The 72,089-nt window shown below is 39.9% G+C and overlaps 1 protein-coding gene across 1 annotated transcript; it reads right to left on the minus strand.

Moving 5' to 3' along the window:
• Positions 1-24,047: 24,047 nt before the first annotated feature.
• LOC306969190 (voltage-gated inwardly rectifying potassium channel KCNH6-like) lies at positions 24,048-56,339 on the minus strand (the record flags this gene model as incomplete). Its single annotated transcript, XM_079564790.1, has 7 exons — positions 24,048-24,221; positions 24,285-24,477; positions 26,476-26,656; positions 29,985-30,251; positions 33,019-33,127; positions 36,011-36,204; positions 56,327-56,339. The coding sequence occupies 7 exons, from the start codon at positions 56,337-56,339 to the stop codon at positions 24,048-24,050; spliced, it is 1,131 nt and encodes a 376-aa protein (XP_079420916.1).
• Positions 56,340-72,089: the final 15,750 nt, after the last annotated feature.

Below are 72,089 nucleotides of genomic sequence, written 5' to 3' on the forward strand. Positions count from 1 at the left end.
CAGAGTGGTTAGTGTGTCTGTAACAGAGTGGTTAGTGTGTCTGTAACAGAGTGGTTAGTGTGTCTGTAACAGAGTGGTTAGTGTGTCTGTAACAGAGTGGTTAGTGTGTCTGTAGCAGAGTGGTTAGTGTGTCTGTGACAGAGTGGTTAGTGTGTCTGTAGCAGAGTGGTTAGTGTGTCTGTAGCAGAGTGGTTAGTGTGTCTGTAGCAGAGTGGTTAGTGTGTCTGTAGCAGAGTGGTTAGTGTGTCTGTGACAGAGTGGTTAGTGTGTCTGTAACAGAGTGGTTAGTGTGTCTGTAGCAGAGTGGTTAGTGTGTCTGTAGCAGAGTGGTTAGTGTGTCTGTAGCAGAGTGGTTAGTGTGTCTGTGGCAGAGTGGTTAGTGTGTCTGTAACAGAGTGGTTAGTGTGTCTGTAACAGAGTGGTTAGTGTGTCTGTGACAGAGTGGTTAGTGTGTCTGTAGCAGAGTGGTTAGTGTGTCTGTGACAGAGTGGTTAGTGTGTCTGTCGCAGAGTGGTTAGTGTGTCTGTGACAGAGTGGTTAGTGTGTCTGTCGCAGAGCGGTTAGTGTGTCTGTAACAGAGTGGTTAGTGTGTCTGTAACAGAGTGGTTAGTGTGTCTGTGACAGAGTGGTTAGTGTGTCTGTAGCAGAGTGGTTAGTGTGTCTGTAACAGAGTGGTTAGTGTGTCTGTAGCAGAGTGGTTAGTGTGTCTGTAGCAGAGTGGTTAGTGTGTCTGTAGCAGAGTGGTTAGTGTGTCTGTAACAGAGTGGTTAGTGTGTCTGTAACAGAGTGGTTAGTGTGTCTGTAGCAGAGTGGTTAGTGTGTCTGTAACAGAGTGGTTAGTGTGTCTGTAGCAGAGTGGTTAGTGTGTCTGTGACAGAGTGGTTAGTGTGTCTGTAGCAGAGTGGTTAGTGTGTCTGTGACAGAGTGGTTAGTGTGTCTGTAGCAGAGTGGTTAGTGTGTCTGTAGCAGAGTGGTTAGTGTGTCTGTAGCAGAGTGGTTAGTGTGTCTGTAACAGAGTGGTTAGTGTGTCTGTCGCAGAGCGGTTAGTGTGTCTGTGACAGAGTGGTTAGTGTGTCTGTAGCAGAGTGGTTAGTGTGTCTGTGACAGAGTGGTTAGTGTGTCTGTAACAGAGTGGTTAGTGTGTCTGTAACAGAGTGGTTAGTGTGTCTGTAACAGAGTGGTTAGTGTGTCTGTAGCAGAGTGGTTAGTGTGTCTGTGACAGAGTGGTTAGTGTGTCTGTAGCAGAGTGGTTAGTGTGTCTGTGGCAGAGTGGTTAGTGTGTCTGTAACAGAGTGGTTAGTGTGTCTGTAACAGAGTGGTTAGTGTGTCTGTAACAGAGTGGTTAGTGTGTCTGTCGCAGAGCGGTTAGTGTGTCTGTGACAGAGTGGTTAGTGTGTCTGTAACAGAGTGGTTAGTGTGTCTGTAACAGAGTGGTTAGTGTGTCTGTCGCAGAGCGGTTAGTGTGTCTGTGACAGAGTGGTTAGTGTGTCTGTAGCAGAGTGGTTAGTGTGTCTGTAGCAGAGCGGTTAGTGTGTCTGTAACAGAGTGGTTAGTGTGTCTGTCGCAGAGCGGTTAGTGTGTCTGTGACAGAGTGGTTAGTGTGTCTGTAGCAGAGTGGTTAGTGTGTCTGTGGCAGAGTGGTTAGTGTGTCTGTAACAGAGTGGTTAGTGTGTCTTTGACAGAGTGGTTAGTGTGTCTGTCGCAGAGTGGTTAGTGTGTCTGTGACAGAGTGGTTAGTGTGTCTGTCGCAGAGCGGTTAGTGTGTCTGTGACAGAGTGGTTAGTGTGTCTGTAGCAGAGTGGTTAGTGTGTCTGTGGCAGAGTGGTTAGTGTGTCTGTAACAGAGTGGTTAGTGTGTCTGTAACAGAGTGGTTAGTGTGTCTGTAACAGAGTGGTTAGTGTGTCTGTAGCAGAGTGGTTAGTGTGTCTGTGACAGAGTGGTTAGTGTGTCTGTAACAGAGTGGTTAGTGTGTCTGTAGCAGAGTGGTTAGTGTGTCTGTGACAGAGTGGTTAGTGTGTCTGTAGCAGAGTGGTTAGTGTGTCTGTGACAGAGTGGTTAGTGTGTCTGTGACAGAGTGGTTAGTGTGTCTGTGACAGAGTGGTTAGTGTGTCTGTAACAGAGTGGTTAGTGTGTCTGTAGCAGAGTGGTTAGTGTGTCTGTGACAGAGTGGTTAGTGTGTCTGTAACAGAGTGGTTAGTGTGTCTGTGGCAGAGTGGTTAGTGTGTCTGTAGCAGAGTGGTTAGTGTGTCTGTGACAGAGTGGTTAGTGTGTCTGTAACAGAGTGGTTAGTGTGTCTGTGACAGAGTGGTTAGTGTGTCTGTGACAGAGTGGTTAGTGTGTCTGTGACAGAGTGGTTAGTGTGTCTGTGACAGAGTGGTTAGTGTGTCTGTCGCAGAGTGGTTAGTGTGTCTGTGACAGAGTGGTTAGTGTGTCTGTGACAGAGTGGTTAGTGTGTCTGTCGCAGAGTGGTTAGTGTGTCTGTGACAGAGTGGTTAGTGTGTCTGTAACAGAGTGGTTAGTGTGTCTGTAGCAGAGTGGTTAGTGTGTCTGTGACAGAGTGGTTAGTGTGTCTGTGACAGAGTGGTTAGTGTGTCTGTAGCAGAGTGGTTAGTGTGTCTGTGACAGAGTGGTTAGTGTGTCTGTCGCAGAGTGGTTAGTGTGTCTGTGACAGAGTGGTTAGTGTGTCTGTCGCAGAGTGGTTAGTGTCTCTGTGACAGAGTGGTTAGTGTGTCTGTGACAGAGTGGTTAGTGTGTCTGTAGCAGAGTGGTTAGTGTGTCTGTAGCAGAGTGGTTAGTGTGTCTGTGACAGAGTGGTTAGTGTGTCTGTAACAGAGTGGTTAGTGTGTCTGTAACAGAGTGGTTAGTGTGTCTGTCGCAGAGTGGTTAGTGTCTCTGTGACAGAGTGGTTAGTGTGTCTGTGACAGAGTGGTTAGTGTGTCTGTAGCAGAGTGGTTAGTGTGTCTGTAACAGAGTGGTTAGTGTGTCTGTAACAGAGTGGTTAGTGTGTCTGTCGCAGAGTGGTTAGTGTGTCTGTGACAGAGTGGTTAGTGTGTCTGTGACAGAGTGGTTAGTGTGTCTGTCGCAGAGTGGTTAGTGTGTCTGTGACAGAGTGGTTAGTGTGTCTGTAACAGAGTGGTTAGTGTGTCTGTGACAGAGTGGTTAGTGTGTCTGTCGCAGAGTGGTTAGTGTGTCTGTGACAGAGTGGTTAGTGTGTCTCTGTCGCAGAGTGGTTAGTGTGTCTGTGACAGAGTGGTTAGTGTGTCTGTAGCAGAGTGGTTAGTGTGTCTGTAGCAGAGTGGTTAGTGTGTCTGTGGCAGAGTGGTTAGTGTGTCTGTAACAGAGTGGTTAGTGTGTCTGTAGCAGAGTGGTTAGTGTGTCTGTAGCAGAGTGGTTAGTGTGTCTGTAGCAGAGTGGTTAGTGTGTCTGTAGCAGAGTGGTTAGTGTGTCTGTAGCAGAGTGGTTAGTGTGTCTGTGGCAGAGTGGTTAGTGTGTCTGTGACAGAGTGTTTAGTGTGTCTGTAGCAGAGTGGTTAGTGTGTCTGTGACAGAGTGGTTAGCTGTGTCTGTGTTTTTACCTGTTTGTCTCGAGTTCCCGTTTTCAGCCGCGGCTTCTGAAACAGAAAAGTGGTGTCACAAAATGGCGGCCGTTGGTCACATGACACAGTTTTAAAATGTCCGACTTCATCATTTTGAAAGAGGAGGAAGAAGACGGTCCAGGACGGGGCCTTTCTGTGTGGAGTTTGCTTGTTCTCCCCGTGTCTGCGTAGGTTTCCTCCGGGTACTCCGGTTTCCCCTACCCCTAAAAACATGTACAATAGGGCGCGGCACTGCCGTTGACCATTGCTGACGGGTCGCCCCAGCGGCATCGAAGGATGGGTTAAATGCAGAGGACAAATTTCCCTACGGGGACAATAAAGTAAACAAATAAACAAACATACAAACAAACAAAGTTGTGTGTCTGCGATCGCTCTGAGGGTGGACTTTTACAAACTCTGCTCCTCTTTCTACCACCTCGAGTCAGGACTCATTACTTTGTCATATTTGAGCTGAAAACATCTTATTTCTGTTAAAATGTCACATATTTATAAAAACAACTGAACACAGACGTTATTTAGAGCTGAGCTCGTCTAAAGCAGAGAATATTGTGGTTATTGTCGGTTCAAAACAAGACGTTCACAAGTGAGAAAGAACTAAACACTGAAGTACCAATAATCAGAAAGAAGTAGATTCATGTGTATTCTGCAGTTGCTTTTGGTGAAAACACTTTTCTTATCATCTAAAACAGAATGCAGGAAATCACATTTCCTGAGAAATCCCTGCACCGATGGTTTAGTTTGAGAAGCACTAATTTCCTCGACACCAAACTTTGAGTTTTGCCCCGATTGTTTCCCTTGAAAAGCACCAAACAGACTCACAGCAGCTGAGCTCAGATGAAGGAACATTTTGGAGATTCTCACATGTTCACAAAGGTCATTACTACTTCCACACAAACACTGAAGCTTTGTCTGTTTGAAACGATGAAATAAGTCTTTGATCGTGTGCAGGCGTCACTCTGACATTTATCACATTATAGTGAGTTCAAATGAAGCACATTATCACAACACAAACCACACATGCTTTTATCACACTTTAAACTGTTATTACAAACTCTAAAGCTCTTACCTGTGCAGAGGGAACAGACTATGATGAGCACGAGAGGAGACATGTTCAAAGACGTCTGAAGAGCCACTGAAACAGGACTGGGCTGAACATCCTGTTTTAACTCTTTATCAGCTCATCTTTGTGGCTTTTCGAGCTGAAAATAAGAACTGCGTCAAAATGAAGGCGCCGCGTCACGTGTGATTTAAGGTGAAAGAGAGATATACACTGCTCACAAAAACTTAGGGCACACTCAAAAAACACAATGTAACTCCAAGTCAGTCACATTTCTGGGATATCAGACTGTCCAGTTAGGAAGCCACGCTTATTGTGAATCAGTTTCACTTGGTGTTGTGGAAATTAAACAGACAACAGGTGGAAATGAGAGGCAATTAGCAAGATCACTCCAAAAGAGGAATGGTTTTGCAGGTGGTGACCACAGACCATTTCCCTGTCTTCATCCTTTGTACTGTATTTTTGGAACACTTTTGCATTTGTCCAGTGTTCTCACCACTAGAGGGATCATGAGGAGCATCTACAGCCCACAGAAGTTGCTCAGGGAGGGATGCTCATCCAAAATGGCACGTCCATTCGTGCTGTGGCAAGAAGGTTTGCTGTGTCTCCCAGCGCAGTGTCCAGAGCCTGGAGGAGATACCAGGAGACAGGCCAGTACACCAGGAGACCTGGGGGGGGCGACCGAGGTCAACAACCCAGCAGCAGGACCGCTATCTGCTCATTTGTGCACGGAGAAACAGGAGAAGCACTGCCCGAGCCCTACAAAATGACCTCCAGAGGGCCACAAATGTGCATGTTGGTCCTCAAACGGTCAGAAACCGACTCCATGAGGGGGGTATGAGGGGGGTATGAGGGTGGTATGAGGGCGTTGGGCCGGTGCTTACTGCCCAACACCGTTTGGCCCGATTGGCATTGGCCCGAGAACACAGCGATTGGCAGATTGGCCAATGGTGCCCTGTGCTCTTCACGGATGAGAGCAGGTTCACCCTGAGCACATGTGACAGACGTGACAGAGTCTGGAGACGCCCTGGAGAACGTTCTTCTGCTGCAACATCATCCAGCATGACCGGTTTGGTGGTGGGGCAGTGATGGTCTGGGGAGGCATTTCATTGGAGGGCCGCACAGCCCTCCATGTGCGAGCCAGAGGTTCCCTGACTGGCATTGGGGACCGGGATGAGATCCTCAGACCTATTGTAAGACCATATGCTGGTGCTGTGGGCCCTGGGTTCCTTCTGATGCCTGATAATGCCAGGCCACATGTGGCAAGAGTGTGTCAGCAGGTCCTGCATGATGAAGGTATTGATGTTATGGACTGGCCTGCCCGTTCCCCAGACTTAAATCCAATAGAGCACATCTGGGACATCATGTCTCGGTCCATCCATCAACGCCACGTCGCACCACAGACTGTCCAGGAGCTGACTGATGCTCTAATCCGGGTCTGGGAGGAGATCCCTCAGGAGGACATCCGTGGTCTCATCAGGAGCATGCCCAGGCGTCGTAGGGAGTGCATTCAGGCACGTGGAGGCCACACACAGGATGATACAGACTCGTTTGGAGGAATTTCTACAGAATTTGGATCAACCAGTGACCTGATTTGTCACTTTGATTTTGACTATAATTTTGGATCCAGACCTCCAGGGGCTGAGAATTTGATTTCCATTTATCATTCTTATGTTATTTTGTTCTCAACACATTGCCCTACACTATGAATAAAGATTTTCATCCGAAAAATCGAATTGATTGACATTTAGGATGTGTTTTTTGAGTGTGCCCTAAGTTTTTGTGAGCAGTGTATATCAACCTCTTACGACCCGCCTAAACCGAATGCATGCTGTCCTCTTTCGCTTTAGGCCTTTGTAACACCTCATTTGAAAGCTAAGACCCACAAAACTGATCTTTTTCCTCGCGTTGTTGCTGTGTCGTGTCACCTTTTTTTAGGTTGTTTTTTTTTACATTTTTGTTGTCACTTTTTGGTTGGGTTTTCGTCACATTTTTGTGGCTGTTTTGGTGCTTTTTCCCCAAGAAGCTTTTTGATTAGGGCAGGAGAAAATGGGATCCGTTCCGGTGGGAGTTAAGAGGTTAATTAGAACCTTTTCCTGAACATTACTGTAGCGGCCAAAATGTACCACCTGGCCTATAGGTGTCACTACTGGGTGAAGGGTGTGACCTCCTCTATTTAAAGGGTGCAATCAGGCTGTGATTTGTTGCACTTGTGAGGAGAAACAGTCTTTTGACCGTGTTACAAGAGGAAATAAAGGACATTTTGCTGCACATATTTGGAGTATTGGGCTCATTTAAGAAGCAAACACGCGTCCGAAACTTGTACCAAACCGGTGCATCCCAGTGGCTTTGTGGCACAGGGCCGCTGGCTTCTAGAATCACTGATACAATCGAGGGAAAATGTTTGGTAAATTCATATAAAATGTATTATTCAGTCATTTTACCTTTTCATATAAAAATCAGACATTTATTCATAAAAATACCACAAAATTACAGATATTTCCAGCAAAACAACTTTGTGGAAAGATAAGCCTGATGCCTGAAGTTTACATTTGTGGGTCTGAATAACCCACAAAGTGTTTTCTCTTGTTCGTGTGATTGTGACTCTGTGGCCGTGATCACATTCTGACCTAAATGTTTAAAACATGAGGTTAAGTTCCTTTAATGTTTCATTTTGTGACATATTAGATTTGCTCAGAAGGTTTTTTTCTTTTAGTTTTTGAATAAACTCGTTATTATATGTTTGTGAAGTTCAGAGAAGCTTAAGTGTAGATGTTGTTGTCAGAGTGTAAAGGTCAGTGTGGCACGTTTACATGCATGGGTCCCATGTGTGTTCATTAACGTGCACTGTCCCGACCAAATAAAGAAATAAATATGAAATGAGTTCAAATATTTGATCTTTCTCTGATGCTTCGATTCATTTCTGAAAGCTGATATTTTTAACAAACACGACGTCATAATGAATCACTTCCTCTAAAGTAGACATTTTTACACACTTAAAATCTCAATAATGATCCTGAAATATGCCTGTGCACATAGCACTTTGATAGCAATGGAAAGTGTGTTGCGAGAGTCCAGTGAAGCTGTAGGCCCTATGTTACAAATGACAGAAAAACAATACATTTTTTGGGTCAATATTTATCGTCTGTACATTTATTTGCATTCTTCCCCCATTTTTCTAATGTAGTGCTTTTATTTCATTGTATTTCATATTTATATTTTAAGAGAAAGTATCATAACATGTTGAGTTTAACTATTGGACCCTAAAGCAGAGACAGAAGCCAGAGGTAAGTTTAACAGTTTATTTTTCTCACAGACTTGGAGCAGGTAGTGGAGGCAGTGGAGCTGGACGAGGAGATCCAGGACGGAGTTATCTGGCAGACTGGTGCTGAGACATCCAGGTACATCACACTGAGGCTGATCTGCGGCGCCAGGAGGAGTCGGCCACGCCCCCTCGCCACAAACCGCTCTGCTGCGAAGAAGAGGAAACAGAGAGGAGGCAGCAGACCAACCAAATCAGAACACAACAGCTTCAGAGTAAGTTTCTGAGGCATAAGGTCTTAACCTCTTAACGCCCGCCTGAACCGAGAGGATCTTTTTCCTCAAGTCATCAGATTTTTTTTGCTCCATCGTTTTTTTGTTGGGTATTCAACTCATTTTTGTAACTTTGTCATTTTTTTTGTCATTTTTTCTTCACATTTTTGTAATTTTTTCGTCCATTTTTTGTCATTTTTGTCAAATTTTTATCACATTTTTGTCATTTTTTTCGTCAATTTTTTATCACATTTTGTCACATTTTTTTACGACATTTTTTGTCTTTTTTTGCCAATTTTTTATCACATTTTTTGTCACATTTTTGTCATTTATCCGTCAATTTTTTATATTTTTTTTTCGTGATTTTTAAATCAAATTTTTGTCATTTTTCCGTCAATTTTTTGTCATTTTTGTCAAAGTTTTATCACATTTTTGTCATTTTTTTCGTCGATTTTTTTATCACATTTTCGTCACATTTTTTGTAACATTTTTCTGTCAATTTTTTATCAATTTTTTTCGTCATTTATTAATCATTTTTTTGTCTTTTTTTCGTCATTTTTTGTCAATTTTCTGTCAAATTTTTATCACATTTTCGTCATTTTTTTCGTCAATTTTTTATCACATTTTGTCACATTTTTTTATGACATTTTTTGTCTTTTTTTGCCAATTTTTTATCACATTTTTTGTCACATTTTTGTCATTTATCTGTCAATTTTTTATAATTTTTTTTTCGTGATTTTTAAATCAAATTTTTGTCATTTTTCCGTCAATTTTTTGTCATTTTCTGTCAAATTTTTATCACTTTTTCTGTCATTTTTTGTCACATTTTTTGTAATTATTTGTCAAATTTTTATCACATTTTTGTCATTTTTGGGCACATTTTTTGTCATTTTTTTGTCACATTTTGTCAATGTTTTCGTCTCAGTTTTGTTTCTATTTTCACAGCTTTTTTCCAGAAGCTTTTGGACTGGGGTAAAGCCAAACTGGAGAAAATGTGCTCGGTTCAGGTGGGAGTTAAGGGGTTAAGCTCGCACTAACCATGGCGTTAATCAGGCTGTAAAGTGAATGTTACCACGTGATATGAAGAACAATCGAAAAAATGGTCAGTACAAGGTCAAATATGTAAAAATATAAACTTTTTATTTTTCAAAGCTAATTATGTCAAACAGGAAGATTCAATCACGTGAAACATATTGACGAATTGTATTAAATGTCTAATTTCTATATGAAACAGGAGAGAAGTAAATAAATGTTTTTCCCTATTCACCTGCAGCGCCTCGACCTTAAGTCATTCCCACTGAGACGACTAAATCTCTTTTTCAGGGGAGTCCCGGCCCCAGAGAGGAACCGATTGTGCATGTTTTTTGTGGTAGGGGAAACCGGAGTACCCGGAGGAAACCTACGCAGACACGGGGAGAACATGCAAACTCCTCCGTGCCGCCCTTAATGGTGCCTTTGGACACCACTGTCTGTAGAAGAATCACTGGTGTAACCTGGAGAGAGACAAACAGTGTGAAGGACCTTCGAAAACCTGAAATCAGGAAACACACAAGGAGACAAAAAGACGTTAGTAAACACGACATAGACATTAACATGACATTAAAAGGACATGACCCCTCTCTATAATTTTGTAAGTTTCTGGACATGTGAACAGTGCTACGAACAACCAGCATGATGTCAAAGTGGAATTGATTCATTTGTGAGCAAGGGATGAATTTGATATCAAAGTGATGTGGAATCAGATAAAGTGATCCGCAAAGGAACGGCACTCGTTGGTCCGCTGCTGCATTGAGTCACCAGCCAGCGAAGTTCTCGTAACCTCGCTTGCTGGTTGGGTCAATACGTCAGCGGGACAAACAGTGAGTATTCAAAGCCTCGCTATTGGCTACATTTAAGGTGTTGGGCCTGCTCAAACCTCCAGAGAACCTCGGCGCTGTTAAATCTGCAAATGCCCAAATGTGTCCGCCCTGCGTTCCCAGGCACCTACTGTATGTTCCCTGTTTGTACGACGGCGCCCCGAGATACAAACGGAGAAACTTGGGTACCGTGGAACTTAAAGGTCGGACCACGTTAAGACCAATACATTATTATAAGCGGTTTCACAGGTTTCCTATACCTATAAACCCACCTAAAACCTACCTATAAACCCACCTAAATCCTTCCAGATTGTAAGCAGTTTCACAGGTTTCCTATACCTATAAACCCACCTAAAACCTACCTATAAACCCACCTAAATCCTTCCAGATTGTAAGTGGTTTCACAGGTCTTCACCTATAAACCCACCTAAATCCTTCTGGATTCTAAGTGGTTTCACAGGTCTTCACCTATAAACCCACCTAAATCCTTCCAGATTGTAAGCGGTTTCACAGGTCTTCACCTATAAACCCACCTAAATCCTTCTGGATTCTAAGCGGTTTCACAGGTCTTCACCTATAAACCCACCTAAATCCTTCTGGATTCTAAGCGGTTTCACAGGTCTTCACCTATAAACCCACCTAAATCCTTCCAGATTCTAAGCGGTTTCACAGGTCTTCACCTATAAACCCACCTAAATCCTTCTGGATTCTAAGCGGTTTCACAGGTCTTCACCTATAAACCCACCTAAATCCTTCTGGATTCTAAGCGGTTTCACAGGTCTTCACCTATAAACCCACCTAAATCCTTCTGGATTCTAAGCGGTTTCACAGGTCTTCACCTATAAACCCACCTAAATCCTTCCAGATTGTAAGTGGTTTCACAGGTCTCCTATACCTATAAACCCACCTAAATCCTTCTGGATTGTAAGCGGTTTCACAGGTCTCCTATACCTATAAACCCACCAACTAAACTCCTGACATCCCCTCCAAAGTCCATTCACTGTCACATGTCCAGAAAACGACATCGACTCTGTGACTAAAGCCAATTTGTCCAGAGTCAACTCTAAAACCATTTTCCCTGCGCCGTTGGAGTCACACTCGCCCCCTAAGGCTGCACCGGGGTCTCGTGCACCCTGAAGTTGTAAAGGCAAGTGTACTCGCTGTTTCCCCAGTTGCTCTCCACGTTGAGTCGGATGTCCTTGAAGGCCTTCTGGACGGCGGGATCCACGGGGAACGTCTGAAAGGCTTCTCCGCTCGCGTCGAACTCGAATCGACCCAGTAGCGTCTCACTGCTGTCGCTGCTTTCCACTCCCTGAAAGCACAAAAAAACCAGACATTACATTTAACAAACAACATAATATTAATTTTCCATTGGCTTTAAATAATGTCTCAGATACTTACATAGACGGAGAACAGTCTTGGCGCGGAGAGATTTTCTCCTGTCGGGGACTGGGCTTTGGTGATGTGTCCTACCGTGACGTGGCTGATGTGGGTAGGTTTGTCCAGCTGGACGTGGAGTTGGCCAGCAGATCCTTGGAATGGCCAGCAGAACCCAGGCACCAGATTCTGCCATTTGTGAAGAATCCAGGCGTGCTTGGGAAACATCCAGTTCAGCATTTTCTCGATGTAGCCCATGCGTGCGTACGTGTCTGAAGAGCGGGATCCCAGGATCGTGAAATCTGAGGAAGACAAAAGATTTTCATTAGTACACGTGTAGTCTTTAGGCTTAACCTCTTAACTCCCGCCTGAACCGAGAGGATCTTTTTCCTCACGTCATCAGATTTTTTTTTTCCATCATTTTTTGTTGGGTATTCAACTCATTTTTGTATTTTTTTGTCATTTTTTCGTCTATTTTTTATCACATTTTTGCCACTTTTTCATCAATTTTTCGTCACTTTTTTGTCACATTTCCATCATTGTTTTTGTCTCAGTTTCGTTGCTACTTTCACAGCTTTTTTCCAGAAGCTTTTGGACTGGGGTAAAGCCAGTGTGTGCTCGGTTCAGGAGGGAGTCAAGGGGTTAATAAACATAAGACAATTCATATTTTATAATCAACTGAGCTGGTCAAGCGTTCGTCTAGAGCTCCCCCCTCAGGCAGCAGTAGGAATAACTTAACTAATCTAAAAACAAACTTTCAGACAGAGCGATTTACCATCTATTCAGAACCGATCCAATGTTGTATTATGGGTTTTAAAGTGTGTACACATTGGGGCACTTCAACAGCAGAAGAAGCAGTGACAGAGTTAAACAGGATCACGACAGGATTACGCAAAACTCTATGAATGACGCGGTACGTTTTAGACGAGGGAACTATATTAAAACATTACTTAAACCTCCAAAAAGTCGGCTTTGTATGCCTGTAATACTGTACAATATTACTCTGAATATACCTTGTGATTTTCCAGGGAAGTTCCGCTGTCCATCCGGCTTTGGCGACAGGATTGTCTCGTCGCTCGGCGTTTTCAGCGATTGGTCTGGGATCGACGACTGGACTGACTCGTCGCTCGGCGTTTTCAGCGATTGGTCTGGGATCGACAGCTGGACTGACTCGTCGCTTTTCATTTTCGGCTGCGGGATCAACGAGATGTAGATCATGCTGAGGCAGGAACCCCAGACGATGGCGCAGAGGAAGACGATGAATGCATGACACATCAGGAAGCCATCGACAGCTGGGGGCGCTGTAGGGGACCTCTGGCCACTCTTTTTTGGTGACCTGGAAGAGAGAAACATGTGTTATTAGGAGCTGGATCAACAGATTTGCATCCCTTTACAGTTTAAAGGCTCTACACCTATTTGTTTTATGCTCACAATGAAATAAAGAGTATTTTCAGCATTTTAAACTGTTAACTGGAGCTCACACTCATTTCTAAGTATCGTAATACAGTTTTAACACACCACGTCTCCAGAGGGATTGGTTTATAAAAACATGTCTCAACTTTAAAGGCGTCGTAATATAAATAACAATAGTCTACCATCAATAAAATGGCTGCAAAGATACTCACCTGCGCAGAGGGTCACTGTAGTTGATCGAGGGCCTCCCATCAGCGTTGTAGTATCCGTTCTCTTGAAGACGAGGGCTTCTCCGCCTCTCTGTGAAGAAACAAGGAGTTATTAGTGACAGTGAAAGCAAAAAACATCATAAAGTATGTTTTTGTCGCGGTAACATTGACAAAAGCGAAGCAAAGTTGCTTACTTGAGTTCTGCTATCATTCAAGGTCATGTTTTGACACTATCAATAGTTTTTGAAGTCTGGAAATAGCACGAACAGGTCTCAAGAGCCAGATACGCTCACATATAGTTTAAAATCCACATAAAATCCACAAACTATGGTCAGGTAGATGTTACAGCATATTTTAATGCCCCTTCCGTCCCTCACTTGATGTAAGACCAAAGCAAACGATTATTAGCACTTGACACCATGGAGTTAGTGACAGTGAAACCACAAAACATCATCTTAAAGTATGTTTTTGTCGAGGTAACATTGATAAAAGCGAAGGAAAGTTGCCTACTTGAGTTCTGCTATCATTCAAGGTCATGTTTTGACACTATCAATAGTTTCTAGAAACAGGGCTAACAGATACAACCCAGAAACTATGGTCTGGTCGATGCTACAACATATTTTGACGTGTTTCCCTCTAAATCTCGATGAGAAACCAAGCCAAACGCTTATTAGCACTTGACACTTACCGTCCATGGCTCCTCTGAAGGTTGAATTTCGATGTTTTGTTGAGATTGTTTGCAGGAAAACGACTTCTGTGCCACCGTGCGATCTGTTTACTCTCACCTGAAGAGTAAAGCTGGCCAGGATCTGATAGTTGCTATAGATACACATACATGCCGTCATCTTTAGAATCAAAAAACATGGAATTATTTAAATTAGCTATTGCCACGGCAACCGTCATACAACTAAAGGAAACATCTCACTGAAATCACGATTTTTCACTCTTTTTACCGTTTTCTGGCGGACTATAAACATATTTGTCACACACCAATAAAGTCGAGCCAAAGCCGAGTCCATTTGAGAGCTTTGTCACAGCAAATTGTTCAGTAGAAGCAAAACACGGCAGTTTGCTAACGTTAGCATAGCCTGGCATAAAGCTAACGTAAGCTTCCTGTTAGCGTTGTCTGTTTTTATGGATTGTGAAACCATTTTGTTCCTCGCCATTTTTCTGAACATTCATTTATTAGAAACATCATGTTTCTATGTGTTCACAATAAAGCATTTGTTCCAGTGAATAGAGAAATTTCAGGGTTTTTTCGCTTTGTTTACCCCCTTTGGCTGCTACAAACATGACCTTAACCGCACTTCCCAAATGCTAATAATTATAAAAAATAAATAAATACATTTGGAAAGGAAACGCACGTTTATTTGTTAAAAAGTAACTTTAATAATAATAATAATAATAATAATAATAATAATAATAATAATAATAATAATTTTCTCAAAGTGCTACACTGTCGTCATTATTCATTCATTCACTTATGTTAAATTCTCTCAGGGCCCCCAAGCAATAATAATTGAAAAGGCAAAGGCATTTTCTCATAATTTTATAGTCAAAATTAAATAAAAAAGCAACATAGCAATGTCTGTAGATCAAATCTGGTTCACTATAGTACTTTCCTTTTTTTTTTTTTCAATGTACTTGTTTTATAGACAGCTTTGGGGGGGGGGGGCTGTAGTGTCTGTGAGACCCTCCAGGGGGTTAGAAAAAAGTGAGAAAACATTGACAAAAAAGTGACAAAAAAATGACAAAAAAAGACAAAAATGGACAAAAAATTGGCAAAAAAGTGACAAAAAATGGACGAAAAAGTGACAAAAAAAATGACAAAAAATGACAAAAATTGACAAAAATGTGACGAAAAATTGAGAAAAAAATGGACGAAAAAGTGATAAGAATTTGACAAAAACATGCGAATAATTTGATGAAAAAGTGACAAAAAAGTCACGAAAATTTGACAAAAATGAGACGACTGCCCAACAAAAAAAGTGATGAAAAAAAATCTGATGTGAGCAAAAAGATCAATTTAGTTTTGTAGGTCTTAGCTTTCAAATGAGGTGTTACACGGCACTACAGGATTTGGGTAAAGCTGAACTGGAGAAAATGCTCTCGGTTCAGGCGGGAGTTAAGAGGTTAATAAATAGGATTTATGCACAGAAAAAGTATTTTGGGGGTAAATTTTGTCCCTCAGCTCCCCCTAACTAAAATATCTTCTCCAGTTCGGCTTTACCCAAAACTAAAAGCTTCTCGACTGTAGAGCAACTGAGAGCAAGCGACTGTAACTTTTTTTCATGTTGTCGCTGCATTTTTGTCACTCTTTTTGTGCCTTTTTTGTTGCTTTTTCATTACATTTTTTTCTGGCTTTTCGCCATGTTTTCATCACGTTTTTGTCACTTTTTTGTTGTATTTTTGTCATGTATTTTTTTACTTTCTTGTTGTCTTTTTTGTGTTTTTTGTTGCTCTTCCAGCACATTTTTCTTTCGTTTTCATCATAGTTTTTAGATTTGGGTAAAGCTCAGTTAAAGTGATAGTCTAAATGTTTTGCTGTTTTTTTTAATATGTGCAAAATCGACCGCCTGGTTTTGTAAAGTTTTCACAGGTTACACTTCCCAGATTTCTGCAGCTAATCAGAGTCAAATATCCTCCCGTGTTGACCAATGAGACGAGCTTTTCCTGTGAACCAGCCTGTCAGGGCCAATCAGGAGGGAGGGGGAGGGGCTTGATGGTTTACTTTTGAAAATTCTGTTCCTGCTCTCCTCATTTTGCAAACTAAGAAGGGCTTTCTGGTCCAAGAACTTTCAAATTTCACTCTCCTCGCTTTGCAAACTTACAGACTATCACTTTAAGGCGGGGGGTAAGAGATTAAGCAGAAAATTGAGGGGCCAGATGGGTGGCCCTAGAGCCAGTGGCCCTTCTGTGCTCTTCCAGAATGGACATGTGGCCAGTCCGCTTTAATAAAATTTTGGTAATTTTTTTGTCACATTTCTGTCATTTTTTCATCAATTTTTTCGTCAATTTTTGTCATTTTTTGTCAAATTTTTGTCACATTTTTGTCATTTTTTTGTCACATTTTTATCACATTTTTGTCATTTTTTGTCACATTTCTGTCATTTTTTCGTACATTTTTTCGTCAATTTTTGTCATTTTTTCGTCAATTTTTTATCAATTTTTTGTCATTTTTTTGTTACATTTTTGTCATTTTTTTGTCCAATTTTTGTCATTTTTTGTCACATTTTTATCACATTTCTGACATTTTTTTTTCAGTTTTTTATCAAATTTTTGTCATTTTTTGTCACATTTTTGTCATTTTTTTGTCACATTTTTATCACATTTTTGTCATTTTTTTGGTCACATTTTTTCGTGCATTTTTTGTCAATTTCTTGTGACATTTTTGTGACATTGTGACTATCACTTTAAGGCGGGGGGTAAGAGATTAAGCAGAAAATTGAGGGGCCAGATGGGTGGCCCTTCTGTGCTCTTCCAGAATGTGGCCAGTCCGCCCCTGATGACTGATGTATTACCATATTTTGTGTAAATAATGTGAAATTCCTTAGTTACAGAAAACAGTAATATATTTGTGTAACTTCTTACTTTTGTAATACTTTACCCTCAACGCTGCTCAAAGTGCTTTACATCCAGGAACCACTCACTCATTCACTCGCTCATTCGTACACCAGTGTACGCAGGGACTGGAGGAAATGTGGGAGAAGTGTCTTGCCCAAGGATACAATATCAGTGTGCACCTGTGGGATTCTAACCGCCCGATCATAAGACGACCCGCTCCAGTCAGAGGTAATAACCAAAAACAAAGCAGAAAACTCAGCATTTTGATGGTCACCACAGTAGAATTGTTACCTGCACCAACTTCATTTTAAATAAAAGGCTGTTTAGATTCATGTCATTGCAACTTATCGAAGAATAACTCTCAGTCATCCAGGAAAACAAAGTCCACTAAATAAGCCGGTCATTTTTAGAAGTTGGTGAAAAAATCAGCTTGAAAATCACGGTCAGGAGAAAGAAGAAAACCACTCTGCCACAGAGACACAGACACCACGGAAGAGTGAGGCGTTTATTCTATAAAATATAAATAACAGTAGTTTGTGCTTCATAAACAGTTTACATTCAGCTGTGAACGGCGTCCGGACAGGCTCAACATCAACATCCAGCGCAAATCTTGGCTTGGACCGGATTATTTTTTTAACCTCTTAACTCCCGCCTAAACCGACAGGATCTTTTTCCTCACGTCATCAGATTTTTTTTCCATCATTTTTTGTTGGGTATTCAACTCATTTTTGTAACTTTTTTGTCATTCTTTGTCACATTTTTGTCATTTTTTCGTCAATTTTTGTCATTTTTTCGTCCATTTAAAAAAAATCAAATTTCTGTCATTTTTTCGTCCATTTTTCATCAATTTTTTGTCATTTTTTTGTCACATTTTTGTAATTTTTTGTCAATTTTTTATCAATTTTTTGTCATTCTTTGTCACATTTTTGTCATTTTTTCGTCAATTTTTGTCATTTTTTCGTCCATTTAAAAAAAATCAAATTTCTGTCATTTTTTCGTCCATTTTTCATCAATTTTTTGTCATTTTTTTGTCACATTTTTGTAATTTTTTGTCAATTTTTTGTCATTTTTTGTCACATTTCTGTCATTTTTTGGGCAATTTTTTATCAAATTTTTGTAATTTTTTTGTCACATTTTTGTCACATTTTTATCAAATTTTTGTCACTTTCTGTCACATTTCTGCAATTTTTTGTCAATTTTGTGTCATTTTTTTGTCACATTTTTGTCATTTTTTTGTCAATTTTTTATCAAATGTTTGTCATTTTTTCGTAAATTTTTTGTCATTTTTTGTCACATTTCTGACATTTTTTCGTCAATTTTTTATCAAATGTTTGTCATTTTTTTGTCACATTTTTGCCATTTTTTTGTGCATTTTTTGTCAATTTCTTGTGACATTTTTGTGACATTTCCATCATTGTTTTCGTCTCAGTTTTGTTGCTATTTTCACAGCTTTTTTCCCAGAAGCTTTTGGACTGGGGTAAAGCCAAACTGGAGAAACTATGTTCGGTTCAGGTGGGAGTTAAGGGGTTAAACTTATTTTAGCTTTACTCCAGGTTAAACTCTTATCCAGCCCTTGTATAGTTTTGGTTTAGTCCTTCATCAAACCAATGAAGTTTTCTCTCCGTCAGCAGTGTTTATACAATACACTATATTTAATGCACACAAAACATAGAATCTCTGCATGTTTGCATTTTTGAGAGTTCATTCCATCAGAGAAAATGCTGATATTAAAAGCAAATTGGACACGACAGGCAACTTTTGAGCCAAAGCATTTATAACATTTCAGCCAAAACTTGTGTACCTGTGTGAAGTTAGCCCCCCATAATGATTCCAAAATGGTGTCTTTTGTTAGTGCTTCGTTGACGGTGCTCTTCTCACTTTACAGCAAGGGTTCTCTTTCTGTGTGGAGTTTGAAGGTAAACCTCTGAGGCCGACCTTGAGGAACCGTTTGCAGTGAGGAACATGAGTTTCAGGCAAGGATAATCTGAACCTTCCTCAATCAGGGGAGGGAACAACCAGGAAGTTACCTCAATATACGCTACAAATCCTCCTGCAACAACATTCACCAACCGCTTATAATCTGAGCACCTGCACAAATGTCAGAATATGTGAAATAAATAACTCTTTATAAGCTACACTGTTCAATAATCACTGACTCTGAACGTTTCAAATATGAACCACATCGATATGAAACTACACAGACTGATGATGCAAACGCTGTCCTCAGCTCTGTCACGGAAATAACCTGCTCTGGCCAAATATTCAACTGAATCCTGACTTTTAGTTCAGTGGTTCCCCAGCCCTGTCATTTAAACTCCAAGTATCCTTCACCTCGAGGACTTTTCAGTGTTTAGTCGAGGGTTGTGTTTAAAATGAAGCTAAAACGCCCTCAAAGTCAAGCCTGTTATCGAAAAACATCAATCAAAATGAACTTTCCTGTCGAGCTAATTAACCTCTTAACTCCCGCCTTTTTCCTCACGTCATCAGATTTTTTTTTCAATCATTTTTTTGTTGGGTATTCAACTCATTTTTGTAACTTTTTTTGTCACATTTTTGTAAAAATTTTGTCATTTTTTCGTCAATTTTTTTGGACATTTTTTGTAATTTTTAGTCACATTTTTATCTATTTTTTCATTATTTTTTTGTCACATTTTTGTCATTTTTTCGTCAATTTTTTGTCAATTTCTTGTGACATTTTTGCCACTTTTTCATCAATATTTCGTCACTTTTTTGTCAATGTTTTCTGACTTTCTTGTCACATTTCCATCATTGTTTTCGTCTCAGTTTTGTTGCTATTTTCACACCTTTTTTTCCCAGAAGCTTTTGGACTGGGGTAAAGCCAAACTGGAGAAAATGTGCTCGGTTCAGGTGGGAGTTAAGGGGTTAAAAATGTCACCTTCATTTTTGAATCTGAAATGGCCAAAAAATAAATTCTCAATCTTTTTACTCACAATTTTAATCGATTTTATTGGAAATAAACTTTAAAAAGTCTCCTGATCTTTCTTATGAAATGAGTCCTGTTCATTATATATTTAGATTCATAATATAGCCAAAAATTAGACCCATTCAAAATGATCATTTCTGTTTCAAATATTCCTTGTCTGCTCGCAAAAGTAAAACTTCTTATGGAGTTTTCAAAAGAGTTTTAGTTTTCTCATCCTCATGCCTCGAGCTCTGCTGTGACCGTCTCCATGGAGTCTCAAGGGGGAGGAGTTATGGCGCTTTGGCTCCGCCATGTTTGTCTCCGCTCTGAGTGGGAGAAACACAGAAGATCAGACTCAGGGGAAACTTTGTTTTAATGGAAGAAAACTCCATCACGCTCTCCGAAAACACAACACGCGGCCTTTGTAAAGCAGCAGAGATCAGAAAGTCGCTTGGTTCTCCGCATAATATCAAGCATTGGCTTAAATGACTTGAATTGAGGAAATGTTTCTTGTTTTGAGCGGTTTTCACTCATTTAGACACTTTTCCTGATCAGACCAAGTTTGCTTTGCTTATTTGAGGACATTTCGGACCAGTTCTAGGGTAAATCTCGCTTGAAATAAGACAGTAAAATTGCCAATGAGATCAGACCAATTTTCTTACCCCATTGGCAAAGAAAATGACCTGAGATAAGGACGAAATGTTTCGAAACAAGTCAGAAACATCTCAGAACAAGTGAATTAATCTAGGACAAATGCCCAACAACTTCTTAGTCAAAACAACTGAAATTTGGGTTATTATGCTCAAATTGAGATGTTTATACTGATCTAGTTAAATACTTTTTGCAGTGACATGGAGGACATGGAGCGGCGGACGCGATTTTACGATTCAGCCATTTTCCACATCGTTTACACACATGGCTTCATCACAGTCTGGGGCTTCAACTTTCCAGAACTACGCCCTGAGCCATGGGATCAAGCTCTACTTCCATCTGCTCAACAACTGCCCAACGGCCTCACTGTCTGCTCTGGTCCCAAGACCCAGCTCTCGATCCGCACGCTCAACCAGATCCACCACAAACCAAAGCTCAGCACAGGACAAAGATCACGTTTCTGTGAGCTCACCAGGACCTGGAGCGAGATCGCCCTCACCATCAGAACCACACTGTCTCCCGGCCTTTTTAAAAAGGCTATGCGGAAACATCTGAGGAACCTCCTGACTCCAACTGACACATTTGGATGCTCCTTGTCACGGTGGACAATGAGGCACGTCCGGGTCAACGACGAGGAGAAGGAGCTTCCTAGGATTACTGTGTGAAAGCGCACTAACAAAGCACTAACTTAAGACGCCATTTTGGAGCGAGTCGGACACTCTGGGGGGATTATCTTCACACAGCTCGTCAAAACAGTCGAGTCACGTCATTATTTTCCGGCCTGTTGATGTTTGGAGCCCGTCGTTCCGCGTTTCAGTGCGTGTCACAGTCGGCGCACATCCAGTCGTCTCCAGATGCACTCAACATTTACTGCATAAAAAATAAAACTCTACATGAAACGGTGAAAGAGCTACGTCACTCTACCGAAATACTGCAATTCCAACACACGGTGGCGCTACATCTCAGCGTGGGCTCCTGAAGTTTGTGATTTGTCTCCGTAAAAAAAAAAAAAACACCCTGTTGTCTTCATCACACTCTGCTGGTTTCTTACATGGTGGAAGGTCCGTCAGCAGGGGGCGCTGTGAGGCCTGAAGAGGTGCAGGATTGACATGAGCGCGGAGTGAGATTCCCAGAACATTCCAACCATTTCCATTTTGTGATTGTCCAAGAATAAGAGCAAAAAAAACATATATTCTGAGGGAAATTTGTCAAAATGCAGGCGAGCGTCACGTGACTCTGAGCGGATCCTCAGGAGGCTGTTCTATTTATCTGACAGACGAAAAACTACAAAATGCATTTGGTTTGTCAAGGTCGATTGTCTCAAAATTGTTGGGCGGGTCTGTAAAGCTTTAACGGTGGGACCCCAGTTCATACAGCTGTAAAATATGAATGTGCAGTGTAGACACTTAAAGGGACTATACAGAGTTTAAAGGAATAGGCCACCGTTTTTACATACCGAGATATGCTCTTACCTCACTTTAGCCGAGTTAATATATCCCCGTCTGGTCTTTGTCCGTGCGCTCTGTCACGCAAACGGAGCACATACGCAGCCTCTCCCACATGTCACATAGCTCCAAAAAAGCTCACGATAGAAGCTACCAAGCTCTTCCACGTGTTCCCTATTTAAATAAAGTTACGTGAAGTGTTTACATGCGAAGTATATTTACACAGAAATGTAACATGTCGATTTTATAAGCAAATAAAAAGGGGGACTATATTGTGAGGCGTAATGATACGAGGAGTAAAACGTCCGCGCAGTAACTCCTAAAGGTTATTGACGGAAGTGAGCGGGGGAAGTCTTTAGGAGTTACTGCGCGGACGTTTTGCTCCTCGTATCATTACGCCTCACAATATAGTCCCCCTTTTTATCTGCTTATAAAATCGACATGTTACATTTCTGTGTAAATATACTTCGCATGAAAACACTTCACGTAACTTTATTTAAATAGGGAACACGTGGAAGAGCTTGGTAGCTTCTATCGTGAGCTTTTTTGGAGCTATATGACATGTGGGAGAGGCTGCGTATGTGCTCCGTTTGCGTGACAGAGCGCACGGACAAAGACCAGACGGGGATATATTAACTCGGCTAAAGTGAGGTAAGAGCATATCTCAGTATGTAAAAACGGTGGCCTATTCCTTTAAAAATGTTAAAATTCAGTATATTCCTCCCCCTACATGTTCCAGCCATGTCCTAATGAGCCTAACTACCTCTAAAATCCTGCACTGTCACTCAGAAAGCTGTTACTTCGGGTCTGAAGTGGCATCAAGTATAGAGACTGCAGTTACGCGTATGACCTGAGGTGGCAGTAGTGAGCATAAAATAATCTCTTTAAAGGGGCTAGATGCAAGTTGGCCATTCCATTTTATTTGCCTGGCTCTGCCAGACTCTTCCCTGTCCATTCCACGCAGGGAATTATTCTGGTCACGGAGCGATAGGAGCAGTTTGGAGGGGCGGGCCTAACGCACACAGATTGTCAGTGAAATAAACCAATTAGCGATTAGCGGACGTGACGACAGCTGTGTCCAATTAAAAAAATATGAAGTGAATATAAAGTCACGCGGAGAACGCGAGGCAAAATCCTCGACTACTTCATCCATGATTAGTTTTGGCTGATGTTAACGTTAATTGAACTGAAAACATAGCGGTGCAGCGAGTGACGTAACTTGTCATTTCTCTGTGACGGTCGTGATTGGTTCGGCCTTAGCCGCCAATCAACAACTTGTTTACCGTGTGTGGTCATACGCGTAACTGCAGCTTCTATATTAAGCTCGTGCATGACGGCGCTTCAGACCTGTAGTGACACCTTTCTGAGTGACAGTGCAGGATTTTAGAGGCAGTTGTGGTGAACAGGTCTGAGCTCATTCTACACATACGAGCGATCGCGACGTCGTCACATCCGTTGGCCGTGGTCGGCATTTTACATTTTCATATTTGATAAACATTTTATTAAAATCCTATAATCAGCAAAAATAATGTCCATAAACAGGGCATTGCTTCTCTTGCGCTTTAGCAGAGCTATCATTTTATAAAACCGAGATAGAGGCCTGTATGCATCAGCTGTTGCCGACCATTCACCAAAACATCCGGCAAAAATTGCTGAAGTAAACAAATAACAGCGATCGCTCGTATTAGGACATGTAGGGGGAGGAAAATACATCATTTTAACATTTTTAAACTCTGTATAGTCCATTTAAGGCGAGGAGATGCAGGTGAATATGGAAAAAAATACACTTAGAGGTAATGTGAATGTGAAACTTTTGCTGAACGTTACTGATACAAATCTGAGAAGAATGTACTGCAAGTTTTCTGCATTTGATGTTTTCATATGAAAAAAATAGCATTTTCATATAAAAACAATATCAGTATCTCACTGTCTGTGATGTTTTCTTGAACCATTAGTTGAATTATACAAGACATCACTAGTTCCAATTGGAGGAACGATATAGAGGAAGGACCTCGACCTCAGGACATCGCACTCGGAGTCAAGCGTCACTTATATCGAGCATTGAGCCTATTTCATGGAAAATTCATGCAAATTCAGTCGACTAAATCCTAATTAATTTCATCATATTTAATCATATTGAATGACATTGTGCGCGTCATGTTTCTTCTCCCACATAGAAGCGTGAACCTGAAATGAACACTAGGGGGCGCATCTTTTAGTGCATAGAAAGTTTGTTGAGACGATGTAATGCCCACGGACACTTCTCCGCTCTCATGTCAATCCCGTTTGGCTGTGAGTCGTTTTAAGGCAGTTCCTTTTCCTCAGTTTCGTCGTAAACTCTGGCTCGAGTCCGTCCATTGCACTTCGTAGTAAAGTCCTGATTGCACGTAACGCCTTGGCCCCGCCCCCCCCCGCCGCTCACACTAGCTCCCGGGCAGGACGGGGTCGGACAGGTGCTTGTGGATCTCCCCGGGGTCAGCGGCGTTCGGGGCGGAGGGGAGCGAGGGGCGGCGCGTCGGGGGGGAGGAGCCATCGCTGAGGCCGCCGCCGCTCGACAGAGAATCCCCGGATCTGCGCGGGAAACTCGGGTCTGCGCTCTGGAGGGAAGAAGAGGATTAATAACTTAAGCTCCGCCTTGTACTCGCCCGTCTGTGTCTCACCTGTTGGGTGGCGGTGGTTTTCCCGGGCTGCAGTGTAGGCATGGAGAGCACAGGGGGCGCCGCGGAGCCGTACAGCCCCGGGGTGAGGGGGCTGGGCGGGGACAGGGACACTGCGCTGTAGGCCGGGGGGACCATCTGTCTCTGGAGCAGCTGCAGGATCACTGTGATGTCTGCGGTCATTCGACTCTCCAACCTGCAACAGGACAAACAAACCCAAGAGCGTCACATCTTAGTTGTTTTCCATCCAGCCATTTTTCTCTCTTCCGCTTTATCCGGGGCCGGGTCGTGGAGGCAGCAGTCTGAGGAAAGATGGCCAGAATTCCCGATCCATGCACACCTCCTCCAGCTGTTCTGGGGGGACCCTGAGGCGATGCCAGGCCAGCTCGGAGACATAGTCCCACCAGCGTGTCCTGGGTCTGGGCCTCCTCCCAATAGGACATGCCTGGAACACCTGAGGGAGGCGACCAGGAGGCTCCGGAACAGATGCCCGAGCCACTCTACTCTACTCCGAGCCCCTCCCGGGTAACTGCTCCTCACCCGATCTCGAAGGGTGCGCCCAGCCACCCTGCGAAGGAGACTCATTTCGGCCGCTTGTATCTGCGATCTTGTCCTTTTAGTCATTACCCAGATCTCATGACCATTGGCGAGGGTGGGAACGTAGATCGATCGGTAAATCAAGAGCTTTGCCCCTGATCACTGCTGACGCTGCAACTATCCGTCCCTCACTCGTGAACACGACCCCGAGATAGCTGAACTCCTCCACTTAAGGCAAGAATGTAAAAAATAGCCCCTGCCTTTACAAAGTTAATCTTCTGACTTGGGATTTTGCCTGAAATCACTCCAACATGTGATTCCCACAGACATACAGTACATTCACAAAAACTGCCTAAAAATGTCAACATTGATCAAGGGGTGAGGGGTGTAACGCTGCAGCTCTCTCACGGTGCAAGTGCACTATAAATAATAATGTTCATTATTATGCAGTATTTGTAATCTCCAAATATAAGTGGCAATGCTTTCCAATTTGTCAAAGCTGCTTAAAGAGGGGGTATTATGCTTTTTTCACTCACATAGCACCAGTCTATATCACACTACAATGATGACAAACCTTCTGTTGGTCTGTAAATGCAGTAAATTAGAATAACTGCCTTGTATAAAATGTCTCTCTCAAAATGGCTGTAGTGAATGTCTTGAAATAGGCCTCTGTCTCTTTAAGAAGCTCTGAGCCTTTTCTGACACGCCCCCTCCACACGCTGTCTGTGGCATCAGTGGGGAGGGGGCTCTGCTGAGGAGCAGTGGTTGGTTACTCGGCTGGTGACGAAAGCTCGGAGGCGTCTCCAGGAGGTGGGGGCGTTCCTAGGAGGACTCAGGCAAAACTATCTCTAAAATGGCCGCCATCAGAGTTTTCACAGATTACTCAAAAATACGTGAATGTGCCAAGGCAACACTTCAGGCATGTTTTTAATGAGGGAATGACATAATAACATGATGTAAAGCTTGAAAAAGTCGATTTTGCATAATACCCCTCCTTTAAAGCAGTACTAAGTAACTTGTTTACCTTTAAATCCTTTCCGTAGTCCCTCTGGGGATAATATAAGTGTTTATGGGATGATTGGAGGGTCTTTCATCTCCCCCTGGTGTCTCTGGCCAGAAAACCACAATTGCAACTTCGCTGCCACCGGTTCGGAGCAACCAATGCACACTAATGGAATCACGAAGAAGAAGCTAACAGGCTAGCAGGCAAAGCTAACTGTGGGCTAGCACCACTTAAACAGTATTTACAGCCAGGTTTGAGTGAAAAAATGATCTCCATTGTGTAATTGGATGAACAATATCCCTCTGTCCCTTTGTCTTTTCTGTCAGCGTAGTATTTACTCTCACGGACAATTAATGAGTAAAAAAACATAACATGCTACAACACCTGCAGTGGCGCTTATGGCCTCTAGGGGCAAGAGTTACTTAGTTCTGCTTTAATAATATAATGTAGGAAGATGTAAGTGTGCAGCTCTTGAGCACTCATGCTGTTTGCTAACAACTGGAAACTCTGGAGGGGCTTTATTTTGAAAATCCGCTGCAGAAAGAGCGTCGAGCTTTCGGAGCACTTGTGGGATCATGTTTGTTAATGTGTTTTCGGCTTTAGCGCCCGTGAGGCTGTTTGCGCCCGCTGCCCGTGGTCCGTGTCTTCTCAAACCTGTTGAGCTGAGACTGCAGCAGCTCCAGGCGGGTGTGGAGCTCTGTGGGAGGGCGGTCCAGGTGGTACAGTCCGCCCCGCGTGGAGGACAGACGTCTGGGGAGGCAATCTGAGAACTGAGAGGGTCTACGCTCCGGCAGGTAACCGCAGCAGCCGGACGCGCTCATAGTAGGAGGGGCCGCTGCAGAGAACAGAACAGAGAAAACCTTTACACTTAAAGCTTAAAGAGGAACAAACCACGACAAACAACAGTCTCTTCTGATACGAGCGCAGATGTCCGACAGGCGACTACATCCACGGGGTCGGAGGCAGCGGAGTTTGTTTAGATGGAGAGCAGCATGATCCACAACCCCTCTGAGCAAAATATGGACATTTTTAAAAACACATTTCAGCATAATTTATTAAGTATATTTTAGATGCTTCTTTGTATTTACTACATCTTTTGGTGGAGATGTGATAATTTGAAACACTTCACAGACAATAGCAGTTTATTTTGGAGAATGACCTTTTAAAATTAGTTTAAAGTGATGTTTTAAAGTAAATTGAAACCCAGGTGGGAAACCTGAGCCATGCCCATCCCTGTACTGTATTGTCTAAGCCAATCACGGTTCGCTGTGCGTATGACGTCACGCGGTTACGTGGGTCAGCGCCACCAGTCGCCTACGTTCAAATATGCCGCTGTAGTCAGTGCGAGTAGGAGCCGTGAGAGAGCTGCAGGTCTGTTTTGTTTGTTGTTGCTATCGTATTGTTTCTTACCCGGTTATTTGTAAACTCTCTTGTAAACTTCCGCCGGGCCTTGGGGGACCGTGAGGAAAGCGCTTCGGATAGATAGGAAGCGCGGAACTGGTAAGCTTGTTGTGTTAGCCGTAGCATTAGCATTTGCTTAGCCGCACTTCATTCATTCATATGGGTGCGGTTAGCTCACCTATTAGCCTAATCTGTTCGTCAACAAAATGCCTGTTTCTACCAAAATGGTGACTGTTAAAGGGAATCTATAAAGTCAAAGTCGATTCCCCATGTTTGTAACGAAGCTTATTGCCTATTGATTGTTTGTTGTTCTAAGTGAATGTGCGATACGCTGTGAGCCGTTGACCATGGTTTGTAAACAATGTGTTGGTTGCTAAATAATGTAGCGCATATTTTTTAGTATGATGTGAATATAAAGGATAAGATGTAAATATGTTTATTGTTTGGAACTAATGTAGTGCAATCAGTGCTATTTAATTATGAGTTGTGCACACTGAAGATAATAATGATAATAATGTACATTTTTGATTTATTGGGACTTTGGTGCTGTTCTACAGGCCAGGTTCCCAAGATTTGATGGCGAGCTATGAAGGAGGCCTAGCCTACTGAACTGAACCTAAAGATTGGCACGTTGTGCTGAAGCATCACTCATTCCTGCCAGGCTGGTAGGGGGCGCTCTGCAGCCGCAAACCTCTGACCCCACAAACTCTCTTTTTCCCGTTGTCCACCACACACACGCAAACCTTCCCTCCCCGAACTTTCACTCAATTCCCCTGGACAATACTCACAGAACCTCAGACGTAGGATTCTGTATTGAACTTTGGGCGGGTGGGGTTGATTTGGTTGTGTGGCGGTTACAACGCAGACTGTATTTGTGAAACAGCTTCCAGTTACTTTTGTCAACATATTGAGCTCATTGATCTTATTGAAGGGCCCGCGTTTATTAATTAGGTTTCTATTCACTGTAAATATTGTGCACTGCAACTGTATGTCATTTTTATTTGCAAATATATGGTATCAAAGAAAAGCCCACTAAATTTCAGTCTCCTGCCTCTCCCTTCTAGAGCCGAGTCTATACCTTCTGACACTCGCCTATACGATCCATTACATGTGTAGCATTTAACCTGCACCGCACGTGCTACAAAATGTTTTACGCATTTTATAAAATGTGCAAAATCGACCATGTGGTCTTGCATTTTCACATTAGGTAAGTAAAGGATAATGCACGACGATGTGATCATTATCAGAAATAACTGGACGACGTGGAGATGTGAAGTGTCCGCGCAGTCCAGTTATTCTGATAATGGACACATCGTCGTGCATTATCCCGCTTAAAACATGGTCCCACAAACTGAAACTGTTCAAACTGTTTTAATCTGAGCTACCTGAAGGTAGTTCCAGCTCTATTGTTTATCGTTACTATGGAAAGAGCTGCAGTGGAGTGATGTAGAACGTGATTTAACTAGTGGTGCGTTCATGTGGACTGGGGGGCTCGTTTTCCCGAGATGTGACGTCATTGTCCCCAGTTGGTTTATGTTCATGTGGTTTTATGTGGGAAAGTGGGGATTTTGATGTCATCAAATAAAAATGGTCTTTTATCATTGACTAGCGCTTAGTTGAGATAATCATTTAAATGTGTTAGTATCGCAAAAGCTAAACGTTAGTTTGCTGTTTTGTTAATTTTGTTTTTAAAACAAAATCACGTAAATTTACTTTTTACTAACGTTGATGTCGGGTATTTCACTCGCAATTTTGTTACTAAGAGGATGACGACAGCTAACATTAACTCAAAAAAGTAGCAATGTTTAACTAAAAAGCTCACATTAGACGATAAAAGAACAAATCAGCTGATTTCCGCATCAGGTGCGGAAGTCGGGAATCTCGTCTTGACCCGAGTTCCCCAGTCGTTTTCCTCAGCTGAGCGAGTGTTCTCGTGAATTCCCCAAATGGGGAAGTAATTCGCCAGAGTTCCCGAGGACCACATGAACGCAGCATAGGTTTACATTATCACTTTTTAGCGGACACCCTGCAGCCAATCAGAATCGAGTATTCATCCAGACCATGGTATATATAGCATTTTTTGTAAAGTCCCTCCTTCCCGGATCTCAGCAGCCAATCAGAGTTTAGTATCCTCCGCATCGACGAATGAGACGAGCTTTTCTGTGAACCAGCCTGTTCACTGGAGGAGCTTGATCATTAACTTTTGAAAATTCTGTTCCTGCTCTCCTCATTTTGCAAACTTAGAGACAATCATTTTAACTACATGAATAACCAAGTTTGACAGTAAAATTGTTAAAGGCTTTTTTCATCTAAGCAACATCTACAGGACAAAAGAAACTGTGCCGCTAAAGTAAATGAGTGATTTTGATGTTTTTAATCGCATAAAACCTTTTGTAATTACTTAATCCCTAAGTCCTAATGAAGAATGCAATAGGCTCTATGCGGCGAGTGACACGTGACTCCGAGTGCGATCGCCGGAGGTCGCGATTATTTTATCCAGTAAGGATCAGCGATGTCTTGCACAAATCAACAAATAGTTCAAGAAAACATCACAGACTATGAAGGCAGATGGAAAAAGAGACAAAAGTTTCCTACAGCAAATATAGTGTACATATTCAAAAGGGGAGTTTAATTTTCAGTATCGAAATCGAGTTAAAAATGTTAGTATTGTGACAACACACAGATTCATGTGACTAATCTACAGCGAAAGTTTCAAATTATCTGTAAATAAAACCACGACGTAAGACCCGTCACTCTTGTACCTGTGCACTGCGGCCCCTGGATCTCCATGGGACGTCCCACCGAGGGCCCGCTGTGCTGCCTCGGGATCACCATCGGGGGGCAGTCTCTCCCCGGCGGGTGGCGCCCCGGTCTGTCGTCGTCGCTGGAGTGAGAGTACAGGCTGCCGCTGCTGCACAGGTCGTCCCACTGAGAGGGCGGGTGCGAGGGGGGCACGGCGGGGTGAGAGGGCCGGGCACAGAGGGTGAAGCCCAGGCACGGCTGGTCCGGGTCTTCACGGTCCATGCCGTCTGAGGAGAGAAACAAGAGAGTTTAAAGCAGACATGTCCCGTTTAGAGGAGGTTTAAAATGTGGAATGAGGACTCTGCACTCAAGCCCTGATTTTGAACATCTGGCAAACAACTGTTCGTCTCGTCAACAAAAACTCTCAAACGTCTTGTTATGTTTAAGTCGCCAAAGGGCTATTTTTAGCTCGTCACTGTTACGGATCGTTATAAAAAGGTCCGTCAACAAAATAATATCATCATCTTTGACGAAAACAGCACTGGCTTCAAGAGGAGCTGCCAAACTCAAAGCTAGCAGCAGAAATCAGTAAAGTTTAGAGCAGTGGTCACTAAATGACCGACCATGGTCCAGATCCGGACCCACTCGCAAACCCGTCCAGACCCGAACCGTGGATCCGATCTTTGGACCCGGCGGTGAATCCCCTCAGACGGGCGACTGTGTGGGCTCTCTCTCTCTGACGGCTGCAGAGCGTAAACTGCAGCACAAATGAACAAAACGAGAAAACGCTGCCCCTGAGCTCCTTCACACTTTTTATTTTTTGTAGAAACGACCCCAAAATGACTGAAACACCAGGACTAAACCAGGACTAAACCAGGACTAAACCAGGACTAAACCAGGACTAAACAAGGCTTAGTGTTGAACTGAGCAGAGGAGAAACACAGCAGAGCATTGGTACAGTGTGTACATACCGCAAATGCTCTAATATAGGCCGGGGCCTTTATTTACTCAAGGGCATCTCGGACCAGGCCTTTATTGGAGCCAGGTCACAATTAGAGACAGGCCTTTATTTCTATTTGAGCAAAACGGACGACCAGGAAAACGAAGAAAAACGAGACTTGTGTCCATTTGCACCTAAAATATTAGGTTCATTTATTAATTAACATTTCAAACCCTCTCCCAGCGGCTGGAACATTGACGCCTTTTATTTTGTCGGGACAACAGGAAGTGTTTCGTTGCTGTTAGCGGAGCTTTGACATCAGTGTCACTGCAGGTTTCTGTTTCGTTTTTACCGCGGACCGGATTATTTGTTGTTATCTTGTGTAAAAGGCGAGTTTAGACGGAGCGTTTGTGTTTGTGATCGATCATGAGACTGACCCGAGAGAAGACGAGACGCTCGCGCTGATGGGAGGAGTTATTTTGAGGCGTGGGACTGACCTGCACACGGAGCAGCTGGACGTGCTTTGAAGACGCGATGGTGACTTTATTAAAACCCTGGAGGGTCACACAACATTTGTTGCTTTCCCTGTTTCTAAATATAATTCCAGGAGGTTTGAAAAGTGGCTAAATCAAAGTTACGCTCGGATCAGCTCCTCCGCAGCGTCCCCCGTCGGCCCGGGTTCCCGTTTGTTACTTCCTGCACGTGAGTTTTCATTTACACTCGTATGAGACAAATTCCTAACATGGGGAATATTTCTACAGTTATAGTTTCTAATAAAAGCCCTGGCCTGTTTTAGAGACCGGCTTTAATTTGCCTCCGCCAGCCGCGAACCCGGCCTCTGTCAGAGACCCGGCCTCTGTTAGAGACCCGGCCCCTGTCAGAGACCCGGCCCCTGTTCTAGACCCGGCCTCTGTTATAGACCCGGCCTCTGTTATAGACCCGGCCCCTGTCAGAGACCCGGCCCCTGTCAGAGACCCGGCCTCTGTTATAGACCCGGCCCCTGTCAGAGACCCGGCCCCTGTCAGAGACCCGGCCTCTGGGTTTGAAATGTTAATTAATAAATGAACATAATATTTTAGGTGCAAATGGACACAAATCTCGTTTTTCTTCATTTTCCTGGTCGTCTGTTTTGCTCAAATAGAAATAAAGGCCTGTCTCTAATTGTGGCCTGGTTCCAATAAAGGCCTGGTCCGAGATGCCCTTGAGTAAATAAAGGCCCCGGCCTGTATTAGAGCATTTACGGTAACCATAACTTGCTCAATTTTCCACCGATTTTCAAACGGTTTGGTTTGTTATAAACGTCAGAAATGTAGGTGTGACACTGCAAACACATGAATAAAAAAAGAAAATCTGCAATTTCAACATGTTCCAGCATTCACAATTATAGCCACGTTAATAACGTTTGTAAGTAACCAAACAAACAAAAAGTGAGACAAGAGGATTTGTGTTCGTGCTGATCACTCACTCACTTGAGCTCGCCAGAAAACTTCCCTGTGGCAAGATGGCCGCCGGTGGGACTCTGCCTCAAGACATCTAGCTTTATTATATGATACCTATGTCTACTACTCCTGAACCACTGAAGATTTAAAAAACGGTAATGGAGCAGCAGAAATAAGTGTGGAGTGAGTGAGAAACTTGTGAGGGACTAGCGAAAAGCAGAGGTAAAAGCGAGATGGCCACAGCTAAAGGAACGAACTTGCAAATGACTGAAATACCTGTTTCAGTTCGCAAAGGAGAGCTTGAAAGAACGTGCTGCCAGGAGAGGCTTGTCAACTGTGCTGTTATGCCTCCGTGCCCTGGTAGTTCCCACGGCTGACTTATCCTCAGGAACGACTTACAGTCCGGAACATACGGTAATAAGATTCACTGCACTGCTTTATTTTCAGCACAGTAATTATTATTAGATCTAATAAAGGCTGACAAATCCTCATATCCATTTGAATTTACCCCGTATGTTCCGGTCCTTTGCTTGATTTTTTTTTTTTCAAATTTTGGACCATAGTTTTTTAATTGAATTCAGTGTTTAAAGTCTGTGTATGACCCATTCCCCCCCTCAGTGCCCTGGGAAATCCCTCAGGTGTTCTTCTTTTTAAGCACACGTCACCCGGACTGACCTGGTCGGTTGCGGCGGCGCAGAGAGTCCCGCCTCCTCCTGGGCCTCTCCTTGTGTCGGGGCGGGTCGCACTCGGAGGCAGCGGGAGTCGACAGGTCCACCCCGTCTGCCTGAGACACACGAGCGCCAGTCAAGCCACAGAAACACTCAAAAACAAAGAAACAGAAACACTCCAGGCAGAGCCGGGAAATGTGTCGTCTTCAAGATCTACAAGCTATAACGAGTTTGTCTCCATTGTCAAGAAAAGTGGAGAAAAAGAGCGAAAACAGGGCGAACAAATTGAGAAGAAATATGGGGATAATGGGGGGAAAAATAGAGGAAAAAAATGGGAAAAGGGAGAAAAATGGAGGGGGAATAATGGGAGAAAAAGGGAAAAAATCCGTCAAAAAAGTGACAAAAATCCAGCAAAAAAGTGACAAAAATCCAGCAACAAAATGACAAAAATCCAGCAAAAAAAGTGACAAAAATCCAGCAAAAAAGTGACAAAAATCCAGCAAAAAAGTGACAAAAATCCAGCAAAAAAGTGACAAAAATCCAGCAAAAAAAAAGACAAAAATCCAGCAAAAAAAAGACAAAAAATCAGCAAAAAAATGACAAAAATCCAGCAAAAAATTGACAAAAATCCAGCAAAAAAAGTGACAAAAATCCAGCAAAAAAGTGACAAAAATCCAGCAAAAAAGTGACAAAAATCCAGCAAAAAAGTGACAAAAATCCAGCAAAAAAAAAGACAAAAATCCAGCAAAAAAAAGACAAAAAATCAGCAAAAAAATGACAAAAATCCAGCAAAAAAGTGACAAAAATCCAGCAAAAAAAATGACATCTGAAGGAAACACATTTAAACACACATTGCCTTTGCCGTCTCCTTTTGAGCGTTCTTGTTTTCTTGTTCTGCTGAAGCCAAACCGCTCATACCGTTTCTGTGCACGGAACTTCCTGTTGGCCAGTGTAGGGAAACAACTACTTCCTGTCCACATTTTAATGTAAATTAAAAACAAAATAATATTTAACCTCTTAACTCCCACCTGAACATGTTTTCTCCTGTTCTCCATGTTCTCCAAATCTAAAAGCTTCTTCAAAACAGCGATAAAAAAGACAAAAAGAAAATGAGGATGTAAACACAACAAAAAAACGCTAAAAATGACAAAAAACTCAACAAAAAGGTGAAAAAACTGCAGCAAAAAAATGACAAAAATCCAGCAAAAAAAATGACAAAAATCCACCAAAAAAATGAAAAAAATCCAGCAAAAAAAATGAAAAAAATCCAGCAAAAAAAGGACAAAAATCCAGCAAAAAAATGAAAAAAATCCAGCAAAAAAAATGAAAAAAATCCAGCAAAAAATGAAAAAAATCCAGCAAAAAAAAAGACAAAAATCCAGCAAAAAAATGAGCAAAAATCCAGCAAAAAAAGACAAAAATCCAGCAAAAAAAAAGACAAAAAATCAGCAAAAAAATGACAAAAATCCAGCAAAAAAGTGACAAAAATTCAGCATTTTTTTTTTTTAAATCCAGCAATTTTTTTTTTTAAATCCGTCAAAAAAGTGACAAAAATCCAGCAAAAAAGTGAAAAAAATCCAGCAAAAAAGTGACAAAAATCCAGCAAAAAAGTGACAAAAATCCAGCAAAAAAAATGACAAAAATCCAGCAGAAAAAAGACAAAAAATCAGCAAAAAAATGACAAAAATCCAGCAAAAAAGTGACAAAAATCCAGCAAAAAAATGACAAAAATCCAGCAAAAAAGTGACAAAAATCCAGCAAAAAAGTGACAAAAATCCAGCAAAAAAGTGACAAAAATCCAGCAAAAAAAAGACAAAAATCCAGCAAAAAAAAAAAAAAATCAGCAAAAAAATTAGCAAAAATCCAGCAAAAAAAGACAAAAATCCAGCAAAAAAAAAGACAAAAAATCAGCAAAAAAATGACAAAAATCCAGCAAAAAAGTGACAAAAATTCAGCAATTTTTTTTTTTAAATCCAGCAATTTTTTTTTTTAAATCCGTCAAAAAAGTGACAAAAATCCAGCAAAAAAGTGACAAAAATCCAGCAAAAAAGTGACAAAAATCCAGCAAAAAAGTGACAAAAATCCAGCAAAAAAAAGACAAAAAATCAGCAAAAAAATGACAAAAATCCAGCAAAAAAGTGACAAAAATCCAGCAAAAAAATGACAAAAATCCAGCAAAAAAGTGACAAAAATCCAGCAAAAAAGTGACAAAAATCCAGCAAAAAAGTGACAAAAATCCAGCAAAAAAGTGACAAAAATCCAGCAAAAAAAAGACAAAAATCCAGCAAAAAAAAAATTAAAATCAGCAAAAAAATGACAAAAATCCAGCAAAAAAGTGACAAAAATCCAGCAAAAAAATGACATCTGAAGGAAACACATTTAAACACACATTGCCTTTGCCGTCTCCTTTTGAGCGTTCTTGTTTTCTTGTTCTGCTGAAGCCAAACCGCTCATACCGTTTCTGTGCACGGAACTTCCTGTTGGCCAGTGTAGGGAAACAACTACTTCCTGTCCACATTTTAATGTAAATTAAAAACAAAATAATATTTAACCTCTTAACTCCCACCTGAACATGTTTTCTCCTGTTCTCCATGTTCTCCAAATCTAAAAGCTTCTTCAAAACAGCGATAAAAAAGACAAAAAGAAAATGAGGATGTAAACACAACAAAAAAACGCTAAAAATGACAAAAAACTGACAAAAAAAGACTAAAAAATGCTGAACATGTGATAAAAAGTTTACTAAAATTTACTATTTGACAAAAAAATTACAAAAAAGTTACAAAAATGAGTTGAAACCCCCCCAGAAAAAAGATGGAAAAAAATCTGATGACGTGAGGAAAAAGATCCATTTAGATGAGTTTTGTAGATCTTTCAAATGAGGCGTTACACTGGCCTACAGGATTTGGGCAAAGCTGAACTGGAGAAAATGCTCTCGGTTCAGGCGGGAGTTAAGAGGTTAAGATCTGGTTCATGTTCCCAGGCCTGTGTGTGGGACTCACGTCTCTCAGGTTGAACGTGACCTCCAGGTTGATCCAGAAGCTCTCGGCGAAGTCCGGGTACATGTCCAGCACCTCCAGCAGGTCTTCTCTGTGGATCTTGTGGAGGTCGCAGTAGGTCAGCGCTCGCACGTCGGCGCTGGATTTACCCGGGCGCCCGAACACGCTGATGGCCTCGCCGAAGATGTCGTTCTTACCTGGAGAGTAAAGAGTAAATTATCACAAACATCTGAATGAAACACATTTAAACACACATTGCTTTTGCCGTCTCCTTTTGAGCGTTCATGTTTTCTTGCTGAAACCAAACCGCTCATACCGTTTCTGTGCACGGAACTTCCTGTTGGCCAGTGTAGGGAAACAACTACTTCCTGTCCACATTTTAATGTAAATTAAAAACAAAATAATATTTAACCTCTTAACTCCCACCTGAACATGTTTTCTCCTGTTCTCCATGTTCTCCAAATCTAAAAGCTTCTTCAAAACGGCGATAAAAAAGACAAAAAGAAAATGAGGATGTAAACACAACAAAAAAACGCTAAAAATGACAAAAACTCAACAAAAAGGTGAAAAAACTGCAGCAAAAAAATGACAAAAATCCAGCAAAAAAAAGACAAAAATCCAGCAAAAAAATGAGCAAAAATCCAGCAAAAAAAGACAAAAATCCAGCAAAAAAAAAGACAAAAAATCAGCAAAAAAATGACAAAAATCCAGCAAAAAAGTGACAAAAATTCAGCAATTTTTTTTTTTAAATCCAGCAAAAAAATTTTTTTAATCCGTCAAAAAAGTGACAAAAATCCAGCAAAAAAGTGACAAAAATCCAGCAACAAAATGACAAAAATCCAGCAAAAAAGTGACAAAAATCCAGCAAAAAAGTGACAAAAATCCAGCAAAAAAGTGACAAAAATCCAGCAAAAAAGTGACAAAAATCCAGCAAAAAAAAAAGACAAAAATCCAGCAAAAAAAAGACAAAAAATCAGCAAAAAAATGACAAAAATCCAGCAAAAAAATGACAAAAATCCAGCAAAAAAAAGACAAAAATCCAGCAAAAAAATGAGCAAAAATCCAGCAAAAAAAGACAAAAATCCAGCAAAAAAAAAGACAAAAAATCAGCAAAAAAATGACAAAAATCCAGCAAAAAAGTGACAAAAATTCAGCAATTTTTTTTTTTAAATCCAGCAAAAAAAAAATTTTAATCTGTCAAAAAAGTGACAAAAATCCAGCAAAAAAGTGACAAAAATCCAGCAACAAAATGACAAAAATCCAGCAAAAAAGTGACAAAAATCCAGCAAAAAAAGTGACAAAAATCCAGCAAAAAAGTGACAAAAATCCAGCAAAAAAGTGACAAAAATCCAGCAAAAAAGTGACAAAAATCCAGCAAAAAAAAAGACAAAAATCCAGCAAAAAAAAGACAAAAAATCAGCAAAAAAATGACAAAAATCCAGCAAAAAAGTGACAAAAATCCAGCAAAAAAAATGACATCTGAAGGAAACACATTTAAACACACATTGCCTTTGCCGTCTCCTTTTGAGCGTTCTTGTTTTCTTGTTCTGCTGAAGCCAAACCGCTCATACCGTTTCTGTGCACGGAACTTCCTGTTGGCCAGTGTAGGGAAACAACTACTTCGTGTCCACATTTTAATGTAAATTAAAAACAAAATAATATTTAACCTCTTAACTCCCACCTGAACATGTTTTCTCCTGTTCTCCATGTTCTCCAAATCTAAAAGCTTCTTCAAAACAGCGATAAAAAAGACAAAAAGAAAATGAGGATGTAAACACAACAAAAAAACGCTAAAAATGACAAAAAACTCAACAAAAAGGTGAAAAAACTGCAGCAAAAAAATGACAAAAATCCAGCAAAAAAAATGACAAAAATCCACCAAAAAAATGAAAAAAATCCAGCAAAAAAAATGAAAAAAATCCAGCAAAAAAAGGACAAAAATCCAGCAAAAAAGTGAAAAATATCCAGCAAAAAATGAAAAAAATCCAGCAAAAAAAAAGACAAAAATCCAGCAAAAAAATGAGCAAAAATCCAGCAAAAAAAGACAAAAATCCAGCAAAAAAAAGACAAAAAATCAGCAAAAAAATGACAAAAATCCAGCAAAAAAGTGACAAAAATTCAGCAATTTTTTTTTTAAATCCAGCAATTTTTTTTTTTAAATCCGTCAAAAAAGTGACAAAAATCCAGCAAAAAAGTGACAAAAATCCAGCAAAAAAGTGACAAAAATCCAGCAAAAAAGTGACAAAAATCCAGCAAAAAAGTGACAAAAATCCAGCAAAAAAATGACAAAAATCCAGCAAAAAAGTGACAAAAATCCAGCAAAAAAGTGACAAAAATCCAGCAAAAAAGTGACAAAAATCCAGCAAAAAAAAGACAAAAATCCAGCAAAAAAAAAAAAAAAATCAGCAAAAAAATGACAAAAATCCAGCAAAAAAATGACAAAAATCCAGCAAAAAAGTGACAAAAATCCAGCAAAAAAGTGACAAAAATCCAGCAAAAAAGTGACAAAAATCCAGCAAAAAAAAGACAAAAATCCAGCAAAAAAAAAAAAAAAATCAGCAAAAAAATGACAAAAATCCAGCAAAAAAGTGACAAAAATCCAGCAAAAAAATGACATCTGAAGGAAACACATTTAAACACACATTGCCTTTGCCGTCTCCTTTTGAGCGTTCTTGTTTTCTTGTTCTGCTGAAGCCAAACCGCTCATACCGTTTCTGTGCACGGAACTTCCTGTTGGCCAGTGTAGGGAAACAACTACTTCCTGTCCACATTTTAATGTAAATTAAAAACAAAATAATATTTAACCTCTTAACTCCCACCTGAACATGTTTTTTCCTGTTCTCCATGTTCTCCAAATCTAAAAGCTTCTTCAAAACAGCGATAAAAAAGACAAAAAGAAAATGAGGATGTAAACACAACAAAAAAACGCTAAAAATGACTAAAAACTCAACAAAAAGGTGAAAAAACTGCAGCAAAAAAATGACAAAAATCCAGCAAAAAAGTGAAAAATATCCAGCAAAAAATGAAAAAAATCCAGCAAAAAAAAAGACAAAAATCCAGCAAAAAAATGAGCAAAAATCCAGCAAAAAAAGACAAAAATCCAGCAAAAAAAAGACAAAAAATCAGCAAAAAAATGACAAAAATCCAGCAAAAAAGTGACAAAAATCCAGCAAAAAAGTGACAAAAATCCAGCAAAAAAGTGACAAAAATCCAGCAAAAAAGTGACAAAAATCCAGCAAAAAAGTGACAAAAATCCAGCAAAAAAGTGACAAAAATCCAGCAAAAAAAATGACAAAAATCCAGCAAAAAAAAGACAAAAAATCAGCAAAAAAATGACAAAAATCCAGCAAAAAAGTGACAAAAATCCAGCAAAAAAATGACATCCGAAGGAAACACATTTAAACACACATTGCCTTTGCCGTCTCCTTTTGAGCGTTCTTGTTTTCTTGTTCTGCTGAAGCCAAACCGCTCATACCGTTTCTGTGCACGGAACTTCCTGTTGGCCAGTGTAGGGAAACAACTACTTCCTGTCCACATTTTAATGTAAATTAAAAACAAAATAATATTTAACCTCTTAACTCCCACCTGAACATGTTTTCTCCTGTTCTCCATGTTCTCCAAATCTAAAAGCTTCTTCAAAACAGCGATAAAAAAGACCAAAAGAAAATGAGGATGTAAACACAACAAAAAAACGCTAAAAATGACAAAAAACTCAACAAAAAGGTGAAAAAACTGCAGCAAAAAAATGACAAAAATCCAGCAAAAAAAATGACAAAAATCCACCAAAAAAATGAAAAAAATCCAGCAAAAAAAATGAAAAAAATCCAGCAAAAAAAGGACAAAAATCCAGCAAAAAAGTGAAAAATATCCAGCAAAAAATGAAAAAAATCCAGCAAAAAAAAAGACAAAAATCCAGCAAAAAAATTAGCAAAAATCCAGCAAAAAAAGACAAAAATCCAGCAAAAAAAAAGACAAAAAATCAGCAAAAAAATGACAAAAATCCAGCAAAAAAGTGACAAAAATTCAGCAATTTTTTTTTTTAAATCCAGCAATTTTTTTTTTTAAATCCGTCAAAAAAGTGACAAAAATCCAGCAAAAAAGTGACAAAAATCCAGCAAAAAAGTGACAAAAATCCAGCAAAAAAGTGACAAAAATCCAGCAAAAAAAAGACAAAAATCCAGCAAAAAAAAAAAAAAAATCAGCAAAAAAATGACAAAAATCCAGCAAAAAAGTGACAAAAATCCAGCAAAAAAATGACAAAAATCCAGCAAAAAAAAAAAAAAAATCAGCAAAAAAATGACAAAAATCCAGCAAAAAAGTGACAAAAATCCAGCAAAAAAATGACATCCGAAGGAAACACATTTAAACACACATTGCCTTTGCCGTCTCCTTTTGAGCGTTCTTGTTTTCTTGTTCTGCTGAAGCCAAACCGCTCATACCGTTTCTGTGCACGGAACTTCCTGTTGGCCAGTGTAGGGAAACAACTACTTCCTGTCCACATTTTAATGTAAATTAAAAACAAAATAATATTTAACCTCTTAACTCCCACCTGAACATGTTTTCTCCTGTTCTCCATGTTCTCCAAATCTAAAAGCTTCTTCAAAACAGCGATAAAAAAGACCAAAAGAAAATGAGGATGTAAACACAACAAAAAAACGCTAAAAATGACAAAAAACTCAACAAAAAGGTGAAAAAACTGCAGCAAAAAAATGAAAAAAATCCAGCAAAAAAAATGAAAAAAATCCAGCAAAAAAAGGACAAAAATCCAGCAAAAAAGTGAAAAATATCCAGCAAAAAATGAAAAAAATCCAGCAAAAAAAAAGACAAAAATCCAGCAAAAAAATTAGCAAAAATCCAGCAAAAAAAGACAAAAATCCAGCAAAAAAAAAGACAAAAAATCAGCAAAAAAATGACAAAAATCCAGCAAAAAAGTGACAAAAATTCAGCAATTTTTTTTTTTAAATCCAGCAATTTTTTTTTTTAAATCCGTCAAAAAAGTGACAAAAATCCAGCAAAAAAGTGACAAAAATCCAGCAAAAAAGTGACAAAAATCCAGCAAAAAAGTGACAAAAATCCAGCAAAAAAAATGACAAAAATCCAGCAAAAAAAAGACAAAAAATCAGCAAAAAAATGACAAAAATCCAGCAAAAAAGTGACAAAAATCCAGCAAAAAAATGACAAAAATCCAGCAAAAAAGTGACAAAAATCCAGCAAAAAAGTGACAAAAATCCAGCAAAAAAGTGACAAAAATCCAGCAAAAAAGTGACAAAAATCCAGCAAAAAAAAGACAAAAATCCAGCAAAAAAAAAATAAAAATCAGCAAAAAAATGACAAAAATCCAGCAAAAAAGTGACAAAAATCCAGCAAAAAAATGACATCTGAAGGAAACACATTTAAACACACATTGCCTTTGCCGTCTCCTTTTGAGCGTTCTTGTTTTCTTGTTCTGCTGAAGCCAAACCGCTCATACCGTTTCTGTGCACGGAACTTCCTGTTGGCCAGTGTAGGGAAACAACTACTTCCTGTCCACATTTTAATGTAAATTAAAAACAAAATAATATTTAACCTCTTAACTCCCACCTGAACATGTTTTCTCCTGTTCTCCATGTTCTCCAAATCTAAAAGCTTCTTCAAAACAGCGATAAAAAAGACAAAAAGAAAATGAGGATGTAAACACAACAAAAAAACGCTAAAAATGACAAAAAACTCAACAAAAAGGTGAAAAAACTGCAGCAAAAAAATGACAAAAATCCAGCAAAAAAAAAGACAAAAATCCACCAAAAAAATGAAAAAAATCCAGCAAAAAAATGAAAAAAATCCAGCAAAAAAAGGACAAAAATCCAGCAAAAAAGTGAAAAATATCCAGCAAAAAATGAAAAAAATCCAGCAAAAAAAAAGACAAAAATCCAGCAAAAAAATGAGCAAAAATCCAGCAAAAAAAGACAAAAATCCAGCAAAAAAAAAGACAAAAAATCAGCAAAAAAATGACAAAAATCCAGCAAAAAAGTGACAAAAATTCAGCAATTTTTTTTTTTAAATCCAGCAATTTTTTTTTTAAATCCGTCAAAAAAGTGACAAAAATCCAGCAAAAAAGTAACAAAAATCCAGCAAAAAAGTGACAAAAATCCAGCAAAAAAGTGACAAAAATCCAGCAAAAAAAATGACAAAAATCCAGCAAAAAAAAGACAAAAAATCAGCAAAAAAATGACAAAAATCCAGCAAAAAAGTGACAAAAATCCAGCAAAAAAATGACAAAAATCCAGCAAAAAAGTGACAAAAATCCAGCAAAAAAAGTGACAAAAATCCAGCAAAAAAGTGACAAAAATCCAGCAAAAAAAGTGACAAAAATCCAGCAAAAAAAAAGAAAAAAATCCAGCAAAAAAAAAAGAAAAATCAGCAAAAAAATGACAAAAATCCAGCAAAAAAGTGACAAAAATCCAGCAAAAAAAATGACATCTGAAGGAAACACATTTAAACACACATTGCCTTTGCCGTCTCCTTTTGAGCGTTCTTGTTTTCTTGTTCTGCTGAAGCCAAACCGCTCATACCGTTTCTGTGCACGGAACTTCCTGTTGGCCAGTGTAGGGAAACAACTACTTCCTGTCCACATTTTAATGTAAATTAAAAACAAAATAATATTTAACCTCTTAACTCCCACCTGAACATGTTTTCTCCTGTTCTCCATGTTCTCCAAATCTAAAAGCTTCTTCAAAACAGCGATAAAAAAGACAAAAAGAAAATGAGGATGTAAACACAACAAAAAAACGCTAAAAAGGACAAAAAACTCAACAAAAAGGTGAAAAAACTGCAGCAAAAAAATGACAAAAATCCAGCAAAAAAATGAAAAAAATCCAGCAAAAAAGTGAAAAATATCCAGCAAAAAATGAAAAAAATCCAGCAAAAAAAAAGACAAAAAAAAGACAAAAATCCAGCAAAAAAAAGAGCAAAAATCCAGCAAAAAAAGACAAAAATCCAGCAAAAAAAAGACAAAAAATCAGCAAAAAAATGACAAAAATCCAGCAAAAAAGTGACAAAAATTCAGCAATTTTTTTTTTTAAATCCAGCAAAAAATTTTTTTAAATCCGTCAAAAAAGTGACAAAAATCCAGCAAAAAAGTGACAAAAATCCAGCAAAAAAGTGACAAAAATCCAGCAAAAAAGTGACAAAAATCCAGCAAAAAAAAGACAAAAAATCAGCAAAAAAATGACAAAAATCCAGCAAAAAAGTGACAAAAATCCAGCAAAAAAATGACAAAAATCCAGCAAAAAAGTGACAAAAATCCAGCAAAAAAGTGACAAAAATCCAGCAAAAAAGTGACAAAAATTCAGCAAAAAAGTGACAAAAATCCAGCAAAAAAGTGACAAAAATCCAGCAAAAAAAAGACAAAAATCCAGCAAAAAAAAAAGAAAAATCAGCAAAAAAATGACAAAAATCCAGCAAAAAAGTGACAAAAATCCAGCAAAAAAGTGACAAAAATCCAGCAAAAAAAATGACAAAAATCCAGCAAAAAAAAGACAAAAATTCAGCAAAAAAATGACAAAAATCCAGCAAAAAAGTGACAAAAATCCAGCAAAAAATGACAAAAATCCAGCAAAAAAGTGACAAAAATCCAGCAAAAAAGTGACAAAAATCCAGCAAAAAAGTGACAAAAATCCAGCAAAAAAGTGACAAAAATCCAGCAAAAAAAAAGACAAAAATCCAGCAAAAAAAAAAAAAAAACAGCAAAAAAATGACAAAAATCCAGCAAAAAAGTGACAAAAATCCAGCAAAAAAAATGACATCTGAAGGAAACACATTTAAACACACATTGCCTTTGCCGTCTCCTTTTGAGCGTTCTTGTTTTCTTGTTCTGCTGAAGCCAAACCGCTCATACCGTTTCTGTGCACGGAACTTCCTGTTGGCCAGTGTAGGGAAACAACTACTTCCTGTCCACATTTTAATGTAAATTAAAAACAAAATAATATTTAACCTCTTAACTCCCACCTGAACATGTTTTCTCCTGTTCTCCAAGTTCTCCAAATCTAAAAGCTTCTTCAAAACAGCGATAAAAAAGACAAAAAGAAAATGAGGATGTAAACACAACAAAAAAACGCTAAAAAGGACAAAAAACTCAACAAAAAGGTGAAAAAACTGCAGCAAAAAAATGACAAAAATCCAGCAAAAAAAATGACAAAAATCCACCAAAAAAATGAAAAAAATCCAGCAAAAAAATGAAAAAAATCCAGCAAAAAAATGAAAAAAATCCAGCAAAAAAATGAAAAAAATCCAGCAAAAAAAGGACAAAAATCCAGCAAAAAAGTGAAAAATATCCAGCAAAAAATGAAAAAAATCCAGCAAAAAAAAAGACAAAAAAAAAGACAAAAATCCAGCAAAAAAAAGAGCAAAAATCCAGCAAAAAAAGACAAAAATCCAGCAAAAAAAAGACAAAAAATCAGCAAAAAAATGACAAAAATCCAGCAAAAAAGTGACAAAAATTCAGCAATTTTTTTTTTTAAATCCAGCAAAATTTTTTTTTAAATCCGTCAAAAAAGTGACAAAAATCCAGCAAAAAAGTGACAAAAATCCAGCAAAAAAGTGACAAAAATCCAGCAAAAAAGTGACAAAAATCCAGCAAAAAAAAGACAAAAAATCAGCAAAAAAATGACAAAAATCCAGCAAAAAAGTGACAAAAATCCAGCAAAAAAATGACAAAAATCCAGCAAAAAAGTGACAAAAATCCAGCAAAAAAGTGACAAAAATCCAGCAAAAAAGTGACAAAAATTCAGCAAAAAAGTGACAAAAATCCAGCAAAAAAGTGACAAAAATCCAGCAAAAAAAAGACAAAAATCCAGCAAAAAAAAAAGAAAAATCAGCAAAAAAATGACAAAAATCCAGCAAAAAAGTGACAAAAATCCAGCAAAAAAGTGACAAAAATCCAGCAAAAAAAATGACAAAAATCCAGCAAAAAAAAGACAAAAATTCAGCAAAAAAATGACAAAAATCCAGCAAAAAAGTGACAAAAATCCAGCAAAAAATGACAAAAATCCAGCAAAAAAGTGACAAAAATCCAGCAAAAAAGTGACAAAAATCCAGCAAAAAAGTGACAAAAATCCAGCAAAAAAGTGACAAAAATCCAGCAAAAAAAAAGACAAAAATCCAGCAAAAAAAAAAAAAAAAACAGCAAAAAAATGACAAAAATCCAGCAAAAAAGTGACAAAAATCCAGCAAAAAAAATGACATCTGAAGGAAACACATTTAAACACACATTGCCTTTGCCGTCTCCTTTTGAGCGTTCTTGTTTTCTTGTTCTGCTGAAGCCAAACCGCTCATACCGTTTCTGTGCACGGAACTTCCTGTTGGCCAGTGTAGGGAAACAACTACTTCCTGTCCACATTTTAATGTAAATTAAAAACAAAATAATATTTAACCTCTTAACTCCCACCTGAACATGTTTTCTCCTGTTCTCCATGTTCTCCAAATCTAAAAGCTTCTTCAAAACAGCGATAAAAAAGACAAAAAGAAAATGAGGATGTAAACACAACAAAAAAACGCTAAAAATGACAAAAAACTCAACAAAAAGGTGAAAAAACTGCAGCAAAAAAATGACAAAAATCCAGCAAAAAAATGACAAAAATCCACCAAAAAATTGAAAAAAATCCAGCAAAAAAATGAAAAAAATCCAGCAAAAAAAGGACAAAAATCCAGCAAAAAAGTGACAAAAATCCAGCAAAAAAGTGACAAAAATCCAGCAAAAAAAAGACAAAAATGGAGGCGTCACAAGAGGAGCTACATGAAACAAAAAAGGGGCAAACAAGGAGGTATCTGGGCAAGCCACACAAGCCTTCTATCCCTAATGTTCTGACCCTCAGGTGAAGAATGTCGACAGAGCCAGGGGAGAAGGAGGAAGACAAAGATGAAGATCAGAAGGAGTGAGAGGAGGCGGAGGGAGCTGACCAGTGCAGGACACCACGCTCTGAAACAGGGACAAACCCAGGAGGCGTTGCACCGTTTCAGAGGAGACTGAAGGCAGACAGGTTTCCCCGACCTCCAAAAACACACGCAGTGGCTCAGGACGAACCTGACACCTGAGCTACGCAATCTCGTTGTACAATTGTATAATGACAAATAAAATCACTTATTTAACCCCTTAACTCCCACCTGAACCGAGCACATTTTCTCCAGTTTGGCTTTACCCCAGTCCAAAAGCTTCTGGAAAAAGCTGTGAAAATAGTAACAAAACTGAGACGAAAACAATGATGGAAATGTGAGAAAGAAGTGAGAAAACATCGACAAAAAACTGACGAAAAATTGGTGAAAAAGTGGCAAAAATGTCACAAAAATGTCACAAGAAATTGACAAAAATTGACGAAAAAATGACAAAAAAATTGACAAAAATGTGATGAAAATGTGACAAAAAAATTACAAAAATGTACAAAAAAATGACAAAAATGTGACAAAAATGTGATAAAAATGTGACAAAAAAATTACAAAAATGTGACAAAATGTGACAAAATGACAAAAAATTGATTAAAAAAAAGTATGAAAAAGTGGCAAAAATGTCACAAAAATGTCACAAGAAATTGACAAAAATTGACGAAAAAAATGACAAAAAATTGATAAAAAATGTACGAAAATGTGACAAAAATGAGTTGAATACCCAACAAAAAAATGATGGAAAAAAATCTGATGACGTGAGGAAAAAGGTTCAGGCGAGGGAGTTAAGAGGTTAAAGGGGCTGGAAGCAAGTTCGCCATTTTATACTCACTACTGCCACCTCTGGCCATATATGTAACTGCACCTTCTATATTAAGCTCGTGCATGACGGCAATTCGGGCCGAAGTGACACATTTTTGAGTGACCGTACAGGATTTTAGAGGCAGTTGTGGTGAACAGGTCTGAGCTCATTCTACACATTAGGACATGGCTGGAACATGTAGGTGGAGGAAAATACTTAATTTTAACATTTTTAAACTCCTTATAGTCCCTTTAAAGCAGCCCTAAGTAACTTGTTTACCTTAAAGGTCCTATATAATGCAAAATCGACTTTTTGGAGCTTTTTTGGAGCTCAAAACACCCCCAGAGTGGTTTGTGGCTTCATTCACGCAGCTCTCAGTAATCCTCCTGAATCCTGCTCTCTGAGGCTCCGCCCTCTCCTGGTGAACGACTGAGTGTTCAGTTGTGTCGTCACAGCGGAACGGAAGTGCTCGACGTCTGTAATGTAATGTCTTAATTCTATGCTTACGGCCGGATCTTAATTTGTAAAACAGCTTTTTCATTATTTCTGTCGTAAGAGAGATGCAAAGAGAAAAAAAAAAAGGGGGAAAAAAAGTGCCCGAGGTGCTTCCAGGTCAGCTGAGGCCAAAACAAACACATCCCCTGAGCGTCTGAACAGATCAGTCATGTTTGCGCTGCAGCTGTGAAGATGGAGCTCGTTATAACCTATTCTGGACACACCTCTTCTTTATTCTTAACTAACGATAATGTCACGCAGAAAAAGAAGCGCGTTTGGCTACGGAGTTTATTCAACCTTTTTCAGGAAGAGGCCACTCAGCTGTTTTTTTCTCCGGGATTCAGCGACTATCAGCCAAAATGGTGTTTTTCTGTGACTGTCACTGATGGATGTTTGGGGAACCTTCACCAGAATCAAAGTGGATTCACTTTTATAACCAACGCAAGTCCCACAATGTAAACAGCGATGGACCAGAGGGTGAGTCAGTCCAAACGCGTGTTAGCTTGTGTGTTAGCATATTAGCTTGTGTGTTAGCATATTAGCATGTGTGTTAGCATATTAGCTTGTGTGTTAGCATATTAGCATGTGTGTTAGCATATTAGCATGTGTGTTAGCATATTAGCTTGTGTGTTAGCCATTTATGAAGCCGTGTTGCAGATGTCAACTCCGTATAACTGCATCGTGAAGCAATTTCACTTATTGTTGTTTATTTATATTACGGTAAAGTTGTATGTGCGGAGAGAGGGGGCGGAGTTAACTGAGTCGAAGCGTTGTCTCCAGGGTTTGAAAAATACCTCCAGAAAACACTTATATTTATCACAGCAGAACCCCCTCCCCACTGATGCCACAGACAGCGTGTGGAGGGGGCGTGTCTGAAAGGCTCAGAGGTTCTTAAAGAGACAGAGGCCTATTTCAAGACATTCACTACAGCCATTTTGAGAGAGACATTTTATACAAGGCAGTTATTCTAATTTACTGCATTTACAGACCAACAGAAGGTTTGGTCATCATTGTAGTGTGATATAGACTGGTGCTATGGGACTGAAAAAAGCATAATACCCCCTCTTTAAGCAAACCTCTTTTCGAAGCAGATCACATGACGTGTTTTTATTTCTACCCCGGTCGTGGGGTAGGTTGTAACAAAGGAACACCATGCATGACGTCAACTCATGAGGTCTGTGATTTTTTTTTATTGCAAGTAGTGCATATTTTACAAATGTGCAGAGGGGGCACAATACATTTAAAGAAAAGAGGAAAAAAAAAAGAGAGAGACAAAACAACACACATGAGGTATGACATTGGACAATAGACTAGTTCCTAGTACCATTAGTGCCGCCGTCACTACACACACCACAACTACTACCACCACCACTGCCACCATCCGCACCACCAACGCCACTGCCGCACCGCCATCACCACCACCATCACCATCACTATCACTACTACCACCATCCACACCAGCATCACCACCACCGCTACTAAAATCAAAGATTTGAGTTTAGAGTAAAGTAAATTCATAGAAGAGAACAGATAACAAATAAAGAGAAGGAAAAATAAATAAATAATAATAATAATAATAATAAAATAAATAAATAAATGAATAAAAAAAAGGGGAATATATATATATATATATATACATATATATATATATATATATATATATATATATATATATATATATATATATATATATATATATATGTATATATATATATATATATATACATATAAATAAATGAATGGGTTCCATTAATTATTTCTTGTAAATAATATGGTTGTCATTAAATGTGTGGCATTCTTCTCATACATGCCTAGTTTAGCCATGTCGATAAGGGCAATGTCCGCACACTGTTCCCCACGCCTGCGACACCCAGGCCAGCACCCGCGGCTGCGCACTGTTGGTCCCCCGCCAATCCTGATTCAGTAGGTCCCAGTGTGTCCCTACATAGAGTGAGGTGCATTAAAATGAGCACCGAGCTCATCCTATTCTTTGTGTTTTCCCCTTTACAGGGTTTCTCAGTATGTCCCTAAGTGCCATTTGTAGTTAACAAATGTGGGTACTTTGTATAAACGTTTCAGAACTCTACCTCAAATATTCCGTGAGTTACAGGTGCTGAAGCAAAAAGTGTTACAACCATCCCCGGTCTCCCCTACTATAGGCTCAGCATTTTTCACTTTTGCAGGGAACAATATTGTTGATTGTCGTCGGTAGCAACAGCCAAACATGGAATATAATAGAGGTCGACCGATGGGTTTTCCTCAGGCCGATGCCGATCTACACCTCCAAATGTGTCGGTGTTGACCGGTGACAGCAGAGGGGGCAGTGTATTCACGTATATTCAGGCTCTTCAGAGGAAGCTTGTTTGAAAGTCTCTATCTCTAGGCTTCCGAAATGATAAGCAAAAGTCATCAAATATGGAAAGGCCTCGTCTTTATCACTTTCAGTTACGGAGATATTGGCTGATAGCCGATATTAAAAATACCCTTATATCGGTCAGGCCCTAGTTCTGATCAGAGAAATGAGCCAAAGCGACTTGGAAGAACTGAAAAAGAAGACACAGCACTCCTGGCTTTGGTTTTTATTTTGTTTTATTGTTTTGTTTGTCTTTTACATTAACCAAAACATAAAAGTCATTTTACAAAAGGAACAGAATGAGCCAAACTGTCGATCTTTCTGTGGTTTCTCCGTCTCCTACATTTGATCTGCGTCACCAAAGCGTTAAAGGAATAGGCCACCGTTTTTACATACTGAGATATGTTCTTACCTGAGCTTTGACGAGTTCTTTAGGACCTGTCTGATCTTCACCCGTGCCTTCAGTCACGTAAACACAGCGCAGACGGCGTTAGCATTTAGCCTCTCCCTCTCTCCTCTATAGCTCCAAAACAGGTCAAGATAGAAGCTACCAAGCTCTTCCACGTTTTCCCTATTTAAATATGGTTACGTGAAGTGTTCCAATACAAAGTATAATTACACAAAATTAAACAATGTGGATTTTCTAAGCGGATAAAAGGGGGAACTATATTGTAAGGCGTAATAATGCCAGGAGTGGTTCGAAATCTGCGCAGTAATCTTCACTTTACTGCGCAGTAATCTTCACTTTACTGTGCAGTAATCTTCACTTTACTGTGCAGTAATCTTCACTTTACTGTGCAGTAATCTTCACTTTACTGTGCAGTTATCTTCACTTTACTGTGCAGTAATCTTCACTTTACTGTGCAGTAATCTTCACTTTACTGTGCAGTAATCTTCACTTTACTGTGCAGTAATCTTCACTTTACTGCGCAGTTATCTTCACTTTACTGCGCAGTAATCTTCACTTTACTGTGCAGTAATCTTCACTTTACTGTGCAGTAATCTTCACTTTACTGTGCAGTAATCTTCACTTTACTGCGCAGTAATCTTCACTTTACTGCGCAGTAATCTTCACTTTACTGTGCAGTAATCTTCACTTTACTCTGCAGTAATCTTCACTTTACTGCGCAGTAATCTTCACTTTACTGTGCAGTAATCTTCACTTTACTGTGCAGTAATCTTCACTTTACTGTGCAGTAATCTTCACTTTACTGCGCAGTAATCTTCACTTTACTGCGCAGTAATCTTCACTTTACTGTGCAGTAATCTTCACTTTACTGTGCAGTAATCTTCACTTTACTGCGCAGTAATCTTCACTTTACTGTGCAGTAATCTTCACTTTACTCTGCAGTAATCTTCACTTTACTCTGCAGTTATCTTCACTTTACTGTGCAGTAATCTTCACTTTACTGTGCAGTAATCTTCACTTTACTCTGCAGTAATCTTCACTTTACTCTGCAGTAATCTTCACTTTACTGCGCAGTAATCTTCACTTTACTGTGCAGTAATCTTCACTTTACTCTGCAGTAATCTTCACTTTACTCTGCAGTAATCTTCACTTTACTGCGCAGTAATCTTCACTTTACTGTGCAGTAATCTTCACTTTACTGTGCAGTAATCTTCACTTTACTGCGCAGTAATCTTCACTTTACTGTGCAGTAATCTTCACTTTACTCTGCAGTAATCTTCACTTTACTCTGCAGTAATCTTCACTTTACTGTGCAGTAATCTTCACTTTACTGTGCAGTAATCTTCACTTTACTCTGCAGTAATCTTCACTTTACTCTGCAGTAATCTTCACTTTACTCTGCAGTAATCTTCACTTTACTGTGCAGTTATCTTCACTTTACTGTGCAGTAATCTTCACTTTACTGCGCAGTAATCTTCACTTTACTGTGCAGTAATCTTCACTTTACAGTGCAGTAATCTTCACTTTACTGTGCAGTAATCTTCACTTTACTGTGCAGTAATCTTCACTTTACTCTGCAGTAATCTTCACTTTACTCTGCAGTAATCTTCACTTTACTGTGCAGTAATCTTCACTTTACTGTGCAGTAATCTTCACTTTACTCTGCAGTAATCTTCACTTTACTCTGCAGTAATCTTCACTTTACTCTGCAGTAATCTTCACTTTACTGTGCAGTTATCTTCACTTTACTGTGCAGTAATCTTCACTTTACTGCGCAGTAATCTTCACTTTACTGTGCAGTAATCTTCACTTTACAGTGCAGTAATCTTCACTTTACTGTGCAGTAATCTTCACTTTACTGTGCAGTAATCTTCACTTTACTGTGCAGTAATCTTCACTTTACTGTGCAGTAATCTTCACTTTACTGTGCAGTAATCTTCACTTTACTGTGCAGTAATCTTCACTTTACTGTGCAGTAATCTTCACTTTACTGCGCAGTTATCTTCACTTTACTGTGCAGTAATCTTCACTTTACTGTGCGGATGCCTTTGTAGAGCCGCTGGAGTCAAAGGCAGGTCCAGAGCGTCCTCCTCCACCACGGCACCTTCACCGCCCATAGACTTCTGTTCCGTTCGCTCGGACCCAGCTGAGACCTTTCACCAGTTGCGGGTGCACGTGCGTTTATTACACGTGTGTTATGTCCGTGCTCGGCAGCCTGGAGACCAATCACAGAGCGGGCAGGGACGCTTGTAGTTTGTTTATGGATCCAACATGGCGGCGGCAGACGCCATCTTTCGATCAAGCTTCAGACTGTGTGAATAGTTCAGCTCGACCGTGAACAACAAACCGGAACATTTAACCTCTTCACTCCCACCTGAACGGATCCCATTTTCTCCAGTTTGGCTTTACCCCAATCAAGAAGCTTCTTGGGGAAAAAGCCACAAAAAATGAGAAGAAAACAAGGATGTAAACGCAACGAAAATGTGACAAAAACTCAACAAAAAATGACAAAAATTCAACAAAAATGGAAAAAAAAGAAAAAAAAAACCTACAAAAGGTGACACAACACAGCAACAACTTGAGGAAAAAGATCAGTTTTGTGGGTCTTAGCTTTCAAATGAGGTGTTACACAGGCCTCTATAATGGCCAAAGAGGACAGAATGGTGTAGGCGGGTGGGAAGAGGTAAAAAGGCCTTTTCATCTCTAAACCTGCAGCATCTCGCTTTAATTGAGTCATTAGTATAATCTTAGGACACTAGTGAGCGAGAGAGAGGGGGGGGTGACCCGAGCCTAACGTCGGGGGCCCGTGTCACGGAGGAACATGCTAAACCTGCAGTGCCGCTCACGTCGTCTTTGTGGAATATTTTGAACATTTTGAATATTTTGAACATTCTGTGAGGTCAGTGAGACAAGTCTTTGTTCCAAACATGTGGGTTGGAATGTACGGCCGAAGCGTCTTTATGCAAATCCGTGTCTTCCCTGGAGGCAGGTGACGGCGGCCCCTCTGCAGTGTGAACCTCACCCTCATAGTCTTTGGATGAGAATGTTTCATTTTAGACTTTTAGTCAAATAATTCTCTTCGATTTTGTTTTGTAATTGTGATACATATATATGACGAGCACCTGTATTATTCCCGGTCCTGCTTTGTGGAGCTTCTCCCACATGAACAAAGCTCAGAGCCGCTCCTTTAGCAGTGGATTGAAATGACACTCTTTCAATCTCTTTATTTAGTCATGTTTTAGTCGATGGAAATATCTGGACATTTTTGCTCAAGACAGAGCGAGTCAAAACAACGTAAAAATTCACAAAACTGAAAGTATTTTATCCACACTCTTGCCTCTTACTGTAATTGATTAACTCTATGTTGATGTTTTCGTTGATTGTATTTGTTTTCTTATATTTATGAAACTGTGAAGCACTTTGAATTGCCTTGTGTATGAATTGTGCTCTACAAATAAACTTGCCTTTTAGTCACAGATCATAAAAAAGCTTTTGATTTCGTCCAGTTCTAGTCAGCAAAAACATGACTTTGACTGATATTATGACTCAATATTTTAGAAATGAACACGGCTGGCCACGTGTGCACCGAGCTGGACATTTGAAGAGCAGAAAGACTTCTTCTATACGTGGGCCGATACTCCCCTTGTGGAGAACCGGCCCCTTGACCTCAGGCTCACGCTCATATGGCGGCATTGTCAGGCCAGAGCCCACCTAATATCATGAGCACAGGAACAATAGGAGAGTAAAACAAGACTCTGCAGCAGCACTGAGGGGGCAGCGGCGCCCCCTGGAGCTGTGCCACTCAAGAATGCTGTTTATGGACGAAGTGTAGCCAGAGGAGCAGGTTTCTGAACGACAAGGACTTTAACCTCTCACCACCCGCCTAAACTAAATGCATTCTGTCCTCTTTGGCTGTTATATAGGCCTGTGTAACACCTCATTTGAAAGCTAAGACCCACAAAACTGATCTTTTTTCTCGCATTGTTGCTGTGTTGTGTCACCTTTTGCATGTTTTTTTTTCTTCTTTTTTCCCCCATTTTTTTCACATCTTTGTTGAATTTTTGTCCCATTTTTGTTGAATTAAGGGTCAGTTTAGGACCGGTTAGAGACATTGTTCTTTTATTTAAATAAACCTGTTTTTGAAGCAGATCACATGACGTGGCCTCTGTGTCGTGACCCTTTATTTCTTTTGTTAAACTGTGTAACATGTGTTACAACCTGCTCCTGTAGTGGGGTAGGTTGTAGCACCTGCCCCTGTAGTGGGGTAGGTTGTAACACCTGCTCCTGTAGTGGGGTAGGTTGTAGCACCTGCTCCTGTAGTGGGGTAGGTTGTAACACCTGCTCCTGTAGTGGGGTATTCAACAAAAAAAAGACAAAAATGGAAAAAAAGGAAAGAAAGAAAAAACATACAAAAGGTGACAAAACACAGCAACAACGTGAGGAAAAAGATCAGTTTTGTGGGTCTTAGCTTTCAAATGAGGTGTTACACAGGCCTCTATAATGGCCAAAGAGGACAGAATGGTGTAGGCGGGTGGGAAGAGGTTAAAAGGCCTTTTCATCTCTAAACCTGCAGCATCTCGCTTTAATTGAGTCATTAGTATAATCTTAGGACACTAGTGAGCGAGAGAGAGGGGGGGGTGACCCGAGCCTAACGTCGGGGGGGCCGTGTCATGGAGGAACACGCTAAACCTGCAGTGCCGCTCACGTCATCTTTGTGGAATATTTTGAACATTTTTAACATTTTGAACATTCTGTGAGGTCAGTGCGACAAGTCTTTGTTCCAAACATGTGGGTTGGAATGTACGGTCGAAGCGTCTTTATGCAAATCCGTGTCTTCCCTGGAGGCAGGTGACGGCGGCCCCTCTGCAGTGTGAACCTCACCCTCATAGTCTTTGGATGAGAATGTTTCATTTTAGACTTTTAGTCAAATAATTCTCTTCGATTTGAGTCTAGTGTTTGTCGACTGAGACGCTTGTCAGTTTACTCGACTATATTTAAAGGGATATTTCAGGATTTTTGACATGGGGCCTCTTGTTGATTTCTGGTGATATTTTTTTTTGTAATTCATGCAGTTCTTATGTTTGAAGAGTTTCGTGGCGCTAGGCTAGTGCAAGGCTAGTGCATGTCTATGGTATCAGCTAGCCTGCATTAAAAACAGTGTGACCCGCTCCACAGAGCACCTGAGGCAAATCACTTATAACACCAGACGTCTGTGTCCATAGAGACATTTAAACCATTTTGCATTTAACCTCTTAACTCATTCTGATTATTATGGCTCATGATATTCTAATTATATGACGAGCACCTGTATTATTCCCGGTCCTGCTTTATGGAGCTTCTCCCACATGAACAAAGCTCAGAGCCGCTCCTTTAGCAGTGGATTGAAATGACACTCTTTCAATCTCTTTATTTAGTCATGTTTTAGTCGATGGAAATATCTGGACATTTTTGCTCAAGACAGAGCGGCGCCCCCTGGAGCTGTGCGACTCAAGAATGCTGTTTATGGACGAAGTGTGGCCAGAGGAGCAGGTTTCTGAACGACAAGGACTTTAACCTCTCACCACCCGCCTAAACCAAATGCATTCTGTCCTCTTTGGCTGTTATATAGGCCTGTGTAACACCTCATTTGAAAGCTAAGACCCACAAAACTGATCTTTTTTCTCGCATTGTTGCTGTGTTGTGTCACCTTTTGCATGTTTTTTTTTTTTTTTTTTTCATTTTTGTCACATTTTTGTCGAATTTTTGTCACACTTTTGTCGCGTTTACATCCTTGTTTTCTTCTCATTTTTTGTGGCTGTTTTGGTGCTTTTTCCCCAAGAAGCTTTTTGATTTGGGTAAAGCCAAACTGGAGAAAATGGGATCCGTTCAGGTGGGAGTTAAGAGGTTAAATCGCTGTTCAACTTTTTAAAAAACGATGTTGGACAATACTATACTGTCCCGGAAGGTATTTCAAACATCTCGTCAGGTAATGCTGCCTGTGTTGCCCAGAGCGATGAACCTTTGTCTCCCTCCTCACAAGTTAGGTAAGACCTCGCCCCATCGCATGTGAACAGGTGTCTCCGCCCCTCCCGCTGTGGTATGGAGAGGGGGTGTGGCGCGGCGAGGATGCCCTTAAATAAAGAGGCAGCGCGGCATCAGTCAGACAGAGGCGAGAAGAGAACCTGCCTCCTCCTCAGAAGAGAACCTGCCTCCTCCTCAGAAGAGAACCTGCCTCCTCCTCAGTCGCCCGGCCGGTAGCTAATCTTTCATTCTTTCCTCTCTTTTAATGGCAGACACAGCTCTAAAGGCTTTCCTTTCCTCCACAGACTCGTCTCATCGCCTCGACTTCGCTGTTGTTGTGGAACTCACGACCATCCGCCATGTTCCGGCTGCTGCTCTGCATCTCAGCTCTGGGCCTGTTGGCTGGTGAGTGGAAAACGGATTCTCTAAATGTAATGTTTGACCGCTGGAGATGTTGATAATGTTTCTGTTTAGATGCTGTGCAATACACCACAGTAAAAGAGGTTTTACTCCTGAACTGTCCAGTGACTTACTATGGCACAGATCAATCATCTGTCAAGGTGAGTGTCATGTTTCTGTGAGCGACTGTGGCAGAGTGGTTGTCCTGTCTCCTGCCTCTAGAGCAGGCAGGTTGAAGATTCCTGATCGTAATTTATTGTCTGAATATTTGTCTCTTGTTTTCACAGGTGGAGACCTCGGTGAAACAGATTAAGCTTCAAGCGATTTCACCTAGTGAAAAAATATCCTTTAACGAAGACTTAGCGTCAGACTATGAAGTCGACGAGGTGACAGACATTAGCACTTTGCCCCAGGACGTAAAGGATGTAATTGGTGAACCAACATGTGTCGTCCAAATAAAGCTCACACTGGTGAAGGGTGGAGATGCCGTGAGTGTTCCTTTCCTTTCTAAACTCCTTGACCTCTGACATGACTGTGTTACTCGTGTGCCTGTGCAAACACAACTCATTCTTCTCCTGTTCTCGTTCATAGTTCATCTACTTATATACAGACGCATCCATAGGGTACGTTGCTGTTAAAACCTCGGAGAATCCACTGTCGGTCACTGCCAGATCCTCAGGCCCAGGTGATACTCTGGATGTCCCAGCTTCCTCTGTCAAGACTCTCTCCGTGGACGCCTGTTATAGTTACGATTCTGGTATGTATACAACACTGTGATCCAGAACACATAGACTCACTCTCTAACACAATTTGATTATTTTTTGGGATTCAGTCCTAGAGCTGGGCGATTTCCCCCCCCCAAAAGAAAACGATTCACAATTCGATTCGATCCCCCCCCCCCCCCCCCCCCCCATTTAAAACAAAATAACTGTGAACTGTAAATATATTTCAAAAATATAGATTTATTGCATTTAATTCTATCTATGCAAATAATATTAAACAAATGTCAACTATGTCAAAAGCCAAGTTTTAGTTGAACAAAATCAATTATTGCAGCAAAATCGAGCAAAACATAAACAACAACACCTTTATCTACAGTGCCTACAGTGACTTTACCTCATCCATTTGAACTCAAAGAAAATGCGATATTAGATCATTTTGAAAGTGTCAGTGTCAAGCATAAATTATTTATCATTTATTCAACGACCTTTGTAATAAAAATTGGGAAAAATGTGAAAGTTGATGCTACAACCCCCTGTGATTGATAAATACGAAGACACCAGAACAGTGTTTCCTTAACTTTGCAAAAGGAGTGAAACAGCGCCCCCAATTTGACGCTGGTGGTCATAAAGTGTACTGCATCCATATTTACCATTGAGAATGAGTGGGACAGAGTTAGTATTAACCAGATGCGGCGCAAAAGTAGGTCACTGTGCAGGGCCAACGAAATTGTTCCCGTGGGCCGGGCTTCACTTTGGGCACCCCTGCTCTGAGCAGAGGGCAGAGAGCTAAAAATAAAGAAATAATTAAGAAAAAGTCTATTTTTCTTAAAAATATGAATCGATTTGACCCACCAACTCGATTTGTGTGTGTATATTGCCTTTTGTAAACTCATAAAGTCCAGTTTAAAGCGGAAGAATTCAAAGGTCATGTCTACACTGACCTCAGCTCGTGTGCCTCCAGGGTCCTTCACGTTACCATGTCAATAATGATCAAAATGTTTCTTTTCAGACAGAATCTATAGCGTTGGCTCTATGACATTTAGGAATGCTGAAACGTGCACGGACACGATTTGCCTCGGAGCAGGGAGCACCGAAGACATATTCAACTGCAACGGAGCCGAACGCTGTTTTCCCTTTGAGGGGTAAATATACAGCCTTTTCATTCTTTAAACGTGAGGTGGACATAACCTGCATAACTGTAGTTTATAAGCCGGCCTCAGGGCACCTCAGCAGTGATACTTCAGTTTTATACTTGGGTCCTGGGCAGCGCTTTTTGACACAGTGTTCATTTCATCGACTAAAATATTTAGTCTTAATTTTAGTCAAAGTGATATTTTGGACGACTAAAATTGGACTAAAACTAAATTAAAAGTTTCTCATGAGACGAAAACTGTGACTAAAGTGTTCAGATATTTTAGTCGACTTAAATGAGACTAAATATAAATGAAGAGGAGAGACTAAAATCATCCAAACTTCTACTGACCGTCTGAAAAAGCCTCAGATCATTTACAATCTCTGCCAGAGGAGCAGCTCTGAGCTCCATGAAGCCGAGGAACAAGATTAAACAGGATTATAATGAATATTAGAAATATAGGTCGACTAAATTCACTTGCAATTTTAGTCGACTAAAACTAGACCAAAATTGAAAAGTTCTTTTTTTTTTTACTAAATCCTGACTAAAATTAACCCCTTAACTCCCACCTGAACCGAGCACATTTTCTCCAGTTTGGCTTTACCCCAATCCAAAAGCTTCTGGAAAAAAGCTGTGAAAATAGCAACAAAACTGAGACGAAAACAATGATGAAGATGTGACAAAAAAGAGACAAAAAATGTCACAAAAATGTCACAAAAAAATTGACAAAAAAAGAAAAAAATGACAAAAAATTAATTTAAAAAAATGACAAAAAAGCTACAAAATGAGTTGAATGCCCCCCCACAAAAAAGATGGAAAAAAATCTGATGACGTGGGGAAAAAGATCCATTTAGATGAGTTTTGTAGATCTTGGCTTTCAAATGAGGCGTCACACTGGCCTACAGGACAAATCCTGTAGGCCAGTAAAGCCGGTAAAGCTGAACTGGAGAAAATGCTCTCGGTTCAGGCGGGAGTTAAGAGGTTAAATGACATTTTAGTCAAAATACTAAGACTAAAGCTAAAATAGAATATGTCGTCAAAATGAACACTGTTTTGACGACACATGTTAATTTACTTTTAGTGTTGTGTGAAACGTAGTTCAATTTTAGTCAAGATTTAGTCAAAAGAATATCTTCAATTTTAGTCTAGTTTTAGTCGACTAAAATTGCAGGTCGACTAAATTTAAGACTAATTTATTTGCCTTCATAATATTCATTACAATCCTGTTTAATCTTGTTCCTCTGCTTCATGGAGCTCAGAGCTGCTCCTCTGGCAGGGATAGATACAGGCGGCATCTCGTCATAGAAGGGGGCGTGGCTTCGCCGAGGGGGAAAATAGAATCTTTAGAGAAACACAACTTTCCCTCTTTTTAGCCATTTTCTGGTGGAATATCAACTTATTTATCACATAAGTAAAGTCAAGTGTAAATCGGGCCCATATGGATATTTTCTCACAGCAGATTGTTCAGTAGAAGTGAAAAAAACGGCAGTTGTAGCAAGTGCTAGCTAACCATTAGCATTAGCCCGATGCTAACATGTAGCATCAGGATAGCATTCTCCATTATTCATGTATTTATGGGATGTTGAACCACTTTGCTCCTCCCCATGTCTTTGTATCTTTATTTAGTAGAAACTATGTTCATAATTCAGGTTTTGTTAAAGTAGTTTTTGAATAATTAGTGAAAGTTTAGATCTTAACTGTTTTCAAGAATGACCATATATGGGCGACTCCAGAGATGCCGTCTGTATCTATTGTAAATGATCTGAGGCTTTTTCAGACGGTCAGTAGAAGTTTGGATGATTTTAGTCTCTCCTTTTCATTTTTATTTAGTCTTATTTTAGTCGACTAAAATTAGTCATTTTAGTCATAGTTTTAGTCTCATGAGAAACTTTTAATATAGTTTTAGTCCGATTTTAGAAATAAATATTTCAGTGGATGAAATAAACACTGGTCCTGGGTCTTCCTGGGGGCCTTTTCCCAATCATTTCGGCCGCCTGTTTCTGCAATCCTGTCCTTTCGGTCATGACCCAGATCTCATCGATACAGACGGCATCTCGTCATAGAAGGGGGCGTGGCTTCGCCGAGGGGGAAAATAGAATCTTTAGAGAAACACAACTTTCCCTCTTTTTAGCCAGTTTCTGGTGGAATATCAACTTATTTATCACATAAGTAAAGTCAAGTGTAAATCAGGCCAATATGGATATTTTCTCACAACAGATTGTTCAGTAGAAGTGAAAAAAACGGCAGTTGTAGCAAGTGCTAGCTAACCATTAGCATTAGCCCGATGCTAACATGTAGCATCAGGATAGCATTCTCCATTATTCATGTATTTATGGCCTGTTGTATCTTTGTTTGTATCTTTATTTAGTAGAAACTTTATTCATAATTCAGGTTTTGTTAAAGTAGTTTTTGAATAATTAGAGAAAGTTTACATTTTTCTCCAAATTGTTTTCCCCCTTAACTGTTTTCAAACATGACCATATATGGGCGATTCCAGAGACGCCGTCTGTATCTATAGACCCTTTAACTGCTGACATCATCTGTGACATCATCAGGAAGTGATCAAGAGAAAGAAGATTAAACTAAAACTAGCGATTATAAGTGTAAAACTACAGCTAAAACATGTGGTCCTGTTGTGGCTTAAGGTATCAGACCAAGAGGAACGACATTTGAGACGATAAAATAAGCTTTATTTGATATTTCCAAAAACAGTTACACATTTGTTTATCGTTACCATGGCAACAGCTCCAATGGAAATAGATGGGAATCCAGCTTCCTGCCTCCAGCTAAGCCCGGAATGTTTACAGACCATTAAGGTTAGTGCTAGATCGTGTGCTCCGGAGGGACAGTCTGCTGGGAAAACGTGAGATATCATGACACAAATGAAGGTTAGGGCCAGGGAAATGGTTAACCTCTTAACTCCCGCCTGAACCGAGAGGATCTTTTTCCCCACGTCATCAGATTTTTTTGTTGGGTGTTCAACTCATTTTTGTAACTTTTTTGTAATTTTTTATCACATTTTAGTCATTTTTTCGTCCAGTTTTTCGTCCATTTTTAATACATTTTTTGTCACAATTTTGTCACTTTTTTATCACATTTTTGTAATTTTTTTGTCACATTTTTGTTATTTTTTTGTCAATTTTTTATAAATTCTTTTGTAATTTTTTTTGTAATTTTTTGTCAATTTTTTGTAATTTTTTTGTAATTTTTTTGTCACATTTTTTCGTCATTTTTTTGTCAATTTCTTGTGACATTTTTGTGACATTTTTTGCCACTTTTTCATAAATTTTTCGTCACTTTTTTGTCACATTTCCATCATTGTTTTATTGCTATTTTCACAGCTTCTTTCCAGAAGCTTTTGGATTGGGGTAAAGCCAAACTGGAGAAAATGTGCTCGGTTCAGGTGGGAGTTAAGGGGTTAACCTTAAGGATTAGGGTTAGGATTCGGATTATTTGTATTTTTAGACAAACCAACTCATAGATCTATACAAACTCACAGCAGACCGTCCCTCCGGAGCATACCATCTAGCACTGACCAACAATTAAAGGGTCTACGCTAACAGCTGCAAAGATGGCCGATCTCCATGGTAACTGTGGACTTTCCCGAACTCTATAAAAGAAAATCAAACTTGAATCAAAGTGCAAACAGCCAATCAGCCGGCACTGACTCAAATAAACTCGACTCGGTGTCTGTAGTGACTGTGCGTTTTTGTGCTGACTCCGCCCTCTGTCCCGTCAGGTGTGAGGAATTCAAGTACTGCTCCGTCCTGGGGCCCGTCGTGATCGACTTCAGTGGCGGGTCAGCCAGCCAGGCCGGGACCTGCGATTACAAATTGTTCGAGATGGTCGATGAACTCACTGTGGTGGGCAGGTTTGATCTGCGCCGCCTCACCGACACGCCCTTTCTGACCGATCTCACCTTTTCAACGAAGGACAGCACTTTCTTCGTGAAGGGCGTGAGCCTTTCTGTGAGTATGATATGTTTTTTGTTTTTTTTTAATTTTCGTTTTTAAGTGGCGTCTGGCTATTCCCGGGCCTGGCTTCCGATACCGATACTGAGAGGAGAATCTGCCGATATCCGATATTAACCTCTTAACTCCCACCTGAGCGTGTTTTCTCCTGTTCTCCAAGTTCTCCAAATCTAAAAGCTTCTTCAAAACAGCGATTGAAAAAGGAAAGAAAAAGAAAATGAGGATGTAAACACAACAAAAAAGCGCTGAAAAGTGACCAAAAAAAGTGACAAAAATGTAAAAACTCAACAAAAAGGGGACAAATGAGCAGCAAAAAAAGACAAAAATCCACAATAAGTACAACTATAAGTACCACAATAAGTACAACTATAAGTACCACTATAAGTACCACTGTAAGTACCACTATAAGTACCACTATAAGTACCACTGTAAGTACCACTATAAGTACCACTGTAAGTACCACTGTAAGTACCACTATAAGTACCACAATAAGTACAACTATAAGTACCACAATAAGTACAACTATAAGTACCACAATAAGTACAACTATAAGTACCACTATAAGTACCACTATAAGTACCACTATAAGTACCACTATAAGTACAACTATAAGTACCACTATAAGTACAACTATAAGTACCACTATAAGTACCACTATAAGTACAACTATAAGTACCACAATAAGTACAACTATAAGTACAACTATAAGTACCACTATAAGTACCACTATAAGTACCACTATAAGTACCACAATAAGTACAACTATAAGTACCACAATAAGTACAACTATAAGTACCACTATAAGTACCACTATAAGTACAACTATAAGTACCACTATAAGTACCACTATAAGTACCACTATAAGTACCACTATAAGTACCACTATAAGTACCACTATAAGTACAACTATAAGTACCACAATAAGTACAACTATAAGTACAACTATAAGTACAACTATAAGTACCACAATAAGTACAACTATAAGTACCACAATAAGTACAACTATAAGTACCACAATAAGTACAACTATAAGTACAACTATAAATACCACTATAAGTACCACTATCAGTACAACTATAAGTACCACTGTAAGTACCACTATAAGTATCACCGTAAGTACCACTGTAAGTACCACTATAAGTACCACTGTAAGTACCACTATAAGTACCACAATAAGTACCTAGAATTATCACTGTAATTACCACCCTAAGTATCACCGTAAGTACCACTGTAAGTACCACTATAAGTACCACAATAAGTACCTAGAATTACCACTGTAATTACCACCATAAGTACCACTGTAAGTACCACTGTAAGTACCACAAGTGTTTATGGGATGACTGGAGGGTCTTTCAGCTCCCCCTGGTGTCTCTGGCCAGAAAACCATGTTTGTAACTTTCCTGCCACCGGACCGGAGTCACCAATACACACTAATGGAATCACGAAGAAGAAGCTAACATGCTAACGGGCAAAGCTAACTGCGGGCTAGCGCCACTTTAAACAGTATTTACAGCCAAGTTTGAGTGAAAAAAAATATTTGCATTGTATAATTGGATGCACAATATCCCTCTGTCCCTTCGCCTTTTCTGTCAGCGTAGGATTTACTCTAATAAGCTCTGAGCTCCATGAAGCCGAGGAGCCAGATTAAACAGGATTATAATGAATATTATAAATATAGGTCGACTAAATTCACTTGCAATTTTAGTCGACTAAAACTAGACCAAAATTGAAGAGTTCTTTTTTTTTTTACTAAATCTAAAATTAACCCCTTAACTCCCACCTGAACTGAGCACATTTTCTCCAGTTTGGCTTTACCCCAATCCAAAAGCTTCTGGAAAAAAGCTCTGAAAATAGCAACAAAACTGAGATGAAAACAATGATGAAGATGTGACAAAAAAGTGAGAAAACCTTGACAAAAATGTGACAAAAAAGGACAAAAAAAAGACAAAAAATGTGACAAAAAAATGACAAAAAATGTGACAAAAATGTGACAAAAAAGGACAAAAAATTAATTTAAAAAATGACAAAAAAGCTACAAAATGAGTTGAATGCCCCCCCCAAAAAAAGATGGAAAAAAATCTGATGACGTGAGGAAAAAGATTTAGATGAGTTTTGTAGATTTAAGCTTTCAAATGAGGCGTTACACTGGCCTACAGGATTTGGGTAAAGCTGAACTGGAGAAAATGCTCTCGGTTCAGGCGGGAGTTAAGAGGTTAAATGACATTTTAGTCAAAATACTAAGACTAAAGCTAAAATAGAATATGTCGTCAAAATGAACACTGTTTTGACGACACATGTTCATTTACTTTTAGTGTTGTGTGAAATGTAGTTCAATTTTAGTCAAGATTTAGTCAAAAGAATATCTTCAATTTTAGTCTAGTTTTAGTCGACTAAAATTGCAAGTGAATTTACTCGACTAAAGACAATTAATAAGTTAAAAAATCGCAACACGCTACGACTCCTGCAGTGGCGCTTATGGCCTCTGGGGGCAAGAGTTACTTAGAGAAGAAGAAGAGACAGAAAAAACATAAAACAGTCACATTCAAAATGGGGGAAGCAAAGAAATGGCCGACAATAAGAAAGAATTGTGCTGTTTCAATGGGTTTTTAGGTTTCTGGTAGGTTTTTCTCTGCTGATGGAACTATCTCTCTGGTTACGTATACATTCCATCCAGAAAATCTAAATAAAGTCTCAAAGTGTTTTTGTCAATGCGTGTCTGTCTCTTTTCTTTGACAGGATGCGAATGGCGCTGTCACAGCACCTAAAACCATTGGTGGTGTCGCGATAACCAAGAGCGATGAGGGGTTCACCTTCAAGGCTGACTTAAGTAATGATGTCCAAGTCACTATGTTCTTCGATGGGACCCTCCTGCACATCACTCATGGGGGTGAGTAGCGGGGGCGCATTCCGTTCATGATCCAAGCGCCGAGCTTTCAGAAAAAAAACCTGTTGTTGACGCCCCAAACAAGTGTGTGTGTCATAGACTTTCCAAAGGGGCTCAATGGAAAACGCTGATCTAAAAACACAACGTTCTTGGACGCCTTTACGCTGAATTTGTGTCATAATTCATAGAGTTGGTCAAAAAAGTGCTTAGTCTATAGACCCTTTAACTGCTGACATCACCAGTGACATCATCTGGAGGCAGGAAGTGATCAAGAGAAAGAAGATTAAACTAAAACTAGCGATAATCAGTGTAAAACGACAACTAAAATATGTGGTCTTGTTGTGGCTTAAGGTGCCAGACCAAGAGGAAGGACATTTGAGACGGTAAAATAAGCTTTATTTGATATTTCCAAAAACAGTTAAACATTTGTTTATCGTTACCGTGACAACAGCTCCAATGGAAATAGATGGGAGTCTAGCTTCCTGCCTCCAGCTTAAGCCCTGAATGTTTACAAACAATTAAAGGGTCTATACTTGGAATAGCATTGGACAAACTTCCCTGATCCTCATCAGCTCAATCAAGGAGCTCAAAAAACAACAAATGCATCAGAAAATCAAGAAAACTTGTGTAAATATTATTCACTGAGCGGAAAATAAAAGGTTTGAGAAGATAAAGATAAAGAGGATGCAAACTTAGCGTCTAATTACGGATATTATTATTATTATTATTATTATTATTATTATTATTATTACTATTATTAACCTCTTAACTCCCACCTGAACATGTTTTCTCCTGTTCTCCAAATCTCAAAAGCTTCTTCAAAACAGCGATAAAAAAAGAAAAAAAGAAAGTGAGGATGTAAACACAACAAAAAAGCACTAAAAAGTGACCAAAAAAAGCGACAAAAATGAGAAAAACTCAACAAAAAAGTGAAAAAGGGAAGCAAAAAAAAGAAAAGAAATTCAGCTAAAAAAAGACAAAACTCCAGCAAAAAAAGGACAGAATAATCCAGTATAACAGTGACAAAAGAACAGCAAAAAAGTAATAAAAAAGTGACAAAAACACATAAGGGAAATAAAAAGTGACGACAATGGCAAAGAGGAGAGAATGCTTTTGGTTTTGGCGGGTGGTAAGAGGTTAATACTGTAAATGTTTCGACATTCTTCAACAGAGTGACAGAGCTGGGTCTAATCTGATATTATTTTTCAATCCCCAGGGAAGAGTGGATCCTCTGCCTCTGTCAGTGGCCTGTGTGGGGACGCTGCAGGAAGTTTCAAGGAAGCCTCCTCTGCAGCTACGTACGTCTCTGTTTTTCAGATGGAATTCTTGGGAAACACTGACACTCTGTTTAACGGTGTTGGGGTAACATATTACCAAAGTAAAGAGTTACACAAATATAGTACTTTTTTCAATAACTGTGGAATATAACACACACAGCACAAGATACAGGAATTTATTAGTCATGACATTTCAAGTGCATTTAATGTATGAAATGCCAAACCACCCACATAAATTGAAGATCAAGTTGGACAGGACGAGTTGTAGTCAGCGCCGGATTTAAGTAAAATGGGCCCCGGGCCTAAAGGCTTTCCAGGGCCCCCCATAATCAATCAATATTTATTTATTTAGCGCCTTAACAACACCTGTACATATACTGCATGTCTAAAGGATAAATGATTTTAAAACTTGAACATGCAGAAGTAACCTCTTAAACATAGTACTTGTTTAAAAAAATGACAAATTTGTGAAAAAATTGAGCTCCATGGCCCTCGCGGAACAACCTTTGCTCCTGCCAGACTGGTGGGGGGACTCATTTAAAAGGGGGGGGGGGGGGGTCCTCCCACAGAGATCTTCTTGATTTGAATGGATAATGCATTTTTCATAAATCCGGCCTTGCGTGTAGTGAATGTCGTCAAAACAAAACACGAGACAATGGGGAAAGCGAAGGAAAAGGAACTGACGTGGCATTATCATCACAATATTCTACATAAGCTACATTTTTGAAACAGTAATGTGAAATACAAACATATACATTTTTTAGAGCTGTAATCACTAATATAGAACATTTTGACATCACTTGCCCAACACTGCTGTTTAACTTGTGTTTGATTGTACAAAATATAACTCCACTTTGACACATACTGTTGAATAATACCTTGGTGCGCCTGGAGAACCTGAGTGAAACAACGCCTCAGCGAGTGCGTTCCACAGTCCAAGCTAAATATCAGAGTGTGTGACCTTTTGTTTTGGCAGCAGTGTTGCTTTTATTGCTGTGCTTTTAAACAACATTTTGCCTTTCTACAGCTGTGAAACCCTGGATTCTGATCCCAAAGGTGACGGCATTGACACCACCGCGGTCACGGCAAAGTAAGTCTAACGTTACATTTTCTGAAATACAATAAAAAGTAAAATAAAACTTTCCTTTTAGTCTGTAAGCGTGTTGTCCAAAACATACCTGAAGGTGTGTTTGCTTTTTAACTTTTAATCACTTTTACCTCTTAACTCCCGCCTGAGCTGAGAGCATTTCCTCCAGTTCAGCTTTACCTAAATCCTGTAGGCCAGTGTAACGCCTCATTTGAAAGCTAAGATCTACAAAACTCATCTAAATGGATCTTTTTCCTCACGTCATCAGATTTTGGGGGGGTTTTCAACTCATTTTTGTAATTTTCTTTCTTCATTTTTTTTTTCACTTTTTGTCACATTTTTGTCATTTTTTTTTGGTAATTTTTCCGTCAATTTTTTGTCATATTTTTGAAAAAATGAGGAAAAAGTGGCAAAAATTTGATAAAAATCTGACAAAAATCTGACAAAAAAGGACAGAAAGTGACGGAAAAAATGACGAAAAATTGATGAATAATTGATGAAAAAATAACAAAAAAAGGAGCAAAACAATGACCAAAAATTGTGAAAAAAATGATGAAAAAGTGGCAAAAATGTGATAAAAATCTGACAAAAATCTGACAAAAAAAGGATAAATGTGACAAAAAGTGACACATTTTTTTTTACAAAAAATGAGTTGAAAACCCCCCAAAAAATCCATCCATCCATTTTCTTCCGCTTTATCCGGGGCCGGGTCGCGGGGGCAGCAGTCTCAGCAGAGATGCCCAAACTTCCCGATCCACACACACCTCCTCCAGCTGTTCTGGGGGGACCCCGAGGAGACACCTGGAACACCTCAGGAGGCGACCAGGAGGCATCCGGAACAGATGCCCGAGCCACCTCAGCTGGCTCCTTTCGACGTGAAGGAGCAGCGACTCTACTCCGAGCTCCTCCCTGGTAACTGAGCTCCTCACCCGATCTCGGAGGGTGCGCCCAGCCACCCTGCGAAGGAAACTCATTTCGGCCGCTTGTATTCTCGATCTCGTCCTTTCGGTCATGACCCAAATCTCATGACCATAGGTGAGGGCGGGAACGTAGATCGATCGGTAAATCGAGAGCTTTGCCCCGACTCAGCTCCCTCTTCACCACGACAGACCGATACAGCCCCCAGAAAATGATGGGAAAAAAATCTGATGACGTGAGGAAAAAGATCCATTCCGATGAGTTTTGTAGATCTTAGCTTTCGAATGAGGCGTTACACTGGCCTACAGGATTTGGGTAAAGCTGCACTGGAGAAAATGCTCTCGGTTCAGGCGGGAGTTAAGAGGTTAAATCGCTTGTATTGTTTTGTTTTGTATCGCTCCAAATGTCGTCACTAAACCCCGAACTGAGCCGCCGTGGTTGATCTCCAGAAGTGTTTTTATTCTAGAGCGGATTTAGACTGTGATGTTTGTGTGTCTCAGATGCCAGGACAAACTGACCGCCGTATCCAGTGCAGACACTGGGCCGTTCAAAACCGCCTGCACTGACCTTTTTGACTCTTACCCTGACGTGGACGGAGTCTTCTGCCACATGCTGGACGCCTTCGCCCGGTCAAGTGGAATAACCAGCTGGAGAGACGCCGCTGGCTGTCGTACGCTGAAATTCCACATTTCCACCGGTTTCTAAAGCCACATAAAGAAATGATTGAAAGTTTGAAATGTTCTTCTTTCAGCTGTCTCGGGTTGCGTGACTCATCAGTGTGCCTCCCATGAGTATTGTGCTTTGTCGGACGCCGGTAACACCATGTGCCGTTGCAAAGTCGATGAAGACGCAATCAACACGCTCAGAACAGCCAATCAATTAGGTACAGCCGCTTCTGATCTGTAGTGTTTCTGGGCTCTACGTTGGTGTGATTTAGTAATATTCACGTGCCCCAGCTCGGCACCACGAGACCCTGGACCAAGAACGTTCGGTGATGACTCTTCTTTGCGTGTCTTTTCTTCAGGGGACAAGCCCACCTGTTCTGATAGCTCTGTCACGGTGTCTCTCTACACCTGCTTGCTTGAGGAGCAGGGCTATGACCCCACCGGGCTACACCTGCTGTCAGACGCCTGCACTGGGACCGTTGAGGACGGAATGATTGATTTCACCTATGGCGCCAGTAACCTGTGCGATGGAACCTACGAGGTCTGTCTGTCTGTCTGTCTGTCTGTCTGTCTGTCTGTCTCTCTCTCTATCTATCTATCTACAGTGCCTCTCGTTAGTATTCATACACCTTGAACTTTTGCACATTTTGTCATGTTTACAACCTTAAACATGAAGATTTTATTTTGATTTTTTTACTGAACGTTCACACACAAGTAACAGACAACTGTGAAGTGAAAGCAAAATGATACATGATTCCGTTATTTTTTTTTAAAATAGAAAAGTGAAAAGTGGGACTTGCATAAGTATTCACACAGCATGAATGAATACTTTGTGGAACCCCCTTTTGCTGTAATAACAGCAGCAAGTCTCTTGGGGTATGACTGTACAAGATTTGCACATCTAGAAACTGAAATTTTATCCCATTCCTCTTTAAAAAACAACTCAAGCTCTGTCAGATTAGAAGGAGAGCGTTTGTGAACAGCAGTTTTCAATTCTTTCCACAGATTTTCAGTAGGATTTAGGTCAGGACTTTGACTGGGCCATTCTAACACATTAATATGTTTGTCTTTAAACCATTCCATTGTAGATTTAGCTTTGTGCTCCGGGTCATTGTCCTGCTGGAAGGTGAATCTCCGCCCCAGCCTCAGTTCTCTTGCTGACTCCAGCAGGTTTTCCTCCAAAATGTCTCTGTATTTGGCTCCATCCATGTTCCCAACTATTCTCACAATCTCCCCAGTCCCCACTGAGGAAAAGCAGCCCCACAGCATGATGCCCCCCCCCCCCCCCCCCCCCCCCCCGTATATTTGACACTGGGGATGGTGCACTCAGGACGATGAGCAGTGTTAGGTTTGCTCCATACATAACGTTTTGCATCTGGGCCAAAAAGTTCAATTTTTGTCTCATCTGACCAAAGCTCCTTCTTCCACATGGAGCTGTGTCCTCCATATGACTTCTACAAACTTCAAACGGGATTTCTTATGGCCTCCTTTCAATAATGGCTTTCTTCTTCCACTCGTCCATGAAGGCCAGATTTGTGAAGAATATGACTTATAGTTGTCCCATGTACAGATTCCCCCAGATCAGCGGCAGGACTTCACAGCTCCTCCAGAGTTATCTTGGGGCACTTGGTTGCCTTTCTGACCAGTGTTCTCCTTGTTCGCTCTGATATTTTAGGTGGAGGACCACGCCTTGGTAAGTTGGCAGTGGTGCTTTACTCTTTCCATTTCTGAATGATGGATTGAACAGTTGCTCCGGGAAATGTTCAAATCTTGGGAAATCTTTGTATACCTTAATGCTGCTTTAAACTTCTCCACAGCTTTATCCCTGACCTCTCTGGTGCTCCTTGACCTTCATGATGTTGTTTAGTGACCAACACACTCCGACCACAGGTCTGAGGGCCTGAAAGAACAGCTGAAATTAAACTGAGAGTAGATTACACACAGGTGGCCTCTATTTAACCGTTAGGCCAAGGTGTGAACATTCTGGAGTCATTAGAAATGTTATAAAGGTAATTTAATGCACTCAGAAAATGCTGTATGAATACTTACGCAAGCCCCACGTTTCACTTTTCTATTTTTTGAAAATTAACAGAATCATGTATCATTTTGCTTTCACTTCACAGTTGTCGGTTACTTGTGTGTGAACGTTCAGTAAAAAAATCAAAATAAAATCTTCATGTTTAAGGTTGTAAACATGACAAAATGTGCAAAAGTTCAAGGTGTATGAATACTAACGAGAGGAACTCTATCTATCTATCTATCTATCTATCTATCTATCTATCTATCTATCTATCTATCTATCTATCTATCTATCTATCTATCTATCTATCTATCTATCTATCTATCTATCTATCTATCTATCTATCTATCCCTCTCTGTCCCTATCTATCTATCTATCTATCTATCTATCTATCTATCTCTCTCTCTCTGTCCCTATCTATCTATCTATCTATCTATCTATCTCTCTATCTCTCTCTGTCCCTATCTATCTATCTATCTATCTCTCTCTGTCCCTATCTATCTATCTATCTATCTATCTATCTATCTATCTATCTATCTATCTATCTATCTATCTATCTATCTATCTATCTATCTATCTATCTATCTATCTATCTATCTATCTATCTATCTATCTATCTATCTATCTCTCTCTCTCTCTCTGTCCCTATCTATCTATCTATCTATCTATCTATCTATCTATCTATCTATCTATCTATCTCTCTCTGTCCCTATCTATCTATCTATCTATCTATCTATCTATCTATCTATCTATCTCTGTCCCTATCTATCTATCTATCTATCTATCTATCTATCTATCTATCTATCTCTGTCCCTATCTATCTATCTATCTATCTATCTATCTATCTATCTATCTATCTATCTATCTATCTATCTATCTATCTATCTATCTATCTATCTATCTATCTATCTATCTATCTATCTATCTATCTATCTATCTATCTATCTATCTATCTATCTGCCTGTCTGCCTGTCTGTCTGTCTGTCTGTCTGTCTGTCATGTTACATTCTGACTCTTTGCAGACGGGTGAAGAAAC

This window comes from Gobius niger (assembly GCF_951799975.1).
Source record: "Gobius niger genome assembly, chromosome: 10".
Classification (NCBI taxonomy): domain Eukaryota; kingdom Metazoa; phylum Chordata; class Actinopteri; order Gobiiformes; family Gobiidae; genus Gobius; species Gobius niger.